This window comes from Lutra lutra, chromosome 11 (assembly GCF_902655055.1).
Source record: "Lutra lutra chromosome 11, mLutLut1.2, whole genome shotgun sequence".
NCBI classification, from domain to species: Eukaryota; Metazoa; Chordata; class Mammalia; order Carnivora; family Mustelidae; genus Lutra; species Lutra lutra.
This window is the reverse complement of record NC_062288.1, coordinates 41165186-41237274: the sequence shown is the minus strand read 5'-3', so window position 1 is coordinate 41237274 and position 72089 is coordinate 41165186. Positions and strand designations below refer to the sequence as shown.

General features: G+C 40.4%; 1 protein-coding gene and 1 long non-coding RNA gene across 4 annotated transcripts; one reads left to right on the top strand and one right to left on the bottom strand.

Annotated features, from left to right (window-relative positions):
- Window positions 1–13069: 13069 nt before the first annotated feature.
- LOC125080430 (uncharacterized) lies at window positions 13070–25734 on the bottom strand. The gene is made up of 3 exons (XR_007121386.1): window positions 25698–25734; window positions 17957–18079; window positions 13070–15691 (listed from the first exon to the last, which is right to left on the bottom strand). It is a non-coding gene; the product is annotated as an uncharacterized LOC125080430 (long non-coding RNA).
- On the top strand, window positions 25220–41765 carry ASNS (asparagine synthetase (glutamine-hydrolyzing)). 3 transcript variants are annotated; one of them, XM_047694208.1, is made up of 13 exons: window positions 25221–25734; window positions 27998–28033; window positions 28633–28904; window positions 33383–33620; window positions 34577–34762; window positions 34983–35084; window positions 36661–36788; window positions 37894–38020; window positions 38554–38660; window positions 39137–39237; window positions 40358–40439; window positions 40528–40683; window positions 41419–41765. In XM_047694208.1, exons 3-13 carry the CDS (start codon window positions 28656–28658, stop codon window positions 41626–41628), a joined length of 1686 nt encoding a protein of 561 aa, XP_047550164.1. In that variant the 5' UTR covers window positions 25221–25734; window positions 27998–28033; window positions 28633–28655; the 3' UTR covers window positions 41629–41765. The 3 variants fall into 3 exon arrangements, with proteins under 3 accessions (XP_047550166.1, XP_047550164.1, XP_047550165.1); XM_047694209.1 differs by lacking the exon at window positions 25221–25734 and adding an exon at window positions 25765–25903; XM_047694210.1 differs by lacking the exon at window positions 27998–28033 and having other exon boundaries at window positions 25220–25734.
- The last annotated feature ends 30324 nt before the right edge of the window (window positions 41766–72089 follow it).

Sequence of the window (72089 nt, the reverse complement as noted above, 5' to 3'; positions counted from 1 at the left end):
AAAAAAATGTTACATGAGGGGCGCCTGGGTGGCTCAGTGGGTTAAATCCTCTGCCTTCAGCTCAGGTCATGATCCCAGGGTCCTGGGATCGAGCCCCACATCTGGCTCTCCGCTTGGTGGGGAGTCTGCTTCCCCCTCTCTCTCTCTGCCTGCCTCTCTGCCTACTTGTGATCTCTCTGTCAAATAAATAATAAAATCTTTAAGAAAAAAAATGTTACATGAAACTACAGATTTTATTTCTTTAAATCTTTTCATCTTTATTTTCTAAAAAGAGTTTTTTTGTTGTTTTTTTTTAAGGTTTTTATCTACTTATTTGAGAGAGAGAGAGAGAGGGAACACAAGCAGGGGGAGTGGGAGAGGGAGAAGCAGGCTTCCCACCAAGCAGGGAGCCTGATGCGGAGCTCGATCCCAGGACCCAGGATCATGACCTGAGCAGAGGGCAGACGCCCAATGAAGGAGCTACCCAGGCACCCCAAATTTTTCATCTTTAAAAAAAAATTCCAGTAAATATGCAGTGTTACATTAGCTCCAGGTATACAATATAGTATATACAATATAGTGATTCGACAATTCCATACATTACTCTGTGTTAATAACAAGTTGTACTCTTAATCCCCTTCATCTATTTTACCTATTTCACCCATTTCCCACCCACCTCCCTCATGGTAACCATCAGTTTGACCTCTCAAGTTATAGTTAAGAGTCCGTTTCTTGGTTTGTCTCTCTCTCTCTTTTGTTCATTTCCTTTGTTACTTTAGTTCCACATATGAGTGGAATTTGTTTTTTTCTGACTGACTTATTTCACTTAGCATTATACCCTCTAGATCCATCCATATTGTTGCAAATGGCCAGACTTCATTCCTTTTTTATGGCTGAATAATATTCTTGTGTGTGTGTGTGTATGTGTAGATGCAGATATAGGTATAATCTTTTTCGATTCATCTATCAATGACTACCTCGGTTGCTTCCATATATTGGCTATTGTAAAAAATGCTGCAATAAACATAGGGGTGTATATGTATTTTCAGATTAGTGTTTTAATTTCCTGTGGGTAAATAGCCAGTAGTGGAATTACTGGATCCTATGGTAATTCCATTTGTAATTTTTTAAGGAACTTCCATACTGTTTTTTAAGGTGGCTATACCAGTTTACATTCCCACCAATGATACATGAGGGCTCCTTTTTCTTCACATCCTCACTTGCTTTTTCGTGTGTGTTGTCGATTTTAGCCATTCTGACAGGTGTGAGTTGGTATCTCATTGTACTTTTGATTTGCATTTCCCCAATAAGAAGTGATGTTGAGCATCCTTTCATATGTCTGTTGGCCATCTGAAGACTTCTGTACATGTCTTCTGCACATTTTTTAATTGGATGATAATGATTTGCTGTTAAGTTGTATCAGTTCTTTTTTTTTTTTTAAAGATTTTATTTATTTATTTGACAGACAGAGATCACAAGCAGGCAGAGAGGCAGGCAGAGAGAGAGGAGGAAGCAGGCTCCCTGCTGAGCAGAGAGCCCGATGCGGGGCTCAATCCCAGGACCCTGAGATCATGACCTGAGCCGAAGGCAGCGGCATAACCCGCTGAGCCACCCAGGCGCCCCTGTATCAGTTCTTTATACATTTTAGGTATTAACCCTTTATTAGATATGTCATTTCCAAATATCTTCTCTCATTCAGCAGGTTGTCTTTTAGTTTGGTTGGTTGTTTCCTTTGCTGTCCAGAATTTTTTTATTTTGACGTAGTCCCAATAGTTTTTTTTATTATTATTTTGTTCCCCTTGCCTTATGAGACATATCTAGAAAAATGTTGCTATGCCCAACACCAAAGAAGTTATTGCCTGTGCTCTCTTCTAGAATTTTCTATGGTTTCAGGTCTCATATTTAGGTCCTTAATTCATTTTGAGTTTATTTTTGCATATGGTATAAGAAATTGGTCCAGTTTCATTCTTTTATATGTAGCTGTCCAGTTTTCCCAATATCACTGATTGAAGAGTTTGTCTATTTCCCATCGCATATTCTTGTCTTCTATGTATAGATTAATTTACCATTGGTGGGCTTATTTCTGGGTTCTCTATCCTGTTCCCTTGATCCTTATGTCTGTTTTTGTGCCAGTATCATGCTGTTTGGATTACTATAGCTTTGTAGTATAACTGGAAATCTGGGATTTTGATTCCTCTAGTTTCATTCTTCTTTTTCAAGATTGTTTTGGCTATTTGGGTCTTTTATAGTTTCATACAAATTTTGGGATTATTTGTTCTGTTTCTGTGAAAAATGCTGTGGGTATTTTGATAGGGATTGTATTGAATCTTCAGATTGCTTTGGGTTTATCAACATTTTAATAATTGTTCTTTCAATTCACGAACATGGAATATCTGTGTCATCTTCAATTTCTGTTGTTAATGTTTTATAATTCTCAGAGTACAGGCTTTTCATTTTCTTGGTTAGGTTTATTCCTAGGTATTTTTATTATTTTTGGTGCAATTTTAAGTGGAATTTTTTTTTCTTTTTCCTTTTTTTGGAATTTTTTTCTTAATTTTTCTTTCTGCTATTTCATTATTAGTGTGTAGAAATGCAAGAGATTTCTGTATATTGATTTTGTCCCCATGACCTTACTGTATTTATCAAATATTCTTATCGTTTTTTGGTGGAGTCAATAGGTTTTTTATATATAAGATCATGCTATCTGCAAACAGTGAAAGTTTTACCTTTTCCTTACTCATTTGTATGCCTTTTACTTCTTTTTGTTGTCTGATTGCTGTCGGTAGGACTTCCCATAAGATGTTGGACATCATTGTCTTGTTCCTAATCTTAGGGGAAAAGCTGTCAGTTTCTCACCATTGAGCATGATCTTAGCTGTGGGTTTTACATATATGACCTTTTTTATGTTGGCTGATGTATGTTCCCTCTAAACCTGCTTTTTTGAGGATTTTTATCATGAATGGATATTGTACTTTTTCGACTGTTTTCTGCATCTATTGAAATGAGCATATCGTTTTTATCCTTCCTCTTATTGATGTGACGCTTCACATTATTTAATATGTGAATATTGCATCACCCTTACAACCAGAAATAAATCCCACTTGACTGTGGTGAGTTATGTATTTGAGAGTTTTTATTTTTAAGTAATCACTACACCCAATGTGGGGCTCAAACTCACAATTGCAAGGTCAAGAGTCATATGTTCTACAACTGAGCAAGCCAGGCACACTTCACCTTTTTTGGGTTTTTTTGAAAGATTTTTTACTTTTTTGAATAATTCTATTAATATATTGTTGGATTCAGTTTACTAGTATTTGTTGAGGACTTTTGCATCCGTGTTCATCAGAGATATTCATCACCAGATATCTCTTGCTTTCTCTCTCTCTCTCTCTCTTGTTTTGTTTTGGTATCAGGGCAATGCAGGCCTCATAGAATGAATTTGGAAGTTTTCTTTCCTCTTCTATTTTTTGGGGATAGTTTGAGAAGAGGTATTAACTCCTCTTTAAATGTTTGGTAGAGTTTACCTTTGAAGTCATCTGGTCATGGAATTTTGTTTGTTGGGAGTTTTTTAATTACTGATGCATTGTCATTGCTGGTAATCAATCTGTTCAAATTTTTTATTTCTTTTGGATTCAATTTTGGGAGTTGATATGTTTCTAGGAATTTATCCATTTCTTCTAGGTTATCCATTTTGTGGGTATATATTTTTTCACAATCTTTTATAATTGTTTATATTTTTGTGGTGTCAGTTGTTATTTTTCCTATTGCATTTCTGATTTGTTTATTGGAGTCCTCTTTTTTTTGGATGAGTCTGGCTAAAGGTTTATCAATTTTGTTGATCTTTTCAAAGAGCCAGCTCCTGGTGTCCTTGATTTGTGCTATTGTTTTTTTTTTAGTTTCCATTTCACTTATTTCTACTCTAATCTTTATTATTTCCTTTCTTCTACTGGTTTTGGTTTTTGCTTATTGTTCTTTTTCTATCTCCTTTAGCTGTAAGGTTAGGTTTTTCTTGCTTCCTGAAGTAGGCTTGTATTGCTCTAAATTTTTCTCTTGGAACAGCTTATGCTGCATCTCAAAGGTTTTGGACCATTGTGCTTTCATTTTCATTGTATCCATGTATTTTTTAATTTCCTTTTTGATTTGTTGATTGACCCATTCCTTGTTAAGCAGCATGTTATTGAACTTCCATGCATTTGCGTTCTTTCCAGATTTTTTTCTTGTGGTTGATTTCTAGTTTCCTAGCATTGTGGTCAGAAAAAGATGCTTGGTATGACTTTGATCTTTTTTAATTTGTTGAGACTTGATTTGTGGCCTGATATGTGATCTATTCTGAAGAATGTTCCGTGTCCACTTAAAAAAATTGTGCATTCTGCTCTTTTAGGCTAGGACATTCTAAATATATGTTAGATCCATTTGGTCCAATGCGTCATTCAAAGCCACTATTTCCTTGTTGATTTTCTGTTTGCGTGGATCTACCCATTGATGTAAGTGGGGTGTGAAAGTCCCCTACATGATAGTATTACAATTGATTACTTCCTTTATGTTTGTTATTAGCTATATTGTATATTTTTGTGTGCCCATGTTGGGTGCATGAATTTTTACTAATGTTACTACTTCTCATTAGATCGTTCCCTTTATGTTTATGTTGCCTCCTTTTTTGTTTCTTTTACAATGTTTGTTTTAAAGTCTATTATGTCTGATATAGGTATTGCTAGCCTGGCTTTCTTTTCACTTCCATTTGCATGACAAATGCTCTGTCATTCTTTCCCTTTCTATCTGCAAGTATGTTTAGGTCTGAACTGAGTCTCTTGTAGGCAGGTTAGGCAGCTTGCTTTTTTACCCATTCAGTCACCCAATGTCTTTTGACTGGGGCATTTAGTCCTTTTCATGCAAAATAATTATCAATAGCTATATGCTTATTGATCTACTTATTTTATGGTTCTTTTTGTAGTTCTCTGTTCCTTTCTTTTCTAGCTCTCTTCTCTCATGGTTTGCTGGCTTTCTTTATTCATTTACTTGGATTCCTTTCTGTTTTCATTTGCATATCTATTACCGGTTTTAGATTTGTGGTTACCATTAGGTGTTTATATAACATTTTTTGCATATAACAGTCTATTTTAAGTTAATGGTCACTTAAGTCTGAACCTATTTTTCTCTCCCTTTCACATTTTAGGTATATGATGTCACATGTTAGATTGTTTTATTTTGTAACTCTCTTGACTGGTTTTTATAGATATACTTAATTTTACTTCAATTATGCTTCCTACTTTTCTTACTCCTGCTTATGGTCTTTCCTTTCCACTCAGAGAGTCCCCTTTAACACTTCCTGTAAGTCTCATTTAGTGGTGATGAATTCCTTTAACTTTTGTTTGTCTGGGAAACACTTTATCTCTTTTTTCTATTTTGAATGATAGCCTTGTTAAATAGTGTATCCTTGGTTACAGGTTTGTTTTTTTCTTTTTCTTTTTCTTTTCTTTCAGCACTTTGAATATATCATGTGACTGCCTGTGGCCTATAAAGTTTCTGCTGAAAAATCAGCTTATAGCCTTATGAAGTTTCCCTGTTTCCCCTGTATGTAAATGTTTTCTTCTCTCTTGATGCTTTTAAAATTCTCTCTTTATCAGTACTTTTTTGCCATTTTAATTACTATGTGTCTTGCTGTGGACCTTCTTGGGTTGATTTCGTTGGATGCTCTCTGTGCCTCCTGGACCTGGATTTCTGTTTCTTTCCCCAGAGTTTTTAGAAACCCTAAGACAGTGTTTAGCTATTATTTCCTCAAATAAATTTTCTGCCCTCTTTTCTGTCTCTTCTGAATCTCCATAATGTGAATTTTATTATGCTTGGTAGTGGCGCTGAGTTCCCAAGTCTATGTTCAGTTTTTGTTGTTGTTGTTGTTGTTGTTGTTTGTTTTTTCTCTCTATCCTGTTCATTTTTATTGCTTTCCATATTTATTCCTCTGGGTCACTGATCCCTTCTTCTTATTACTCTAGTCTGCTATTTATTCCCTCTCATGTACTTTTACTTTGTTATCGAGTTCTTCATCTCTGATTGGTTCTTTTTTTATGTTCTCTATCTTTGTTGAGAGTCTCACTGAGGTCCTCCACTCTTTTCTCAAGTCCAGGCAGTATCTTTATGATGATTACTTTAAATTCTCTAATATTTTAGAGATAGAGATAAATAATATGATTTATTAGAGAGAAATTCCCTTAGGTCTCTTGCTGCATTTTTGTCCTGTTCTTTCATTTAGGACCTATTCTTCTGTCTCCTCATTTTGTCTAACTCTCTATATCTATTTCTATGTGTTGGGGAAGTCAGCTACATCCCCTGCTCTTGAAAGTAGTGGCCTTAAAAAGAGGTCCTGTAGTGTTCTACAGTGCAGTGTCTCTTGTTCACCAGAACCTGGTGCTTCATGGGTGTATCCTTTGTGTGTTGTGTACACCCTACTATTATGGCTGAGCTGCTTCTGCCTTCAGCCCAGTCATCTAAAGTGGTTCTCTTTGCCTGTTGTGGGCAGGATTTGGTCCCTGTGTTGTTAGTGGGCCATTCTAGGACTTCTGAGTTTGAGTTGTCAGACCAGGCATTTTTCAGAGATGCAGTACTGCCAAGCTGCAGGGCACTTTCCCTGTGTTGTGCCCTAAGAAGATTTTGTTGGTGGGTGGGGCCTGTACTCAAACCAGATGTCTGTCCCCAGCCCACTGCTCATGTGTGTGTGGTTATCTCCCCATTTCCCTAGGGTATGAGTCACTTTGGAGTGGTGCTAGTCTCTGTTGTGACTGCATGCACACTGCCAGGCTTATGGTACAACTTTGGATGGGCTCCAGCTAAATGCATATTGGAGGGAGTGCAGGTCCTGCTCCCTAGAATGCTGGGGCTAGGTGCATGGTGCCAGGGAGATCCATGCTTGTCCTTCTTAGACCAAAGTCGGCTGGGTTGGATGGGGTGTATGTGACAGGAGCAGAGTCAGTGGTTTTAGCAAGCTAGGTAGTGAGTTTTGGCCTTGTGCTGGTTCCTAAAGGTGTTTGTGTGTTTAGGTTGGAGGACAGGGAAGGGAAATGGTGCCTACCAGCTTTATTGTGCCTAGAGTAGTTTCCCAAGGATGCATGCCATCACATGCTCTGAGATTAGTAAGCAGATCTCCCTCCTGTAAACCTCAGGCATTTTTCAACTGCTGCTTCTATGCCATATCTCTGTGGGACTGTTTGTTGTGCTGTCTCTTTAAAGGTAGAAACTCTGCCCTCTTGACTCTCCCAGAGCCAAGCTCATTGATTTTTAAAATTCCAGGTGTTAAACCCCTCTGATTATAAGAACTTGCAAAATTTGGCCCCTCTTATTTTCAAAACCAAATGTTATAATGGTTTGTTTTCTCTGTGTGAGTTCTTCATTTTGGGGTATCTGTTCCTTTCCCCATTCTCTGCCTGTACATCCTTCCTTCCACAGACCATCCTGTGGGTCTGTTAATAACTCCCAACCATGTCCCCGCCCTTCCTATTCTTTTTGATGTGACCTCTTCTCTACATTTAACTGTGGAAAGTCTGTTCTACCAGTCTTCTGGTCATTTTCTGAAATATTTACACTGATGTGTTATCTAGTTGTAACCATGGGACAAGGTGAGCTTAGGATTCTCCTACTCTGCCATCTTCCCTGAAAGTCCTTAGTTAATTCTTGATAGAAAATGTAGTTGCTAGAAAAATTGGGGCTGGGTTATAATGAAAACTATCTTTAGGTCACATCCTGTCATGTGTACAAGAAGACATAAAATAATATATTAGATCTTTTTTTATTAGCTTGATGAAGTTACAGGCTCTCTTTCCCTTTAGGTTCTCTGACCACCAATGCATGAAAGATCCACTTGACACAAAAACAACAGTATTTCAGAGGTATGATATGGTGGTCCTTGGAGAAGACCTCAATCAACCAGAAATGAAAACCAATAGCTGGTCATATAACTATTTGGAGATCAACTTCATGTGCCATCCCCAGTGAATTCCTCATTGTCTAGTCCGATGATATAATTATAGTTCCAGTCTTTTTTATGAATGCTATTGATCCATCCCATGACTAATTTTATTTATTTGACAGAGAGAGAGTACAAGCAGGGGGAGTAGCAGGCAGAGGGAGAGGAATAATCAGACTCTCTGCTGAGCAGGGAGCCCAATGTGGGTCTTGATACCAGGACCCTGGGATCATGACCTGAGGTGAAGGCAGATGTTTAGTGAACTGAGACACCCAGGCACCCCTACCTATACTTCTGTAATGTATTTGCTTAAATCATTCTCTTCTTACTCCTAAAATGTTGGCACTACAAGGCCTGGCCTTTAGTTCCTACCTATTTTGCTTTTTCAGGATGATTGATTCTGTTCTCCAAATAGTCCTACAACTTTCAAAATATACAACTTGGGGGCAGGGATATTATTATGTGTGAGAATTGTGTTTATCTCTTAAAATATTTTACCTTATTTAATTCTAATAACAATCTTAAAATTAGTATTGTTGTTTGGCATGTGGATCAAAAAAATGTGTGTACCTTGTTCAAATCACAGCTTGAAAGATCTGGAACTAGATCATAGACCTGACTGCAAAACCATTGTTTTTTTTTTGTTTTGTTTTGTTTTGTTTTTTTCCAAAACCATTGTTTTAAACTTAACAAATGCTGCCCAATATATTGTGAATCCCACTGTCTGACTTGAACCTGAGATCAGGGTTTCATACCTTTGGAGCACTGGAGAGACATCTATAAAATTAATTAACTAAATTTATAGGTTCCTCTGTCCCTCCTTTTTCTTATTGAATAAAAATCTTGTAGGAAAGCTGAATGCTATCTCTATTTACTGCCTCTATTCTTTATTTTGTCATAGTACTCTTTGTTTAGGTCAACAAAATCATCCTCATTAACAGATCTAATGGTTAATTTTCTGCTCCATAACTGCTTAATACAGTGATTCTGATCCATCCCCCTACTTGTTGCCTACTCCCATTGGCTTCCAGACCACAATACTCTCATGATTCTCCTTTCCCCTACTACACCTTCTCAGTCTGTTTTTGCCTGCCCCTGCTATGCCTGACCCTCCAGAATTGGCATTCCTAAGGCCCTGCCTTTAACTATCTTCCCTTGTAAACTTACAGGATTATCAGCTCCAAATCTCTGACTTCAATTCCTACCTTTATTCATGGTTCAATAACCTATGTAATAGTAATAGCATGTAACATATATGGAGCAATTACTACTATGTGCCAGGCACTTTGCTCACTTATATATCTGCTTTGTTTGATTCAGTCCACATCAAATATCATTTGATTATTACTATCCTCATTTCCAAATGAGGAGGTTTATGCTCAGAAAGTCTCTAAATCTTGTCCAATCTCACAGAATGAATAACGGCAGAGCTTTGACCAGACCCATTGTCTATTTGATTCTAAAGCTGATGTTGTAACTACTGTGTTTTATTGTCTTTTAAAATTCTCAGTTCTCTTTGGTGCATCCATCCAACTACCTAACAGATGTAGCTCAGGCATTTCTATTTTAAGAGATATTGTGCTAAACTCAGTATTCTGTGCCCCTCCTTCCAACCCCTTTCCTCCTCTCCAAATGTCTCTATTTTAATATTTCTCCTCTGATAGTCTTTATTTCTTATCATGGTTTATCCTTCAGCTCATTCCCCAAGACTGTGATGTTTTGCATTTTCCTTCTCCCTCATGTCCATGTGCTTCGTCATCCTCTTTAGGTCACTGTAGAGATGCTTCTGTACCCCAGGCTGCTGACCTTCTCTTCTGCTTTCTAATTGACCTCCTGCTACTGGGCTCCCACTGTGGCTGGTCCTTTTCACAGCCAGCAAGCTTAGCTTTTGAAAAAAAAAAAAAAAAAACAAAAACTCAATATACTCATTCCATTCCACTTAAAAATCTCTCGTATCCCTTGTCACCTCCACTGTCATTTCCATTCTCCTTATATTCTCACTCTGTAATTGGCCTTGTCTGCCTTGCCTATCAGTGATATCATGAACATATGTGAAGAATTATATTTTAAGATAAACATAGATGCTGTTATGTTGAAGAAAATGAAATGGGTTTCAGAACCTTTACTACATTTAAGTGGCTGATCATTTATTTTTCTCCATGGGAAACTAAATGTACAACTATTGTCATGTGCGACTGCAGTTTTTTGACATGAAAAATGACATTCTTATTCCTAACTACATGCCAACTAGGCTATTTTCATGTTAACTCTCTTGTTTTAATTAATATTCCTAGCCAGAGCTGTTCTCTGGCTGTGGATCCTGCACCTAGGGGACAGTAATTTTACACAATAAATTTGAGTCATGTTTGAGTGACAGAGTAGAGATGGGAGATACTGACACCAGTGTCTTTTTGAAACAGGAATGGGATGAATTCTGTGTTCTTAATAGCTCAATTAGAATGATAAAAACATTTGTCTGGTCCTCTGTTAGCTTCCAATAAAAAAAAATGCAAGTAAGGAAGCCTGGAAAAAAGATTATACTTAATAATATACTATGTTTTTAATGTTGTATAACCTGGACTTGTGTCCTGAAATAAAAATGACTATCCCCTTGTAGAGATCAGTCTCCCAGATTAGAGGCCATGTGGAGTAGCAAAGAATGGAATCGAGGTTCAGATCCATCTGGGATATGTTCCTGGATAATTGTGTGATCATAAGCAAGTCCTATCTTATCTCTGATTCTCGATTATGTTCAAATGGAGGAGAAATACTATTTACAATGTAAATGTGAGAGTTCTTGGGAGTTAAGATCAATAAGTGTTACTTTTTCCTACACTAGAATGCCCTAAATAGCTCACATCCATTTAGTTTTAACAATTAGAGCTCTAAGACTAGAAGGGACCAGGAAGTTTATGTAGTTCAGTCCCATTTTTTTTTTCTTTACAAATCTGGAAGTCCAAGAAGATTATGTGAATTGCCAAGAGACACATCATGAACTATTTCTATATCTGGGAGTAGACATCAATATTCTAGTTTCCTAACCTTGTATTGTTAACATGGTTTAATGGGGCTACTAGGAGCTCACAGGTTGGTACCAGACTCCTGCCTCAACTCAGCTACATGAGGCTGGGACATCAGTTCTAAGAGAAGCAGGAGACACATCTATTATTACATGAAGTGTAAGAATGTACAATGTAAGAATGTGATGTAGTTTTCCTGTGCACCACAAGGAAAGCTTCATTAAATCTGTTATAGTGAAAAGAGAACGTTCCAGTCTTCTCATTTATTCCATCCCAACTCACCATTTTGTAATTCAGTAAGTATTTACGCAGGAGCAAGTCTGCCAGGTGGTATTCGAGTTGATCTGAAAAGTCAGAGTTTACAATTAAAGGATGAGGGAGAAATAAAATGTGGAAAAGGACTGTCATACCAGGTAGTGATTTTATCCTGAAAAGAAATGTAAACAAATACAAAAGCACCTTCTCTTACATAATAGCAAATTGGGCAACTTCTTAATAGCAAGGATGAGGTTCCTTTCTCCAATCTGAGAAATAGAGGCCAGTCAGTTGTTGGTGTTTTTTCATTGTTTTTAAATTTAGAGTCCCTTTTTTTTTCTTACTGGCTGGCTCACAGATGTAGCTTTAATATTTTTCCCCATTTACCATCCCTTCTCCTCATCTACTCCCCTGTAGCCTCTTGTCCAAGGTAGAATTTTCCTGGTAGCAGCAGGTGCTTTCTAACGTCCAGTCTGTGTTCACATGTCAGACATGCAGGCATGGAGGGGGCCAGGGAATGACTTGGGGGAGGTCGGAGGGAAGGTTGAGGAAAGCTGAGTACTGCCCGCAGCACCCTTGCTGCACATCTGTACCCTTCTCTCTTCCAGATCTCACAGCATTCTGATGAGCTGAAGAAACTCAGAAAGTTCACATTCCATGCTCTTCCCCTTCCCCTATCAGGACACAGTGGGATACTGGGCTGTGCTTTGGGACCTTTTTGAATGGAACTAGATGAAGAGAATCCAGGAGGTACCATGGGGATTCTTTTTCCTCCCCTCATGGCTCCCAAGCTTGCCTCTACGTTTTGGTTGCTCTAATACCTCAAGCAGATAGTTATTCCTAAAAGCAAAATGAATGAAAATCCACAGGGAAGTGTGATTTAGATGGGTAAATGCATTCTTCAAACTTTATTGTAATCCCAATAATAGAAATTATAAAAAGAAAAGAATGTCCCCAGAGTCACACCACGTTAACCAGATAACTGTCTTTTTGTAAAAAGTGCAATTTCTATTCTATTAATCTCCTTTGCCTAATTTAAGATATTTTAAGTTATTAATCAGTGGTTCTTAACCCTTGCTAATCTGAATTACTAAGGGGGTTTTTAAAAAGGTGTTGATAGCCATACTTCACCTTGACCCACAGAATCAGAATCTGTGTTTGTAAAAATGATCCTCAGGTCAACATTCTGATTTTAAAGACAACAGCAGTTTCTGCATATTTAAAAAAAAAATTTTGTTTAAATAAAAGTCACAAAACATAAATTCACCATTTTAAAGTGTAAAGTTCAGTACATTTAGTACTGAAGCCATTTACATTCATTTACATTACATTTACATTCACAATGTTGTACAACTCGTGTATTTTTGCAAAGCATTTGAGCGACATTTACTGATATATAAAACTAGAAAGTTACATTTCTAATAGATACAGTTAAAGGCTAAGAAAATTCATTTTTCTTTTTTTTTCAGATTTATTTATTTGAGAGAGAGAGAGACAGAGACAGCGAGAGAACTCATGCACAAGTGGGGAGAGGGAGAGAGAGAATCCCAAGCAAGGTCCCCACCCCACCCGAGTGTGGAGCCTGACATGGGGTTCGATCTCATGACCCTGAGATCATGACCTGAGCCCAAATCCAGAGGCACTTAACTGACTGCACCACCCAGGTGCCCCAGTTGTTTTTCAAACTATGTTTCAAACTAGTTTTTTCAAGCTTCTCTTATGATTTTGGTTATTGCCACCCCTGGTCTAGTGACGTAGAATCGTAGAGACATCTGGAGATAGCTTAGGTGTCCTGTTCATCTCTCCAGGTCTAGAATAGTGGTCAAGGGTGTCCAGCCTCTTGCAAAACTTGCTTTCTGTAATATGCAATACGAATATCGAGGTAGGTCCAATAAGAACAATAGCTGACGTGTTTTGAGCTTTTATTGTGTTTCAGCTATCCTGCCAGTTCTCTAACCCTCTCAGCATTTTTAAACCTCCCAACAAAACTGCAAATTTCATACCTTTTTTCTGTTTGGCAGGTGAAAGATCTAAGAATCAGGGGATTTTCTCAAGGTCACATAGCTTGAAGGTGATGCTGGGATTCTATATTTGATCTGTATGATTACATTGCTCTGATTGTCTCTCCCAAAGCATAGCATGAGAACTAGTGAAAGCAACATTAGGTGGAGAAGGTGGTTCAAACATTAGTTCAAAGTCAAGTGTTCTGAGATTTGAAACTAAGGTCTGTAACCAGTGAGGCCAAATGGAGGAAGAAGAAAAGTTGTTGAAGGCTAGCCAGAAGGTAGGGGCTGTACTTAAATTTGCTTGTTCACTTCATAGACTCCTCTTTCTTTGACAGGAAGGATTCTCTGGAAGCAAGCTTTAATATATACCTGTGTGCCCAAAGGGAAGAGTCCAAAACAGGCTTTCATCATCAGTAGGTGACAGGCATCAAGAGTAAGGTCAAGCTAAAGAAAGTTGTCCAGAGTGTTAGGAGGCCAGCTGCAGCAGCAGTGCCAGTGGGAAAGTCTTTAAAGCATTCCTTCGTGCATGAGTTAGTTTCTAGAATATCTTTCTGGATGCTCCTAAGCTATCTGGCTCCCATTCAATCAGCAAGTATTTTTTGCATGTCTTCTATGTGCCAGGTGTTGGGCTCAGCTCTGGTATGTGTCAAAAAGAGTGAAGAGCTGAGAAAAGTTAGAGGAGAAGTGGTAATTTTTAGGGAAATGGCTATTGTGTAGGAAGAAAAGAGCGATTTGCTGTACACCACTTCTATGGAGAGTGAGCAGGTGGAAGAACTGCAGTGTCTGTAGGGGGTGCATCAGAAGGGCACCTGCTGATTCACCTTGTCTGCACGTGTCTGGGCACTGGATGGGAGGATAATTGCATTGACAGTTGTGAATGGTATCTTGCCAAGTTGGAGCATGTGTTAGAATGGAAGATTGTAGACTAATTGGTTGAGTTGTTCATGAAGATGGACAGTCTCTTTCATGATCCAGCACTTTGCTCCAAACTTGGGTAGTTGTGGGGTGAGCAGAGGTGCAGGGAGGTGCCTTAGTTTGAATGTGGTAGGGAGCACATCTGAAGTAGAGGCCAAGATACTTACAGAGGAATTTAGGATTAAAAATGGTGTTGCTACCTGGGCTGCTGCTTGTCTTGGAGGTAGACATCAAGAGTAGGGTCAAGCTAAAGAGAGTCGCCAAGTGTATTAATTTCCTAGGGCTGATATAATATATTACCACAAACTGGATGCTTTAAAATAACAGAAACTTATTCTCTCATAGTTCTGGAGGCCAGAAATCTGACATCAGGGTGTTAGAAAGACCGAACTCCCTTCAGGTCTCTAGGTGAGAATCCTTCCTTGCCTCTTCCATCTTCTGGTGTCCTTGGGTGTTCCTTGGGTTGTAGCTGTATAACTGCCATCTCAGCCTCTATCTTCACATGGCCTTCTCGTCTGTTTCTCCCTGCCTATCTTTTTTAAGAACACCTGTCATTGGATTGAAGGCCCACCTGGATGATCCAGGATGATCTTGTGTTGAGATCTTTAATTTACATCTGCAAAGACCCTTTCCCAAATAAGGTTACGTTCATAGGTTCTGGGATTTAGGCAGATATTTTGAGCACTACCATTCAACCCACGACAGCAAGTCCTTTGCATACTATGTTCAGAAACACAAATGGACAGAGATGACCTCCTAGGTAAGCTTGGATTTGAGGCTATTATTTACCTGTCCTGATTATCCCTTCTCAGCCTTCCTTATCTCTGTGTTTCCATGGATAATGTGGATTACAACAAGATGTCCTGGGAAGATGCATTTTTCTGTCCGTGCTGGGGCCTAATGGCTGAGATATGCTCAGTCTGACACAACTCCTGGGGGTAGGGGGCTGCTCTTGGAGTCCAACTTCCAAGCCACAGTGTTTGCCTGGATCCTTAGCAGTAGATAAAAATAAGTCACTTAAAAAAGGTGACCCAAAATATCCTCAGTGAACAGCATCTACAACTGTAATTTCTAGATCTGCTACAGTTGGTCTGGATGGTCTCTGTGTAGCTTTTATCAGGTGTTAGTTTCTTAATGGTCTTGCTTCCAGGCCATAAGAGCAGCCTCGATCATTAATAATTATTGTTGTCAGCATTCTGGGCTATAGATGCAGTAGTGAATGCCATTTGCACCTGCACCCTCCTGGGAAACACTGGTCTCCACTATGGTGTTAAAGATCTTGCTTTGTAGTATTAGGCTGAGTCCTTTCATGGTGGCCAAAATTGGAGTAACTGTGTAACGAGTCTTCAGCTGCTATGAAACTGGGCTCATGGCTGGAACCCAGCAAGCTCTTTCCCCTTTGGTGGGCATTGTTTAGAGTAATAATGGCCGAATATGGTGGGAGAGTTGAGCAGATCTCACAAGGCTCAGGGAATACCGGATGACTCTCTTCGGGGGAACTTCAACTAAGAAATGTGAACTCTGGTTCAGCTTCGTCCTGGAGAGATGCTCGGAATATTTTACTAAATGGGAAAACCAAATAGAAGACTAAGGTTACAGAGTGATGTGGTATAATGCAACAACAGGGCTGCAGTAGGATGTTCTTCCTTTTCTGTTCTGTTGTTCTCCATAGTAATTATTTACCCTCACCTATGTTTTGGACTGAGGAATCTTGTTGATTTTCCCTGTTCCTCTGTATCGTGAGTGTAAGCTCCATGTCCCCAAATACAGTAGGTGCTCTGTACACATTGTTAGTTTGATGAAAAAATTAAACTATGATTTTCTGTCCTAACGACCTCAGTATGCATGAATTGCACAAGAAGGAAAAGGGGTAAATCTGGTTTTTACCCACAAATCCAACTTTTGGCAGCTAAAAACCCTGTTCACCTCTGTCTGTTTAAGAACAAGGACTCCAGGGGTCTGGGGTGCAATGCAGTAGGAGAGATGTTGGGAGAAGGGTGGATGTTTTGGTCCAGCTTCAGGACTTGCTGTTTGACTCTGTTTGGGGGGAGGGGAGGAGCTTTTATTCCAGGGATGCTAGTTTCTAATCTAATAAATCAACATCTTGACCAGACAGGACCTAGCCTAGTAAGGCACAGGGGAATTCTGTATGGGGAGTACCTTTGTTTCCTTAATGACTATTGTGCTCAGGAACCTGGGACAGGCAATCTTGCATTCATGATTTTATTTTATACTTTAAAATTATACATTTCTTTTCCATAAAAATATCCAGTTAATGTATTTCTTCTATTCCTATACTTCTCTAGCATACAGTCAAGTCTTTAATCCTTTAGCCCCAGTTAGTCTTTTATAAATGAACTAACTTCTGACTTAATTACTTTCTCCCTTCCAAGTTAAAATATTCAAGCTTTGCTTGTCAGATTAGACTGGGTTATGCTGCAGTCACAAATGACCTCCAAATCGCAGACACTTGTAATCAGAAAACTACATGTGGATCATGGGTAGGCTGTGGTCCTTCTCCACATGTTTTTTTCTGGGTTTGGCAGAGTTGCCTGCCTCTGGAACACTGCCAGACTCCTGGCAGAGGGGAAAGAGGACGTGGTGAACCATAATGATGGCTCCTAAGTTTCTGTCACTTCTGATCACATTTCATTGGCAATAGCAAGTCACATGGCTAAACCTTATCAGTGGGCTAGAAATGGTATAATTCTCCCCAGGAAGGGGAACTGAATATTTGTGAACAGTAACAGAGTTTACTGAAAGGGCTGTCCCCACCAAGGCACATAGGGTACACATTCCCATGCCCACTTATCTGTGTTCTATACATGCACTGCCCAACCTAGAGCCTAGAGCCATTTGCCTCCATGCCTTGACCCCAAATCTTGGATTGCCCCATGTGGTTGGAGAATATGCCCTCCCTTACTGCCCCAGTCACATTCATGTTTATGGTGTCCCCCTGCTGGACCTCCATCTTGCCCAACCTTCTTTTTTTTCCCCTCAACAACTTTTGTTGATATTTGGCTATTATTTCAAAGTTCACTGTCACCACATCCCAAACCTTTCAGTACCACAGACAATATGCCTTCCTTCTATTTCTTAGAGGAAACAGAAGCCTATAAGTACAAATTCTTCTAAGAATTGTAATCCCCCCAATTTCTTTTCTTTTCCATAGGGCTTATGTATCATCATAGATATACTTAATTTGTCTTTTCTATTTTCTCTCTGCTTCTCTTTCCTTTTCCTTTAGGCTTACCTATACTGCAACACCATTCTTTCTGCCTCTCCTGTCCTAGAAGTAGGAGTCCTCTTTTTCCTCTAAATGCTTACATTCTGCCCATGTCCTGTGGCTGCACTGCTCCATTTACTCTTGTTCTCTTAAAATGGAATCTTTTACCCTTCATTGACTTTTTCCACTTGTTCTGTGTACTGTTGACTATTAATCAACATGGGCCTTAGGAGCACCATTGACTGCCCCACACAGTGGAAAATTTGGTATAACTTTTAACTCCACCAAAACTTACCTACTAATAGCCTACTGTTGACCTTACCAATAGCAAAGATAGTCAATTAACATATATTTTGCATGTTATATGTGTCATATACTGTATTCTTAAGATAAGGTAAGCTCAAGAAGAGAAAATGTCAATGAAACCATAAGGAAGAGAAAATGTACTTACGGTATTATATTGTAAAGAAAAAAATCTGTGTGTAAGTGAGTCTACATTGTTCAAATCAGTGTTGTTCAAGGGTCAACCGTACTTTCTCTAGCTGTCCTTAGGGACACACTTTCATATCTTACTGCCATTTCTTGGAAGGGCTCCCTCTACCTGGTTGGCTTGCTGAGAAACTTCTGGGGCAGGCATGGAAGTTCTCAAGTCATCATGCCAGGTTTGAGGCAACACTGTTTGGTGCTGGATATCTTAATTTATATACCTCAGCCACTTCTTTATCTATCAAAAGAAGAATAATTATTCTCCATGGTTATTATACAGAGTAGAAAGTTATATGAAATGCATCGCAACTAGGAGGTACTCAGTAAATGACTGTTAATATTATTACCTTAAGTATCAGTCTCTGCTCACATGTCATCTGCTATGCAAGGTCAACTCTGAGTGGTGTTTTCTATGTTCAGTGCACTCTATTCTTTAAATCAGTTATTATCTGATTCTAAATCAGTGGAACTTCTCAGGAAGTTTTCACTCTTTCAGAGGAGAGGCTCTCATTTTTTCCAGCTTTGCCAGTGTTTCCTTATTCCTTTTTATATACCAGTCTTCTTGTATTGGGACTATATAAATGTTTTGTTGAAAGAGTAGATAATTCCCAGTTTTACGAAATCTGTGGTTCTACAAAACACATATGCACAAAACCCATATTACTATTCCCTTTTTTTCTGGTCCTGAGGCTAAGTAACATATCCTGGAGTGACAAATAGTATTATGATAGACAAATTTTTCTGGAAATTGGAATTTTCAGAATTTTCCATATTACTATTTAACCTGCAAATTTAAATGTAGGTGTCAGGGGAATTCTGTAAAATTAGAAGAAAAGTAGAGGATATAGAAGTAAAGATCAGAGGTCCTATTTCAAATTGCATTTCAACAAATGATTTAAAGAAATCATAAAAAAAAAAATAGGTCAAACAGCAGAGAAATAGAATCATAGGCTGCTGAGAAGCCCATGGCTAACATTTACAGGACAGGGCAAGAGATCAAACGGAGGCTCCAGCTTCATTTTTGCCTCCCTCTGACTCCATGCTGTACCTTGAGAGCTCACCCATAGTGTCATCCTAAATTCCTCCCTGAGTGGGCAAGGTCATGTCTAGTGGAAAGTTCAACGGCTCTGGTTACTGTGATCTAAAAGTGGCTCTACTGTTAATAATTCTTCTATTGTGTAGGGAAGTGCTAACCATGTGGCCTGCTCCAGAAGCATTTTCTATTTTGGAAGGTGAGATGGGATGGGGCTTGTAAAACAGTTGAAACTCTAATTCAGTGTTACCTAACGTTTGAGTCATCAGCTCCTGGGTAGCTTTGGAGTTAGGATAGGGGTTGGCAAATCTGAATGGTTTTATAGCATTTTCTGTAGACAATAGGCATGTCAAACTCCTCAACACTTTACCAAAGGTATATTGGGTTGAATATAATGCAACCTTATTTTAAGGTGTTTTAATATTGATGAAGCTTTTTTATTATTGTGTACATTTTTTCAATCCATGAGTACCAAAGGAGAGCTACCATTATGTGGTTGTCTTATTACTACATATATTTTAATTCTAGAAAATGGATCATTCTACAAAATAACCAAAAGCAAACCCATTGAGAAAAATCAATTTAGTAGTCCTTTTTTTTAAAGATTTTATTTATTTATTTGACAGACAGAGATCACAAGTAGGCAGAGAGTAGGCAGAGAGAGAGAGGAGGAAGCGGGCTCCCCGCCGAGCACAGATCCTGATGTGAGGCTCGATCCCAGGACCCTGGGATCATGATCCGAGCCAAAGGCAGAGGCTTTAACTCACTGAGCCACCCAGGCTCACGCCCCACTTTTTTTAAAAAAATATTTTATTTATATATTTGACAGACAGAGATCACAAGTAGGCAGAATTTAGTAGTTCTTTAAAAGAATTTAATTAATTAATTAATTAATTAATTAATGCTCTCAGGGCTGAACAAGTGCCATCTTGTGTTGTCAGTTAAACTTTTGGGTTGGGGAACTAGCCTAAAGTTTTTACTTGACAGAGGAGGGTTTTATTTGATTCCTCAGTGACTTAGGTCAAAAAATGTTAAATGCTTCCAGGCTACTTCAAGAGTGAGGTTTCAATACAGGGGTGGGTAAGATGTGGGAAAATAGGCCAACATAATTTAGTTCTCATTTGTGTCCAATAATTAAGAGAGGATATGAATCATTTTCTACTCTAGTTAAATCCACAGTGTCCTCCATTATATCCTAGATCAGTGTATTAGGTAGGGTTCTGATAGGAAGCAGATGTCACCCTCCAGTTGACAGTAATTACAGAAGTGTGGTCAGGATAAAGGAAAATCAAGGTGGTTTGGCACCCTAGAGATAGGCCTGAAGGGGAAGAGGAAGTAAGATAGGCCAGTGGCGGAAGCTATGGGTTTTAGGAGAGGAATTTTGTAGTAAAAATGTCAGAGGAAGAACTAGCCTGAGAATTCTCCCTTCTGCCCTCTACATCTCCCTTTGAACACTTCCATGAGAAGAGGAGGGTAAGGGAGCCAGGACACAAAGTGAAGTGGGAAAGGATGGAGTGGTTCTGGATGTATGAGTAGAAGATAGAACAGCCAACAACACTAGATAACATATCAACTATCTGTCTTCCATTACAGACAGGGTGGTAAAGGGAATTGGGCTCTGTATATAAAAATACAGTTCTTAGTGATTTAATCCAGTCTGTTTGGCTAAATCCTTCAAGTTCTCGGATTCTTAGTTTTATTTTTGTGAAATGTAAATAGAAGACCTCCTTTCCCAGGTTGTTTTCAGGTTTCAGACCTGTTAGGTAGATAAGTGTACAGCAAAATCACAATTTGCTAAAGACTTTAGGGAAGTAAAGAACCTTAGAACTTAGTCATCTATCATCTTGCTCTTGCCTGTCAACTACTAAGTATTCTGTACATGCTCTGTGTGAAATTTATATTCTAGGCAGTCTGTAAACTAGCTGGGAGTTACTGTAGGGAGATATCGAATGCTCATTGTACTCTGTGAGCATTGACTATAGTCTGATCTCAGTATGTCTTACACATTTTACGATTTATTAGTTTATTTTGGTGCTGATGTGTCTAATAAAATACAAATTTATTTAACAGTGATATGAAGTATTGATATCTTGTTGGGTTTTTGTTTTTCTTTTGTTTTGTTTTTAATTATGGTGCTACGTTTTCTCTATCAAAGGAATACTAAAAACATGTGATCTTGTGGGGTCAGGTCAAGAGAAACTTTTCTGTGATTCTAAAAGGAATCTTGTACTTAAAAATATTTAGGAACCAATAGTATATTTTGGCTTTGTGTATCAACTTGGTTTATATTTTATAAAGAAATTTTAGGCCTTAGAAATTGGTTTCCAATGCCATCCCATTTATAATAGATACCTAGGACTAAAATAATAAGATACCTAGGACTAAACCTAACCAAAGAAATGAAATACCTGTACTAAGAGAACTATAAAACACTGATGAAAGAAATAAAAGATGACACAAAAAATGGGAAGATACTCCATGCTCATGGTTTGGAAGAAAAAATGTTAAAATGTCTATGCTACCCAAAGCAATCTACGCATTTAATGCAATCCCTATCAAAATGCCAACAGCATTTTTCACAGAACTAAAACAATCTTAAAATTTTTTTTAAAGATTTTATTTATTTATTTGATGAAGAGAGAGAGAGAGTGAGCCCAAGCAGGGAGAGCTTCAGGCAGAGGGAGAGGGAGAAGCAGGCTCCCCACCGAGCAGGGAGCCCGATGTGGGGCTTGATCCCAGGACCCTGGAATCATGACCCCAACTGAAGGCAGCCACTTAGCCGACTGAGTCACCCAGGTGCCCCTCAATCTTAAAATTTATATGGAACCACAAAATATCCCAAAGAGCAAAAAGAACCTTGAAAAAGAAAAGCAAAACTGAAGGCATCACAATTCTGGACTTCAAGTTATATTTCAAGGCTGTAGTAGTCAAAACAGTATGGTATTGGCACAAACATAGAAACATAGATCAATAGAATAGAACAGAAAATCCAGAAATAAACTCACAACTATATGGTCAATTAATCTTCAACAAAACAAAATATTCAATGGGAAAAGTACAGTCTTTTCAACAAATGGTGTTGGGAAAACTGGACAGTAGCATGCAAAAGAAAGAAACTGGATCACTTTCTTACACCATACACAAAAATAAAATCAAAAGGGATTAAAGACCTAAATATGAGACGTGAAACCATAAAAATCCTAGAAGAGAACACCAGTAGTAATTTCTTTGACATAGGCCAGAGCAACTTCTTTCAAGATAGGTCTCCTGAGGCAAGGGAAACAAAAGCAAAAATAAACTATTGGGACTACATAAAAATGAAAAGCTTCTGCACAGTGAGGGAAGCAATAAACCAAGGGAAGCCTATGGAATGAGAGAAGATATCTGCAAATGACGTATCCATTAAAGGGGTTAGTACCCAAGATATGTAAAGAACTTATACAACTCAACACCCAAAAACCAAATAATCCGATTAAAAATGGGCAGAAGAGATTAACAGATGTTTCTCCAAAGAAAACATCCAGATGACCAAAAGACATGAAAAGGTATTCATCATCACTTATCATCAGGGAAATGTAAATCAAAACCACGAGATACCACTTCACACCTGTCAGATTGGCTAAAATCAACAACACAAGAAATAACAGGTGTCGGCAAGGATATGGAGAAAAAGGAACACTCATACACTATTGGTGAGTAGACAAACTGGTACAGCTACTGTGGATAATGGTATGGACATTCCTCAACAAATTAAAAATAGAACTACTCTATGATCTAGCAATCACACTACTGAGTATTCACCCAAAGAATACAAGAACTCAAAGGGATACATACACTCCTCATACACTATTGGTGAGTAGACAAACTGGTACAGCTACTGTGGATAATGGTATGGACATTCCTCAACAAATTAAAAATAGAACTACTCTATGATCTAGCAATCACACTACTGAGTATTCACCCAAAGAATACAAGAACTCAAAGGGATACATACACTCCTATGTCTAAAGAAGCATTATTCATAATAGCCAAGATATGGAAGCAGCCCAACTGTCCATAGACTGATGAGTGGATAAGGAAGATGTGGTATGTATACAATGGAATACTATTCAGCCATGAAAAAGAATGACATCTTGTGGTTTGCAAAGACCTGGATGGCGTTAGAGAGTATTATGTTAAGTGAGAGAGAAAGACAAATACCATGTGATTTCACTTATATGTGGAATTTAAGAAGCAAGGGAAAAAATGAGAGAGATGGAGAGACAAAGCAAGAAAGAAATTCTTTTTTAAAAAATTATTTTTATTATGTTAGTCACCATACAGTACACATCATTAGTTTTTGACGTAGTGTTCCAAGATTCATTGTTTATATATAACACCCAGTGCTCCATGCAATACGTGCCCTCCTTAATACCCATCACTGGGCCAAAGAACAATTTGATGATTGCCAGAGGGAAAGTGGGTGGGAGGATGGAGTAAGTAGATGTTAGGGATTAAGGAGTACACTGGTCATGACGAGCATAGGGTGATGTAGGGAAGTGTTGAATTACTATATTACACACCTGAAATAACACTGTATGTTAGCTAACTGGAATTAAAATAAAAACTTACACTAAAAAAATAAAAGAAAAAAAAAACGGTTTCTGAGGACAAGTCTTTCCCTGTACTGCATAACAAATCTGAGGGCAATACTGGTACCAGTTCAACAATGCCTTTAAAATAGAGTTTTCCCGGGGCTCCTGGGTGGCTCAGTGGGTTAAAGCCTCTGCCTTCGGCTCGGGTCATGATCCCGGGGTCCTGGGATCGAGCCCCGCATCGGGCTCCCTGCTCGGCAGGGAGCCTGCTTCACTTCCTCTCTCTGCCTGCCTCTCTGCCTACCTGTGATCTCTGTCTGTCAAATAAATAAATAAAATCTTAAAAAAAATAAATAAAATAGAGTTTTCCCTTTCAAACTCTCAGTACAGAAAATAAAAAGGAAAAAAGGTAATGACCCAATATAGGAGTGGGGATGAAATGTGGAAAAAGTGTATTTAATCCTGAATATAAGTCATTAATGTTTAGCAAAAATAAGAGAGGCTATGTCAGCTCCTTGCCCTTCTGTCAGTGTCTCTGGGTTGACGCAGTGTCTCTGGTATGAGCCAGCTCTTCTTGTTAATGTCATCCACGGGCAGAATATGATTAGAAGAGCACGTCTTGTGGATCCAGGCAAACCCAATTTCACATCCTGGATCTCCAAGTATCAGGTGGGTGAATTTGGATAATTCTAACTAGTGTAATATAAAAAGGTCCAGATTGCAAAGTTATTTTGAGTTTCAAAAAGACAGATTGATGTTGTGTGGAATGAAAAAAATTTCCTTCTTGGGTGCTATGGCTCTAAAGAATGCTCATCACTTTAGTGTTTAGAATTTCAGGGCTGGAATGACCCCGGTAATCTCTAACTTCCTTTCAAAGATGGAAACCCAGAGAGGTTATAGGACATGCCTCTGGTCATAGAAGAAGTTAGTGGTATAATTCAGACTGGCATTCCATCCTTTCCAGAAAGTGACATTTGTCAATGACAAAATAGGAGGAGGAATCAAATTGAACCGAATACAGGTTTGAGAATCTACCTAGTGGTATCCATTGAGCTGATGATGAGACTCAAAGGTGAAGTCAGGTGCCACCAAGAAGGTGGCAATCCAGTAGAAGGAGAATATAATCACATCACAAGTCTAACGATGATCCAGCACAAAATACAAATACACTGAGCTGTGTGTCCAGAGGAAGGAGAAATTATGTCTGAGGTAGAAGACATAGTGAAATCTACATAGTAGTTAATAAAAAGATATCCTTCCAGCTCTTCCCGTCTGCCCCCTTATTTATTAATAGAACAGGTATTTCTTTATCCACATGTATGTATCAGATGCTCTCTTAGTAGTTAAGGAGAAACTAAAGTACAGGTTTCCCTGTTATCTCAAAGTAGAGCATTGCTAGGAAAACATTTGATAGGCCGAAATGACATAAAATGAAGAAGCAGTTATCATGAATTTACATGGAAAATTTGAGTTTTCTCAGACCCCAAAATAACCTCTCTTAGGCCTTTCTGATACCTAAGGACACATCCTGCTAATGAATGCACAAAATGAACAGATAAAGCACGGATGCCCATAGACATTGCTCAAGGCTAGAGCCCCTTGACTCTGAGTGTAGTTCTGGGGAAGGAACGCCTCGGTGCTCTCCTTGCCGTTCCATCCATGGTGCCTCTGTTCTGACTGGCTGCAAACTAAATGCTGAACGCTATTTTCGCTTCTCGCCTTTTCCCCCAAAGAAAAAAATCCTCTTTGGGTTTCTTTCAGGTAGCGAAAACAGGTACTAATGTGGTCTTTTGTAAAAGCAAGGTGGCATACCATGAACTTTAGAAAAGCAGTTGATACCTGAATGCCTAAAAACTTTGTAATTAACGATATGAGGGAGATCTGCTGCAGAGGGGTTGCTGCAATCAATTTAGTGATGATTTCCCCAAGAACGAACCAAGTGCAGAATACCCCCTAATTGTCAGGACTGCAGGTAAGGTCCTGGTTCTAGGTGTCAGTGGGGCACCTGGCTGGACCTCTGAGGCTACCCTTCAGCAGGTGCACTAACACTTTAAGGAGCTGGAAAGACGCAGTTCCTCCTTGGTCCCCGCTCCTCCTCCGCCCAGCCAAGGTCTGGCATTGTGGGCCACGCCCCTGCGCGCTGGTTGGTCCTCACAGACATGATGAAACTTCCCGCAAGCGTTACAGGAGCGAGGCCCGTATAAAGTCACAGGAAGCCCGCCGCCCCGCCCGCCATCTGCACCCTCTACCTGGCATCTCCGCGCTGTTCTCTCCGTCCGAGCCCAGGTAAGCCAGGCTCTACCGCCCAGCGCAGCGCCCTCCCAGCGTGCCCCAGGGCCGCCCCTGGAAGGGAAGAGGGAGGGAAAGCGAGAGGAGGAGGTGACGCTGCGGCCTCGCTTGCACACCGGAGGGCAGAAGCGGATGCAGGCGTCTGCCCGCGCTGCGGCTCCAGCCGGTAAAGGGGGCGGGGCTGATTGTTGCGCACCTGGGAGCTAGCTGGGAGGAAAGACTAGGATCTAGGTCTTCCGAGGGAGGGATCAAGTGAAAGACGGCGGGGAGGCTGGGCTGCGGCCCACTTTGGCCCTTATAAATTCTTACTTTTTTTTTTTTTTATTATTATATTGCGTGGAAGCCTGTGGAAATTTTCGCAGTCCGGGCGCCCTGCGGTGGACCCGCCAGAGGGTGCACGTGGCTGGAGCTCAGTTGGAGTTTCGCGCAGTCTCTTGGTCCGGGTCTCCCAGCGTCGGTCAAAGCCTAAGGGTCTGCACTTAGCCCCTCACCTCTGGCTTCCCACACCTTTTGGCTCCCCTCTCCTTTCCCCATCCTCCTACCCAGACTGCAAGACTCAACAAGTGACTTGATGAACCAACCCCACCTAGGAGAGATCTGTTCAGGGCGACGGGCGGAGCGGTATGGAAAAAAGCAAAAGAACTAACATTTCTTTCTCAATGGTATCTATTCTGTAGGGCTGGTTTCAGATTAATGTTACTATTTTGAAGAAAAAGACAGTTTTCTGCTGGGCCCTTGGCCTACATTATTCCTTCATGGGCCATTGTCCTGGGTGCCTTGACTTAACAATTTAAAAGCACTCATAACTCTTTTTTTCATTGATTAGCCACATTACTGTAAGATTAATTAAAAGTAACTTAAGTCTTGAACTTGTGTAGGAGTTGGTTGCTGATACCTTAATGTAAAATAAAACAATATGAAGTTTTTAGTTGGTAAGCAGCATGGAAATGAAATGCATGGAAGCAGCACTGTCCAATTCAGTCCACATGTAACTATCGAGAACTTGAAATGCTGACTTGCCCGAATTCATGTGTGTAAGTGTAAAACACACCAGATGTTGACGACTTAATAAAGGCAATGTAAAGTATCTTGTCAATAATTTGTTATACTGATTATATTGAAATAGCTTTTTTGGTGCATTGTGTTAAAATATATTTAAAGTTATCTTCCCTTTTTCTCTTTACTTTTTTAATGGGCCTACTGGTATTTTTACAATTCCATATTGGCTTACATTTCTGGACGGCACTGTTCTAAAAGTTTATGAGGAAGTGCAGAAAATTACAGGGAACAGGTCATAGCAGTAGGAAAAAGCATTGCAAGTAGGACCTTTGCACGTAAGCCCAAGTCCAACAAAAATAGGTAATAGTTTTAATGTGCTTTTTCCTGCTGGGAAAGGTAAGTGTGCTTCACTAATGTGTGTTTCCCTTCTTTCCCCTCTGTTTTAGCGCTCAGTGTGTGTTCCTTATGCAGGTTTAATAATGGGGTTCGTTAAGTGGCATTAGGAAGACTGGTAAATGATTCACTAATGACCTCTTGTGATTTTCAAAGCAATTTCTCAGCCCATTTTTAACTGGTATAGAGGAAAAGATACATGGTTTATCAGTAGTCATCTCACTTAAATCTAAGTGAATTTCTCAAATGTCTTATTAGAGCCTATTTGGCAAAGTGCATGGAGGGGACTGCATAGGACATTTCCAAGTTGTTTGAGTCACTATTAATTTTTGTTAGTTTGATGTGGTCTCATTAGAAAGCTAAACAAAGCTTTGGTTCATTTAGATGCAAACGCCCTGAGAGGATTGCCCAAAGTGACTGATGTAACTTGAATATATGTATATATTTTCTCGAGAATTTTTGTTCCAAATTAGGTTTGCTGCAAATTTGCAGTAAAGATACCCAAATAAGTTTCTAAGTGTGAGATATTTTGGTAAAATAACTGTTTTGAGCTGGCAGCAGCCAAATAAAATGGCCCTTTATTTCACAGTTGAGAATATGAAGTTGCAAGGAAACGTCCGTAGGAATTGTTTGCTTCTTGGCCTATAGGGATTGCCACGTTGTTTTTCACAGATGTTGGTGTTTGTGTCCTACCTGCTTTGCTTTCCTATGAACCAAGACAACTTTAAGACAAAATACTTGAGAACATTTGTGTCATTTAGGACATTTGGATGGTGGACATTACGTATTTCTGTCAACTTAAAATGCTTTTTGTTATACAGCCAAGGTATCTGATATCAGACAACATGCCTTTCTTTTTTCTCTTTAGAATTTCTTTCATCACGTTTGAGTAAATCACTTAGAGGTAAGCAAGAAGTTGCGAAATGCTTATAATGGTTGTATATCTTAACATAACACTTGAGCAATATGTATGATCTTTTTTACCCGCTAGACTTGATGTGCAGTTGGTATAGGTAAAGACAGGATGTTTAATTGTCAAAGAGACCCGAGAGAGGACTGTATTAGTAATTTGGGGAGTCTCTTGGAGTTTTGAGGGCTTCTGAGGTTCTGAGATGGAGAGACTGGCTTGGGGATCTCTCACTAGGTTGGAGCCAGCCCGCATGTGTATCTGTCCTTTGGAAGTAAACCTCGAGTGTGGCCTGGCTCCCCCAAGCTCTAGCTGGCCAAATCCCAAGGTGAGAGAGATGCAGGCATTGACAGGGTGCCAGACTGCTACTGCTGGATGGAAAGATCATGTGTCTTTTCTGAATACTTGTATGTAAATTAAATCATTCTCAACTCCTCTGTGCCTGCCAACCTAATGGAAAAATACAGAAAAATCTGTAGACGAGATAGTTTAAATGTCAGTCTTTGAAGTGGTTTATACCAGTTTTGGGAATCAAGATTTAATACAGACTTGGACTGGGTATTGAATATTTAACTGGCCTGCTCTTTTCTCCATAGAAAGCCCATAGCCCCATTGCACCATGTGTGGGATTTGGGCCCTCTTTGGCAGTGATGACTGCCTTTCTGTGCAGTGCCTGAGTGCTATGAAGATTGCACACAGGGGTCCAGATGCATTTCGTTTTGAGAATGTTAATGGATACACCAACTGCTGCTTTGGATTTCATCGGTTGGCAGTGGTTGACCAGCTGTTTGGAATGCAGCCAATTCGAGTAAAGAAATATCCTTATCTGTGGCTCTGTTACAACGGTGAAATCTACAACCACAAGAAGGTACATAAAACAAAACCAGAAGGTATCTGGATGTGATTAAACCTCAGAGCTAGTTGGTTATAACTTTTATGTACTTCATGTAAAGCTTTTTACTTCTCCAACAATTTCCATGTTCATTATCTCATTTGCTCCAATTAGAAAGATGATGCACTGAGACCCAAGAGGTCAAATGAGTTGGACACACACACACACAAATGAGGATTACAATTCTTTAACTCTCAGCACTTTTTTTTTCCTATTATGAATTTGAATATTAATCAGAGCCTGTGTTTGGTGCTGGGGATACAATAGTAGGTATGAGAGGTAGTTCTGCACTCTGATGGAGCTTATTCCATTAAAAAGCAAAGAAAAAAAATCCCTGTACCTATGACTGATATTCTGAAAATATGGATGATAGGGGAGATCCAATTATCAGAGACCTCTGGAGGAACTGCCACCTAAACCGATACCTGATGCACCATGATCAGCTGGGGGGCTGGGAGGAACTTCTCATGCAGAGGGAATAGCATGTATAGAAGTCTGAGGAAGGAAGCAGCCCTGGGATTGTCATATGTGAACAAGGAGTAAGGTGGGCAAGGCGGGGTTGGGAGGGTGGACAGGACCCGATCAAGCAGGACTTGCTAAGGAGTTAGAATATCATTCTAAGAGCTGTGAGACAGGAGGATTTTTTTTTTTTTTAAGATTTTATTTATTTGTCAGAGAGAGAGGAGAGAGAGTGAGCACAGGCAGACAGAATGGCAGGCAGAGGCAGAGGGAGAAGCAGGCTCCCCGCCAAGCAAGGAGCCCGATGTGGGACTCGATCCCAGGACGCTGGGATCATGACCTGAGCCGAAGGCAGCTGCTTAACCAACTGAGCCACCCAGGCGTCCCGAGACAGGAGGATTTTAGGGCAAGTATACAGTTCAGTAGTTGAGAGGTCATCATCCTTGTAGCTTTTATATGAGGCTGCCCTTAATGATATTTATTACGTCTGCATACAGCACTTAAATAGAATGGCAAGACAGAAGGGTGGCCAGAGGAAAGAGTGTGGGAAGTGATTTTCTAGCTGCATTAAAATTGGAACAGCTTTCTAATCTGGGGAAAGCTTACTCAGGATGAGAGTGGTAAGAGGGGGGAAATTCTGACCCCAGGAAGCCACATTGGCTAAGAGCTTTCCAATCTGGAATTATTTGGCTAGTGTTTCATACATATTTTAAATCTAAAATTTCCAAGTAATTTTTTGTTTGCCACCCTCCTCCCCAGCTTTTATTTTTGAGAATTTCAAATATATATTAAAAAACCCCAAAAGTGAGAACCTAGATTGTATAACTATTAATGTTTTGCCCTATTTGACTTACTTTTCTCTTTCTGTATATACACCTAGGCATTAAATTTTTGGCTGAATCATGTTAGTATGCTACAGATATTGTGATACTTTACTCCTAAATATATAAGCACTTATCTCTTCAAAATTAGGGCATTCCTCTACCTAACACCAACACTGTTAAACCTAAGAATCAATAATATCATTTAATACTCAGTTCATATTAAATTACTGCGAGTTGGCCAAGAATATCTTTTTTTTTTTTTTTTTAATTTTTTATTTTTGTGGCGAGGGAGAGTAGAGGAAGGGCAGAGGGAGAGAGACAATCTTTTTTTTTTTTTTTCCTCATTTCTGGATTTTAATGTCATTTAAGTTTTTTTCTGGTTCTCATGGAGAGAGACAATCTTAAGCAGATTCCTTGCCCAGCAAGGAACCCCATATGAGGCTTGATCTCACAACCCTGACATCACAACCTGAGCCGAAATCAAGAGTCTAGATGCTTAACCCACTGAGCCACCCAAACACCTCTGCCAAGAACATCTTTATAGTTGCTTTGTTTTATTTGAAGCAGACATCATTCATACTGTTTCTTGGTATTTTTTGAGTCTTGTTATGTCATGTCAATCATTCACAGTTAAGGATTTACATTCTAGTCACCCTTTGGATGTTTTTATCTCTGGACAGTGGCTTTTGCCATTGTTGTCTGCTTATAGGAATAATCTACTCTTTTTTTTTTTAAGATTTTATTTATTTATTTGAGAGAGAGAGAGAGAGAGCACGAGATGTGGGAGGGTTAGCGGGAGAAGCAGACTCCCCACTGAGCAGGGAGCCTGATGCGGGACTCTGTCCCGGGACCCCAGGATCATAACCTGAGCTGAAGATAGTTGCTTATCCAACTGAGCCACCCAGGCGCCCAGAATACTCTACTCTTAATAGGCTTCTCATTAGAGAAGTTTTTATAGTTAACTCAGCAGATTCCTTTCATACATTTCTTAAGAGCTTATTATACACAGGCATCATTTTTCTAGGTGCTTGGAGATGAAATGGTGAACAGGAAAAGTAAGAATGGATTTCACAGCAGTGAGAGTACAGGAAGGAACAGTTAAGACTTCTTTCTTACTAAGCCAAGTTAGTACCATATACATGAGAATGCTGGGTTGGGTTATGGCACTATTAACCTTTCACCTTAAATGACATAGGAAATACCTTGTTTAACTTGAACAACATTTCTGCTTTTACATATTTTATTTAGAAGTTAGAAAATGGTATTTCAAAAGTATTTTTATTCTAAATTCATCAAATATGTTGTCTTTTCAAAAGCATAGACATTCCATTACTTCTACTAGTCATCTAAGTGTATGCAGCGTGAGCAGCCAGAAATTTGACGAAAGAGGAGGATGGCCATTTTTGGTTTATGTGAAGTCTGCTGCAACGGAAACTCCAAAGTCCCTCCACTTATTTATTTATTTATAACAAAAAGAATATTTACTCTTGCTAATAAAAGACAGCTGGAGGTGTGCTGGGCATGGAGGAAGAATAAATGAAGGAGAGGAGGACTCTGAGTAGAGGCTGGGGTAGGGAGGAGTCTCTGCGGGGAGCATAAGGGGCTTGCAAACAGCAAGTCGGAGGGCAGTGTGATACCTGTGTGGGGGACAAGAGAACGGGGGCTTTTATCTCCATGCAGCTTTTACCCGAGTGGTTTTTTTCAGGAGACTGGAAAGCGGCACCTGGGAGTCATTAAGCAATAACTTCCTTGTAGAGTTTAGCTCAGGAGCAGTGCTGACTTGGTGGCAGTGGTGGGATAGATTGGGGGAAGCCGTTGCTTACCAAAATCACTGACTGCTTTAGGGTATACTCCTCCTTCAGATGCCTAAGCCCAGAAGGGTCCACAGAAGACTGCTTTCCAAGCCCCACCTGCTAGTGCCAGGGTCTCCACTTAGAGTCTCTCAGAGTAGGGGGAGGGCAACAGGAAGTGGCTCTGTAGTCCCTGGAGGCAGCTGAAGCCCATTTTGGGGGTCATTCTGTGAGTGCCCAGAGACAGTTTCATAAATCCTAGAGTGTGTGTAATTGTGAAGCATGTTTATAGGTCATATGTAGACAAACATAAATTAACTTTATGCATTTTAGAAATATGTTTTAAATATCAAAATGTACCCAGGATTTCCACCTCCTTTTGTTAATGTGAACCTCTTCTCTCTCCACTGTCAGCCAAAAATAGGAGTAAGTTCACAGAAAGAGCAACTCCAGGGACTTCACCCTCACGGTTTACAGTGTTGATGGAGAGCCACAGGGTCCGGGTGTCCTGTAATCAAACCCTCTCCCTGTGCACTCGGTGTGATCGTGACCATCACTTTGCTGTGCCTTTGGGGCATGTGGGCTTCTAATGTGCCCCTGTCATTTTGTCTCTCAGTGAGAAGTAGCTTTAATGCCACTGCAGTGGAAGGAGGACTGAATATCACGGTCCTCCCCTGGGGGCCAGCAGGTGTGTTTAGATCATGTGTCTTTATCATTGTGATGGAATCATCTGTTTGCCGGGGATCATACAGATTATGTTTGTCCTTTAAAAAAAAAAAAAAAAGATTTTACTTACTTATTTGACAGAGAGGGAGAGAGAAAGAAAGAGAGCTAACCTCTTAACCTAACATGGGGCTCCATCCCAGGACCCTAGGCCAAAGGCAGATGCTTAACCTACTGAGCCACCCAGATGCCCATTTGTCCTTTTGCTTTCCATTTTCATAGGCAGGTCTTGGAGACTGAACTGGAAAAACCTTAGCTGATACTCTATTCCAAAGTTAAAGTATTACAGTGTGGAAGCACATTTTTAGTGTCATGGCACCTGGGGGCAACCTATTTGCTTCAACTGACATATAAATATATATGTATTACAGACATAGCACATATCTAAGGTGACTTTTTATCTGTCCACGCATGACTCTTTGGATACATTGCCTTCATCAGAATGCAACTCAAATTTGCACGGGTTTAGCTTTATGTTACAAAGAATTTGCAGAATTGTGACTTCAAACAAGTTATATTTTGGTAATGCCATGATTCTTCTAAATCACTGAAGTGCATGCTTCTAGAACGTAGAAATACTGAACCAACTTTGTAGTGAAAAACTATTTGTGAATGCACACAGATTCTAACATGTTGGTTTTGCTGCTGTTTTTCAAAGCTGCAACAACATTTTGAATTTGAATACCAGACCAAAGTGGATGGTGAGATAATCCTTCACCTATATGACAAAGGAGGAATTGAGCAAACAGTTAGTATGTTGGATGGGGTGTTTGCATTCATTTTACTGGATACTGCCACTAAGAAAGTGTTCCTGGGCAGAGATACTTACGGAGTCAGGCCTTTGTTTAAAGCAATGACGGAAGATGGATTTTTGGCCGTGTGTTCAGAAGCTAAAGGTAATTAGAGAATTTTTCTGTAGGGTTTCATTATTGCTCTGGTTTTGTGTTTCCCTCTAGATCATATTTGCAAATCCCGTGGTGGGCATTCCAGAGGTTTTCAAGAGACTATTTGTCAGTGCTTTTAGAATAATGTATCTAAAACTAATCTGTTCATGGTATTCCCTGGTTAAAACTTTTTAATTAACTCCTCACCTCCCATAGGGGTTGTATGGCTCTGTTGCAGTCTGCTGGCTAGTGATGGGATCTGGGTCCAGTCTGGTCTTTGAATTCAGTATGACAGATTACTGGGCTGACACACTCAAATTGTAAATCATAATGAGCATTTGATAGGCTGTTCCTATTTACAACAAAACATCCATTATGTATCAGAGATCGTGGTGGTGTCAATTTGGTTACTCACTATGAAAACTTATTGAGGAAATTTAGATTATACTGTTAATACACAGTATATAATAACTAGTAAAGGGGTAGATGCCTGACTTAATGTCCAACTTTAAAGTAGCTCATACTGGATTTATTTGCTTTTCAAAGGTCCAGGAACCACAGCTGTTTTCTTAAAATACTTCAAAGAAATGATAGCCAGGATATCGTAAAATGAATAATTTCAAGTCTCTCTCCTTACTTAGTGTATCTTTTGTTTTTATACTTAATTTATTATGGAAAATAGATTTTCTTGATCTGAAATTTCAGCTAGGGAGAAGAAAGGGAACATTGGAGATTTTCCTATTGCTCTGAAATCCTAGAAATCAGTGTAGCCTTGCTCAACATCTCTGTACCACTGTGACCTCTCTTGTAAGTAGATAGTAGCATTGGGTTAATTTTCCCCTGTTTTGCTGATATAATGGACATGTGTTTGTACGAAAAAGGGAAATAGGAATTTAGAGGACAGTAAGTTACCTGTGAGAGTTAGTGTGAATTGTAGCATGAGTAAAATTCTCTTTTGGAATTTGTAGGCCTTGTTAACCTGAAGCACTCCACAACTCCTTTTTTAAAAGTGGAGCCTTTTCTCCCGGGACACTATGAAGTTTTGGATTTAAAGCCCAATGGCAAAGTTGCCTCCGTGGAAATGGTCAAATACCATCACTGTAGAGACGAGCCTCTGCATGCCCTCTACGACAACGTGGAGAAACTGTTCCCAGGTACTAGAGCAAACGCCCAGTGGAAATGATACTTTCCTGTCACTAGAATGGGTCACGTGTGAAGAGCTAGTTCCTATTTCATGTGGATGTGGCACACTGGGCTTCGACAAAGTCCCCAGTTGAGAACATGTTATCATGATAGATAGATGAGTGTATACCTCGTTTCAGTAAATAATTCAGCCCAAGATTTTCTGGAACCGTTTACTTTATGTGATTGTAGGTTTTGAGATAGAAACCGTGAAGAACAACCTGCGGATCCTTTTTGACAATGCCATCAAGAAACGCTTGATGACAGACCGAAGGATTGGCTGCCTTTTATCAGGTGAAGACTGTTAAAACGCCTAACTATACTTAATGCGTATTTAAGTAAATGATTTGTAGCCATCCGTGAGGTTTTGACGATAGAATATTTTTTTTTAATTTTTTTATTTTTTTCAGCATAACAGTATTCATTATTTTTGCACCACACCCAGTGCTCCATGCAATCCGTGCCCTCTACAATACCCACCACCTGGTGCCCCCAACCTCCCACCCCCCACCCCTTCAAAATTCTCAGATCGTTTTTCAGAAAGTCCATAGTCTGTCATGGTTCACCTCCCCTTCCAATTTCCCTCAACTCCCTTCTCCTCTCCATCTCCCCTTGTCCTCCATGCTATTTGTTATGCTCCACAAATAAGTGAAACCATATGATAATTGACTCTCTCTGCTTGACTTATTTCACTCAGCATAATCTCTTCCAGTCCCGTCCATGTTGCTACAAAACTTGGGGATTCATCCTTTCTTTCTTTTTTTTTTTTTTTTTTACAGCTTTATAAACATATATTTTTATCCCCAGGGGTACAGGTCTGCGAATCGCCAGGTTTACACACTTCACAACACTCACCATAGCACATACCCTCCCCGATATCCATAACCCCACCCCCTCTCCCAACCCCCTCCCCCCATCAACCCTCAGTTTGTTTTGTGAGATTAAGAGTCACTTATGGTTTGTCTCCCTCCCAATCCCATCTTGTTTCATTTACTCTTCTCCTACCCCCTCGACCCCCCATGTTGCATCTCCTCTCCCTCATATCAGGGAGATCATATGATAGTTGTCTTTCTCCAATTGACTTATTTCGCTAAGCATGATACCCTCTAGTTCCATCCACGTCGTCGCAAATGGCAAGATTTCATTTCTTTTGATGGCTGCATAGTATTCCATTGTGTATATATACCACATCTTCTTTATCCATTCGTCTGTAGATGGACATCTAGGTTCTTTCCATACTTTGGCTATTGTAGACATTGCTGCTATAAACATTCGGGTGCATGTGCCCCTTCGGATCACTATGTTTGTATCTTTAGGGTAAATACCCAGCAGTGCAATTGCAGGGTCATAGGGTAGTTCTATTTTCAACATTTTGAGGAACCTCCATGCTGTTTTCCAGAGTGGTTGCACCAGCTTGCATTCCCACCAACAGTGTAGGAGGGTTCCCCTTTCTCCGCATCTGACGATAGAATATTGAGGATTTAATCTTTCTCTCCATTAGAGGATGAAAATGTTTTCCATAAGCTGCATTTAATATTCACACTAATACAGCAACGTCTGCTTACATTATAGTTACTGGGATGAGCGAGCTAATAAACATTCTTCAGAATCGTGTCTAGTAAAGAAATAAAAAAAGAAAAAAAAAAGAATCATGTCTAGTGATTTTTTTTTAACCAATTCATATACTGCAACCATTATCTCGGGTTATATATATTAGATTGTTTTCTTTCATTAAAGTTGATTTTCAGTTTATAAAACTTGGGGATTTTAAATGGTAAAACTCTCATCTTGGGGCTTCACAGGATTGTAAATCCTACCTGCTCCTCTTACGCAAGGCACGTAACCCATGTACTTCCGGTCTCGCTCACAGGGGGCTTAGATTCCAGTTTGGTTGCTGCCACCCTGTTAAAGCAGCTAAAAGAGGCCCATGTTCAGTACCCTCTCCAGACATTTGCAATTGGCATGGAAGACAGTACTGATTTACTGGCTGCTAGGAAGGTAAGACACCGTCTCTGCCCATTATGTAATTCAGACAGACGTGTTAGCATAACCATCAGCCCCATAATTAATGATTCTGTGCTTATGCTCCTGTATTGACTCAGGTAATTATGTTAAATTTAAATATATTAAAATGGAATGAAATGCCTGTTGAATATCAGCAGTGTTGCACGCTGTCCTCTAGATAATTCTACCAAGGCCCATGCAGGCCTCATAAAAACCTAATGATAATAATTCTCCTTGAACCTAAGGGCATGGTATAGTGGTTAGGACTGCACGCTCTGGAGCCTGACCACTGGTTTCAAATCCTACTTCCACCATGTAATTACTCATTTGTGTAATGGGAGTAATAGTATCTACTGTGGGATAGTTTTGTGGTAAAAATGATGTAATTCGTCTAAAATGCATAGGATAGAACACAGCATGTAGTAAGTACCCTATAAATGTTAGCTGTTTTTTTTGTTTGTTTGTTTGTTTGTTTTTAATAACAAAGCACCGTGTGTTAGGATTATGGGCAGGGGGGACCTTGTGTATATATATATGTATATATACATATATATATATGTATATATGAATATACATATTCAGTGTTCAGGAGACCTTTTTCCTAGTCTGGAAGAGAAAGAGCTAGAATGCAGTCTCAAAGCAAGCTGATCAATGCTGAAAGAATCCAAAATAGCCAAAGAAAAAAGGGGGGGGTGACATTTCCTTTAGGAATAATATCCTGAATGTAATATAAAACATTACTGGAGGGCCAGTGAGGGCCAAGGTTATAGTGGGGCCCTGTCAGACTAGAGAGAAAGGAGGGGGGGTCTCTTAGGGGTGTAGGGCACACTAACTGTTCAGCACTCTGGACAGTTAGGTGGAAGTGTTGGAGCGGGAAGAGCTGATGGGCTCTTAGTTGAGACGTGGCAGAGACTGGAGGAGGCCAGGAAACCTGACTGGGGAACCTTGTATACGGTGGCCTGGAGAATCATTGCCTCCTATTTTGCCTGGTTGGTTTTTCACTGTTGTTAACTTACTGTGTTGTGAACTACTGTCATGTTTCCTTCTCAAAGGCAGTTCTTTTAAGTCACAAGTATATGGATGTTTCTTAAATAATCAGGTGGCAAATCACATTGGGAGTGAACACCATGAAGTCCTCTTTAATTCTGAGGAAGGCATTCAGGTCTTGGATGAAGTCATATTTTCCTTGGAAACTTATGATATTACGACCGTTCGTGCTTCAGTAGGTAAGGTATTTTAGGACATTAAAAATATTTTTTTTCTAAAGATTTTATTTAGTTGAGAGCGAGAATGAGAGAGAGAGAGAGAGAGAGCATGAGAGGGGAGAGGTCAGAGGGCGAAGCAGACTCACCGCTGAGCAGGGAGCCCGATGCAGGACCTGATCCCAGGATTCCAGGATCATGACCCAGCTGAAGGCAGTCGCTTAACCAACTGAGCCACCCAGGCGCCCCTCAAAAACATTTTTAATACTAAAAAAAAAGGTATAAAGGTTAAGAGATTATTTCAAACAATAGTTTAAAACAAAGTACTTAAGAATAAATGCAAATAATTCTAGAATGGTTTTGGGCTATTTCATGGCAACAGTACAAATTCTACATTAGGTACATTAAAATGGCTTATAGATAAAAAGTCGTTATTTTGGAAGCCAGTTTATAAATACAGAGTTTAAGTAAAACTCAGTAGCTTCTATAAGCCAAACAGAATGCATTTTTGGTGGAGAGTTATGTTGATGTTGAACAATTTGTCTCTCTCTTCCAAGGTATGTACTTAGTTTCCAAGTACATTCGTAAGAACACAGATAGCGTGGTGATCTTCTCCGGGGAAGGCTCAGATGAGCTGACGCAGGGTTACATATATTTCCACAAGGTAAGCATTCTGAAATGGAGGGATATTGGTGCGAAGCTAGGAAGAGTGAACTGTTTGACTGCGTGCTGTCCTCTCTTGTCACTGTAGCCCTAACACTTGAGTGTCTTGTGATGTAGATGAGGAAACCAGATCCTGTCTGCTTTGTCAGGGGAAAAAGAGGTCTTCCTGGAGTCAGATAAAGATGCATTCTTCAGGACCGGTTGAGCATGAGAATCACAGTTCTGATATTTCTTAACTATCGTGCGGCAGCATGGTTATTGCCCACAGGGTCCGTTTAATTGCCTGACGTCAACCGTTTGGTGTGAAGGGAGGCCTGGTGTAGCAAGTAGGGACTCCCTTCGCCAGACCTTGAGTAGCTTTTTGTCTTACCATGCTTAGCGCAGAAATGTGGGAAAGAGAGAAACACAGGCTGTTCCGTGTGCGCAAAGCCAAGCTGTTGGTGTATTTGTAACTTCACCTGCTTGTTTGTCAAACAGGCTCCTTCTCCTGAAAAAGCCGAGGAGGAGAGTGAGAGGCTTCTGAAGGAACTCTACTTGTTCGATGTGCTCCGGGCAGACCGCACCACTGCTGCCCACGGGTAACTCAGTAGCTGAGAAGCAGTCGTAAAGATAGCCTCAAAAATCAAACAGCTCGGTGGCTGATTGTTTCTTTCAGTTGGTTATATGTTGCAAAGTAGGACTTTTCAGAGAAAGTGAAGCTCTTCTCATTCAGAGTGTTACTGTGGTTCTGATGAGGGGACTGTAGGTTTCGACAGACTTTCTGCCTTTAAACACAGCCCCACTCCACTGCCATCTGAATGGAGAGGGAAGGCAGATGCAGCTCTTTCTAAGCCTTTTTAAGAGAAGTAAAAATTACACACCCCCATGAAACAAGTGTTGAGTGCCTGTTGGATGCTGTGTGGTCACAGAGTGGTGAAGATCCAAGAGGGCTGATTGGATTCCAACAGGTTTCTCTGAGACCATTTCTGGATGCCTAAAGTTGTCGCTTTTTAGCTAGTCATGTTGGAGAATTCAAGACTTGTACTGTACATGATAGAAAACTGACATCAAATGTCTTAGTTGCTTCTACCAAATCACACTGAGGTTGGGAAATAGTAAAATACGGTGTGGGGAATGAACTGAATCCGTGGTTATTATCATATCCATTTGTCTTAACCAGAGTCACCAGGATTCAGGAAACATAATGCAGCCTTTGGTGAAACACTGTAGATCGGTGGTTTATATTGAATGTTGTATGAAAACGAGTTATTTAGTAGTCAACAATTTTGAATTCTTACTGTTTTTAGTAAGATGAGAGATGGGCTCACCTGTAAAAGATGTTGAGGCAGAAAGGTATAGGAAAATACATTCTCAGTGATCTGGTCACTCATGATTCTTGCCTTTTTCTGCTTTTTGAGATGTGCACTTAGTTGTTTGTAGAAGGGAAAGTCAAATTATTGTCAGTTTGCCTCACTCCCTAAATAGTAAGCATCCCTTTTTGAATGAAGATTTTTGTGTTCACGCAGTAGTATAGGATAATCAGGACTGCAAAAATGACTTTATCGTCTTAACATAAGATAACATGACATGGTAACATAAGTCACAACATGACTTATCTTACTTAGAGGCTGGTTGAATTGCCAAGAAACTCTCAAGGACAATCTGAACAGACAGGCATTAACTCTCCATTTTGATTTAGATTTTCTTTTTTCCTTTAAGCCTTGAATTGAGAGTCCCTTTCCTGGATCATCGATTTTCTTCCTATTACTTGTCTCTGCCACCAGATATGAGGATTCCTAGGGTAGGTGAATCAATCCAAGATAAAAAACTGTCCATTGATATCAAATATATTCGGAACTTTTACTAACATTCCTTTGTTTTCATGTCAGAATGGGATAGAAAAACATCTCCTGAGAGAGACCTTTGAGGACTCCAATCTGATACCTAAAGACATTCTCTGGCGGCCAAAAGAAGCCTTCAGTGATGGAATAACCTCAGTTAAGAATTCCTGGTTTAGGATTTTACAGGACTATATTGAACACCAGGTATAATGTCTTTAAAAATATTGTCTGGGGGGCGCCTGGGTGGCTCAGTGGGTTAAAGCCTCTGCCTTCGGGATGTGGGATCGAGCCCCACATCGAGCTCTCTGCTCGGCAGGGAGTCTGCTTCCTCCTCTCTCCCTGCCTGCCTCTCTGACTACTTGTAATCTCTGTCTATCAGATAAATAAATAAAATCTTTAAAAATATATATATATTGTCTGGAAGAGGACGATGTGGAAATAGAATTGTAATCGCTGTTCATTTTGTGTTTAGTTTAAATGTTTTGTGTGTTGGAGAAATTCTCAGTAAACAATGCTTTTGTAAGAATTTCATAAGATTTAGATAGCATGAAGGATTATGTAGTAACATCTAGAATTGAAAGAGCGAGAGACTTACCCGTTATCACTGACCTTCATTTACCACGTCATTGCATCCCTGCTGGGGGTCAGACATTAATAGGCATGAAAGAATAAAACTCAGAGCTACCCTCTGTTATAGACATTCACAAAAATGTTCTTTAAAAGTCACTGCAGCTGTGTATATTCTGGTATTTTAGAATATAAAATGTTCTAAAATTATATTTTAGAATATAAAATGTTCTAAGTGAAGGGTGATTCAAAGGGTCTCTTGGGCAATTACAGTCGTGCCTTTTCATATCTTTGGTTGTTGCCATGAAGCCACATTCAATATAAGGGTTTCTATGCCGTCTAAAAGACCATTTTGTTTTTATGCTCTTCCAGGTTGATGATGCAATGATGGCAGCAGCAGCCCAAAAATTTCCCTTCAACACTCCTAAAACCAAAGAAGGCTATTACTACCGTCAGATCTTTGAGCGCCACTACCCCGGCCGGGCCGACTGGCTGACGCATTACTGGATGCCGAGGTGGATCAACGCCACCGACCCTTCAGCCCGCACTCTGGCCCATTACAAGGCAGCTGCCAAAGCCTAGGGGCCCTCTGCACTCAGCCCTGCAAGGACACGCTCCTCTTGTGAAGGGTTGGGGGCTCCAGGGTAGGAAGGGGAGTGGCAAGCATCAACCACTCAGGCCCATTGGGCATGAAAAAAAATAAAAGTCTTAAATCAGAACCATTGCTGTAGTTGCTTCTGCTCATGCAGCCCCTTCAGTAGAGGTAACCGGAAACTGAGCGGCTTTTACTGTTTACCAGTAAGGTAGAGAGTGAGCCTGGGCAAGGCGGGAGCTGGCTGACGTTTGCAGGCGTTAGCAGCTGCTCTAAGGCTGCTTTAGAAGACTTGGGCCCTGTGCCAACATGGCTCCCTTCCCATCCCGGCCTCCTCTTAGTGTGGCCTTCTCCCGGCCTCCCTCTGGCCTTTCTGTATTCCCAGCAGCTGGCCAGACGGCCTCTGCTGTGCCGAGGTCATCCATCCCCATCGTAGGCTGCCATAACAGCTCTATTTTATAAAATAGCAATTCTTACTTTCTGTTTTCTGTGGTGCCAACACCTCTTCTGCAACTACTGTTTTAGGTCAGAGGTCAGCGGACTCTCAAGGGGCAGTAGGATTGCAAGCTTTGCAGACATCTGTTGGAACTGCTGGACTCCACGACTGGAGTGTAAAAACCAGAGCCAATAGGCAAACAAGCGGGGATGGCTGTGTTCCAGAGTTTGTAAGCTCAGGCAGTGGGCTGGATTTGGCCTGTGGGCCCTAGTTCGTAGAGCCCTGTTGTAGAGAAACAACTCAAACCAAGCATTTGTGATGAAAGGAGAAAGCATTCTAAGCCTAAGCGAGAAAGAGTATAACAAGGAAACATTCAATGAATGAGTAGAAGATTCTCAGTTGAATGCTCATTGGTAGTTTAGGGATAACATTTTGAAATATGTTATAAAGATGGATCCCATTTAGTAGCAACTTTTGAAGAGGTAAGTGCTGGCAAGCAACATAAAATGCTTGATGGGGGCGCCTGAGTGGCTCAGTCAGTTAAGCCTCTGCCTTTGGTTCAGGTCATGATCCCGGGGTCCTCCTTGTTCAGTGGGGACCCTGCTTCTCCCTCTGCCTGCTGCTCCCCCTGCTTGTACATGTACTCTCTAATTAATAAAATCTTAAATTGCTTGATGGGAAGAGCAAGCAGGCCAGGAATTGAGCTGGGAAGTTGGAAGATGGGGACTGAGGCAACAGGCCCTCACTTATAATCTTCAAACATCTCTGGAAAGCTGAGGAAATGTCCTGAGTTAATACTGGGTGACTCAGTGACAATCCTGTATTTGCAGATGCTCCCAGTGCTCACACCTAGCATGACTGGGCTCCAGGCAAACCTATTCCTGGCCTAGGCACAGCCTGCCAAGCTAAGGGACACCAAAAGTTCGAGGGAAACGAGGGCGTAGTGACTCGGCAGCATACACGCAGGAGTAAGGGGTGCCGTAAACCATGAACCACTAGTTTTTGAGCGTCGGAATTTGGTCCCTAGAGTTTTAACCTCTGTGAGTGAGAGCTGGCGTACACAATACCACCTGACAGGAGAGGTAGCTGGTGTGGCCAGCTTCCTAGGCGTGAATTTAGTCCTGCAGGTCAACCCTAACTACAGCAACTCGTTGGATGTCAAACAGATGCACAAGCTCCAGGGAAGGTTCTTGGCATGTGGTATAACCTTTGCCTCTTTCACAACGAAAATTATAGAAGGTTGAAGAAATGGCAACCTCTGGGGCATCCACACATGACTCAACAATTAGGTACCGGCCAAGCCTGTTCGCCTGGCCTACCCTGATACCAGTGACTCAGGGCTAAGGACACAGGTACTTTATAATCCACACAGCACTGCTAGCAACAGATAACCCAGTCAGTCCCTCACCAGAAACTAGAAGTTTTTTTCACTCCTATTTGCTGTTTCAGATTCGCCCAGGTCCCCTAGGGGCTGATGTACCCCTTCAGAGGTCTGTTTCACTTGCCTTCATACATACTGAGACCGGTACTTGGAGTTTGGGACATGAGAGATTGCGTAGAAAAAGAAAAACCACCCAAGATCTACCACTGCTTCCAACATCTTCTCGCAGATCTCTTGCTATAAAGGCACAGTTGTACTTAGGCAAGTCTGTGATCTTGGTTAAACAGGCTGCAAAGCTTATTAAGTCCTCTACAGGGGAATGATGAAAGGGAACTCTCAGCCTGAGCTGACTGGTGTCAGACTGTTGAGGGAAGGTCTCGTTGAGGCTGTGGGAGTAGAGCGTGCTCCTTGCTCCTTCATTCCTCCCGTCTTGGGGTTGTCAGAGTCTGGTCTGGAGTCTGAGAGAACAGATCCTCGGCTTTTGTCCCCAGGAGAAGGAAGAGCTGGCCGCAGAAAGGTGGTTCCATAGGATTCTAGATCTGTACAGGGGATCAGTCACGAAAACCAAGCACATAACTACCAACTGTTCTGAGTACGTTGTGCTAACTCAGTGAGTTTACCCACACTCTGAGGAATGTGGCAGATCCTGTTTTCTAAAAATGGCTGCCACAGTATTTCTGGTCCCTCAAACTCTTCCAGACCCTAGAGGAGGCAGTCTAGTTCCCTTCTTGGGCCTGGGCAGGATTTCAAGATGGCCTTGACCAGCTGAATGCAGTAGAAGTGATGCTGTGACGTCTGACGCAGGGTCACAAAAGGTGATTTGGCTTAGGCTCGCTCTCTCTTGATGCGTTATAAGGAAGCCCAGGACCCGGGAGAGGCCCCATGGTGAGAGTCAGGGCTGACGGCACGCACCGAGGTCTCCATCAACAGCCAACATCAATTACCAGGTATGTGACTAAACTTCCAGCACCTACTCTGAGTCTTCAGCTGAGGCCTCAGTCATGGGATAAACCATCCCTGCATGCTATGTTCAATTCCCGATTCATAATTCCTTCAGTGTAATAAATGGAGGTGTGACACCATTTCTTACACAGGTTCAGTAACTGGAACAGATATGCCCCAGTACTGCTATTGTATACAGGTTAAATCAACTGCTCAGTCATTCAACTAATTGCTAAGTGGTGGAGCTCCAAGTCATGGACAGATTGGCTCCAGAGCCTCTGTGGTGTCCTTTGCTGGCTGTCAGGACGCAACCACATCCCGGGTCTCTGCTGTGAAGCAGACTGAGGGGAAGGACCTCTCTCAGCTTGAGAGCAAGGTTACCTGCCGGAAGACCACAGGAAGCTAAGTATTTTCTAAAATGGGATAAATTAGATGATGATAAAATTCCAAATTTTCAGTGCGTTGCCACAACTGAAGTTTTTTCTTGCCCAAACCGTATGTTCATCTGGGTCTATGGGGCTCTGCTCATCATTGAAGGGGGGTATAATCACTTTGGGACCCAGGCTGAAGGAACATCATCGTGACACATGCTACCATGACCAGCAAGGTGGGGGATGGGGAAAATGATGAATCATGTACCAAAACTCGGAACTTCCACCCTGAAGTTTTTTTTCTTACATGTTCGGTGCCGAAGCAAGTCATGTGGCCGCACCTGACTTCAAAGGTAGGCGTACCAGAAAGGAGAGCGGTGCTAATGACTCCCCAAATCTACCCCAGTCACCGGATATTCAGCTCGCTTCCTTTCCTATATCCACATATACTTTGAAGGGGGAAGGCTAATCGCCAGCAAAACAACTAATTTGACTCATGCCATCGTAATGATGGCTACCCAGAACATTGACCACCCTTCCCCGGTCTGACCCATACTGCTCGAAAAGCTACAGTCAATCTTCACAACAGCCCTGTGAGTTATGTACCATTGAGCTGATCCACCTTTGCGGACGAGTAAATGATACTCAGCTATTCTGTCATGTACCCAACTTCACATAACTAATAATTAATCAAAGTGGGATATTTGATCCCAGGTCCCAGGGTTGTACTTAACCCCTACTCTGTGTTACCTTTCAAAAAGATTATAGAATTATTTGCATGGAAAAAAATCCTCCAAAATTTTTCTCCAGTTCTGTATTTTTAATGGGATTATATGCTCCGTTTCATGAGTAGCTCATAAGTTATTTAGCACATCTAATTTACACATGAGAATTTTTTTAATTTCAAAAATGGTGAACACACAGAAGCATACATCACTTGTGTAACTGACATCTTGTGGGACTGAGAGCTAATATGACTTAGATCTTATGTGAACTCTTACCTGATTTCAACCCTCACAAGGCAGTAAAATGATGCCAAGAAATTAGTTCAGAGTCCTTTGTGCAACTTGGGGAATTTTTAATAATGCTAGAAAAATCTATACTCAAATTGTTGGTGTATTTTAGAAACTGGTTTTTAGGGTAGAAAATACTTATCTGATTTCTGAGGACTAATATAATACATAAAGCCACAAGGTGGCAGCCGCAACACACTGATTTTTCTCTCCAGGCAATTTAATGCATTTCTCCAACGTAGTGGTGGGGACAAATTATTTTATGCCAAGTTGAAGAGATAACATGTTGACTTCATAAAATAAATCCCAGCAGGGAGCTCAACAGTTTGTTGTAGTTAATTAGTGAACAGTTGTAACTTGCTAACAGCATATGACGGTTGTACAGGCCAGTAGGAGCTTATATATTTATTTTTCTGAAACTTTCACATCCCTCTTTTGAGCCACCTTGTAAAAAATATGTCCTTAGAAGGAAAGCTCTTTTATACAGTGAGAGGGAAGAAGGAATAAGGACAACCCCAAATCTGTTTTTATTTGCCTTTTGAATATAGTCAGTTTACACGGGAACCGTCATTTTCATAACTGCCCCAGGGCAGCGAGCCCTGAGTCTCCCGGTGTATTCTAAGCCAGCCCAAAGACAAAACCTTGTACTGAACACTATGTCCTGATGGCAGTCAGCCTAACACTCATCTAAGACCACACAAGGTCTCTACAATAATCCTGAGAGGTACCCACTGCTGTCATCCCCATTTTATGGACCAAAAAAATGGAATGTACAGACAGCCTAGATCTTGAAAGAGAGGTCAGCTTGTGCCCAGTGGAATAATCTGTTGATTATAATGAATACCACAGAAAAGAGTTCTAGATTAGCAAGGCGACAAAAACTTGCTGAGCCCTCATACAATAACCACCATGCCATGCAGGAAGTGACTTTGCGAGGTCTTGCAAACCTAAGTAGGAACTTCTGTTCTCTAACTTTACACTTCGAGGTTGAGCTCGCCTGTAGAGGTTTTAGTGAGAATATTAGAAATTCTGGAGCAGGGGTTTTGAAAGTAGAAAGTTATGGACGAACTCTGGATCTGTGCTTGTCTGTTTCAGGGGGTGAGAAGAAAACACAGTAGAAAAGTATGTTTCAGGGCACCTGGGTGGCTCAGTTGATTGAGTGTCTGACTCTTGATTTTGGCTCAGTCATGATCTCAGGGTCATGAGATCAAGCCCCCTGTCTGCGTGCAGCATGGAGTCTGTTTGAGATTCTCTGTCTCCCTCTCCTGCTGCCCCTCACCCCACACATGCATGTGTGCTCGCCCTTGTCCACCCTCTCTCTTTCAAATTTTTTTAAAAAGAAGGAAAAAAAAGAATGATTCGTAAGTGGGTAAAGTGGCAGGGTTTCTGACGCTATGCATCAGGTGATCAGATCAAATTTTATGAACTACTGGTTTGGGATCTTGGCTAAAACACGCCAAACATAACATTATCTCAATCCTATTATGTTATCACTCAATGAAGCCTCATTCTGTTTTACTTGGCACCGAGGTGGTCGGGGTTGTGTGTCTCTCAAATGGCCACAAGGTGGAGCAAGAATAATATTCAACCAAATAATCTCCCACAAGATTTTTAGGAGGAATTTTTTTGGTCCGTTTTAACTCTGAGTTCTATGTTCGTTGTATGTACATATTTGTGGTTTAGCACTGTTTTGTGGGACTAGATTAAAACCACAACCCCCAGGTAACAACCTTGTAAACATCTTTGTCATACTGTGCCATGCAATAGGTCCTACACCATCACCAAAATTACACAGTAGCTGAGAGGGAAAGTTCCTAAGTAGAACCTCTAAATTTTCACCACAAAGAATTCTTTTCTTTGTAACTGTATAAGGTGATGGATGTTGACTAACCTTGTCATGACAATCACTTTAAATATATGTATGTCAAGCCATGATGAAACGTATACATGTCATGGCTAAACTTACACAAAGTTATACAATGTTGTATGTCAGTTATAGCTCAATATGAGTGGAAAAAATAGCTAAGAGGAGCCAGGCAGGTGTTAATGGTGAAGCCAGCCTGGCCTGGGACTGGATTGCTGTGCCCAATAGCAAAGAAAAACCAGGCCCGTGTACAGGGCACAACTGCTGATGAAATTCTAGAATACACGTGAGGTTCGGTGGGGTGAACTCTGGAGCCAACGACCAAGAAAGAATTCTTGAGACATCTTTGGTGCAAAATGGTGGTTTATTAAAGCACGGGGACAGGACCCGTGGGCAGGAAGAGCTGGCGCCTGGGATTGTGAGATGTAGCAGGTTCTGTAGGTTGGGGGTGGGGGAAGTAAGGAAAAGGGAAGTTTCAATAGAACTTTCATATGCTAAAGGACACCTACAAGATACCAGATACCAGAGGCCTTGCCATTGCCAAGGTCATTTTGCCCTCTAGCAAGGTATTAACGTTAAGATGGGTAGGAGATTCCTAAAGAATGTCACAGATGTCCCAACCAGGAGTGGGGGTGGGGGAAGGTTGGAGGGTGTCAGCTTTTGCTTTGTCCACAGCCAGCCTTCTGTTCCCTCATCAGCTGCCACTTACACCCAACCTTTCCCTGCTATGGGCAATATTGCTGTTCTTTTCTGTGAGAGAACCAGCAATCTAGATTTTTAAATCTCTTGATGTTGGCAGTTTTGATCTTAGATGGTAACATAGAAGGCTCAGAACTCAGCTCCTACCAAGTCTACAGCTACACAAGGAACAATTCCCTCTGAAAGAAATCTAGCCGAGAGACTCCTACATGTCAGTTAAACAAGAGGGAAAAAACCACCCACGTTGAAAAGGGTTGGAAAAGCTGCCCCAGTCTATCATCATAAGCCCCACCCAGCACAGTGACATACAATTGGGAGGGAACTCACAACTCGGTTTCTTCCTGAGAGGTAGAGGCTTTGGGCCCCACATCTGGGACCTCAGTTTTTAAGACTTCCACCTGAGGGATGGGCCCCCCAAAACACCAACTCTGAAAGTCAGTGAGGCTTGTGTCCATGGGACCCACAAGATTAGAGCAACTGAAGAAGCAGTTTTGAAATGGCTCATTAAGGCTCATCAAGGCTATCTCCACAGTGCTCAGCACAGAAAAAGCAGACACAACACTTGTCTCTCAGTCTTCCTAAAAGAGAGATATTTGCATATCTTAAAAAAGCTGCAGCCTGAGGGTCAGGCTCCTCATTTAGCATGTATCCAGAGGATTGGCAATGGGGGAGGCCATCTCCTTGTTCTCCCTGTGCTCTGCTGCAGACCACTAGCATCTCCTTGGGAAGAGCTGGTGTATACATATGGTGCCTGGCTTTTGCCTGTTACCCGGATGACGCACCCTTTGACTGCCTGGTTCTGATGGCCAGGATGGTTTATATGCACAGATTCAGTGGGACTGTCACAAACAAAGAAATGATTCAACCCAGTTGTCTAACCTCCCTCCATACAGAGGTAGTAGACAGAAGCTCGTTTCCCAGTCTTCCCCTGAAAGAGGTCTATTTGATTATTTTAAAGGCCGCTGACTGAGGGCCCAACTTCTAATCAGCCTATGTGTAGGTACCAACTGAGATCCTCCCCTTTTTAGCACTCCCTCAACTGCTGGGACATTAAGAACAAAGAAGGCTGTTTAGACAATCACAAAGGTTTGAAAGACAACCAAGAGCTCCATCTAGGCCTATAGACAAGATTCACGGCCTAGCCTACTGGGAAGAAACTCTGTCAAGACCAAGACAGAGATGTTCTATCTAATGCATAGAAATCAACACAGAGAGCTAAGAAAACGAAGAAATGGGAAATATGATCCCCAGAAACAGACCTTAACTAATACGTGGTTCAAAATAATGGTCATAAAGATACTGAGGTGAGGAGAACAATGCATGAAGAAAGTGAGAATTTTCTATCTCAACAAAGAAAGAAAAAATGTTAAGTACCAAAGAGAAATCACAGAGCTGAAGAGTATAATAAGTAAAGTGGAAAATTTCATAGAAGGGTCCAATAATCGCCTAGATGAAATAGGAGAAAGGATTAGCAAACTGGAAGACAGGGCAGTAGTGTTTATAAAAATCAGAGGAGTAAAAAGGAAAAAAAAAAAAAGGATGAAAGGGAGTGGAAAGAGCTTGGGACATCATTAAGTGGACTGATATTCACATTATAGTGTTCCCAAAAGGAGAGGAGATAGAAAGGGGCAGAAAGTTTATTCGAAAAAATAGTGTCTGAAAACTCTTCCAACTTGGGGAAAGAAACAGACATCCAGATCCAGGAAGCTCTGAGAGTTTCCAGTAAGATGAACTGAAAAAGACCCACATCAAGACACATTATAATTAAATTGTCAGTAGTTAAAAACAAGGAGATGACATCAGGAAGATGGATGGCTAAGAGGTTCCAGTGATTATCTTCCCTTACACACACACACACACACACACACACACACACACACACACACACAGGGTAAACCAAATTAAATAGTTCAGGGAAAGCTTTGGCCTCCAAAGTAGCAGCAAAACCCTGCAGAGAGTTAAAAAAAAAATACTAAAGGGTGGCTGTATAGAAAAGTACAGGAAACCTACTACTTGTGTCACAGTCAAGAACAGCTTGACACCAGGAAGGACGAATTCAGAAGAATTTTATCCCACTGGGAAGAGGAGAGCAGGAGAACCCCAGCAAGCCTCATCACTGAGTTACAAAGGTCTCCCAGAGTCTTCGCCATGGCTAATTCCAGTTGACAGAGCTGCCTCAGAAATCCCCTCCAACTCCACAAAGGCTAGAGCTGCCCCTGCTCTGAGACCTGCCCTCCGGAGCCCCAGTTGCTGCCGTGCCCCCATCTCCAGGAGTGCGAAGCCACAGCACCTGTCTCACCATACAGAGGACCACAACAGCTACTCTTTTGCTTTCTGCTCAAACCCCAGGCTGCGGCTTTGTCCCACCATTATCAGAGCAGTCGCTGCTGTTCTAAGCTCCACACCCTGGGTCCCAAGTCATTCTTTATCAGGGCCATCCTGTCTTAGCCCAACCCCCCACCCCCACCCCATAGGTCCCAGGTCATGGTCTGAACCCTCATTTCTGGAAATGGTCTGCCACTGCTGTGAACTCCATCTCCCCAGACACTGCCTGACCCCAACCCATGTTGCAACTCAGCCACATTGCTGGTGCTGCTGCTGCGCTGAGACCCTTGCCCCATCCCCGTTCACAGTTCTGAACCCTCCTTGTTGGGACTGGGCTGCTGTCTCTCTGAACCTCACCACCTTGGTCCCAGGTCATGGCCGTGAGTTGTAACTTCCAGGGTGCTTCTGTTGCCCTGAACCTTACCCCCCAGACCCCAGTTTCTGGCTCTGAACTCTCATTGTCAGAACTGTGCTGCCACTGCTCTGAGCTTAGCTCCCCAAGTCCCAGTATGTGGCTTCAGCAAAGAACCACCAGGGTTCTGCTGCTGCTATCTTTTGACTGCCCCTGGGGCCAAAGTTGGGACTCTGACCTACTATCTCCAGGCTGTGCTGCTACAGCCCCCTACTCTCTGGGCCTCAGCCACCGCTACATCTTTTCATCCCAGGATCCATGCCACTGCTGCATCTCATCCTCCTTTGGCCAGAGTCACTTCAGTGAACCCCCAAGTCCCCAGGTCTTGATTTCACAGGAGACCTATACATGCCCACCCCTTAGCTACCAGTGCCACACTAACAGCAAGCATATCTGTGCTCCAGGACTGGGGTGCTATGGTAGTTCCATGTTGCCCGAGCCCAGGACTCTGGCTCTGATACTGCTCTGAGGGCCAACATGCCAGGCCAGGTGCTGAGAAGGGTCCCCTTAACTAGAATGTCCTTAAAGGGGCAAGAGAAGGAACAGAAAGATCCCAGGAGCTTTTGCTTCTGATGTTCCCATAGCTCTCTTTGCCTGTGACACCTGTAGGACCTCCACGGTATTGGCCACAGAAAGTTGCTATAGTCTGACCAATGCTATCCTCAGCTGATGAACCTGCCTAGAGACTATGCCACTTACCTTCTCAGGAACCAAAGAGGCTGCATCGCCCCCAGCCAACACCCTCATAGCCACCCCCCAGGTGAAAGTCTTTTCCCACCAGAGACTGTATGAAGAGGCTGGAAGAGGTGACTGTACCCATCAAAGCAAAACCATCAGAAAGATAAAGTAAAGAAACAGAACACTACCAAAGGACAACAATTTTCTAGTTACTGACCTCATCTCCCCAAAAAGGAGATCTGTGAGTTATCTGGAAAAGAATTCAAAATAATTATTTTAAGAAAGCCCAGCGAGATTCATGAGAACATAATAAGTCATGAACAAAATGAAATAGAAACAGGGAAGAAATGAAAAAAAAAAAAAAAACATTCTGGAGATGAAAATTACAATGAATGCAATGAAAAAAAAATGCAACAGAGAACGTCAACAGCAGGCACAATTAAGCAGAAAAAAGGATCCATGAGTTTGAAGACAGAGCTCTTGATTCTACCCAGCTGGAGGAAATTCAAGAAATTAGAAGGAAAAGAGTGAAGATAGCCTATCTGAATTATGGGAAACCAACAAGTAAAATAATATTCGTACTATGGGAATCTTACGAAGAGAACAGAGGGAGAAAGGGAAGAAATCTAATTTAAAGGAAAAATAGCTGAATTTCCCATATGTAGGAAGCAATATAGGTATCTAGGTAAGTGAAGGTCAAAGATTCCCCCAAACAGACTAAACGCAAAGATATCTTCACCAAGACACATTATAATTAGGCTCTCAAATATCAAGGACAGAGTTTTTAAGACAGCAAGAGATCAAAGAATTATCAGATACAAAGGGATCCTGATAAAGCAATCAGCAGGTTTATCTGCGGAAAGCTTACAGGCCAGGAAAGAGTAGAAGGATAGGTTCAAAAATAAATAAATAAATAAATCTTCAAAAAAAAAAAAAAATGCTCAAAGGAAAAAAAAACAACAACTTATGAAAGGTCCAGCAAAACTCTCATTCAAAAATAAAGTCAAGATAAAGACATTTCCAAACAAATAAAAGCTGTGGGAATTTCTCACCAATAGACCTGCCAGGAAAAAAGAAAAACTGCTGAAAGGAGTTAAAGCTGAAATGAAAGGACACCAAATAGCAACATGAAAACATATGTAAATATAAAATTCACTGGCAAAGAAACATAGATAGCCAAATTTAACTCTAATACTCCAATGGTGGTGAGTAAATCACTTCAAACTCTAATATAGGTTCAGACACAAAAGTGTTAAAATAATTATTACTATAATGTCACATCAATGGATACACAATATAAAAAGATATTAATTGGTGCCCCAACATCAATTGTGGGGGGCATGTAAATGAGTAGAAATTTTTAATGCAATTGAAGTTAAGCTGTTATTAGCTTAAAACAAAAGGTTGTTACTGTAAGATGTATTATAAAAGCCTATGGTAACCACAGAGCAAAAACCTGTAAGAGACACAGATGATAAAGAAAAAGAGCCAGAGCACACTAGAACAAATAATCACTGACTCACAAAGAAAAAGACCAAGATATGAAGAAAGGAACAAAAGGACTATGAAACTATCAGAAAGCAATTAACAAAATGACAGTAGTAAGTTCTTACCTATCAAAATTTATGCTAAATATAAATGGCTTGAATACTCCAATTAAAAGACACAGTGACTGAATGAATTATACAGTGTCTGTAAGAGACTCCCTTAAGCTTTATGGATGTTCATTGGCTGAAAATGAAAGGAATGAGAAAGATAATCCATGCAAATGGAAATCATAAGAGAACAAGAGTAACTACACTGAAAATATGCTTTAAAAAGACAGGAAGTCAAAAATTGTAATAGGAATTTTTTTTAAAAAGGTCATTATATAAATTATTAAGGTCAATTCATCAGGAAGATATAGCAATTGTAAACATCTAGGTACCTAATATTAGAACACCAAATTATATAAAATGACTGTTAATAGGTCTCAAGGATAAAACAGACAGAAGTGCAGTAATAGGGCAATTCAATATCCTATTTTTCAACAACGGATAGATCATCCAGACAGAAAATCAATAAGGAAATAATAGATTTGAATGACAGTTTTCACCAAATGGACCTATCAGACATATACCAGAATATTCCATCTGACAGCAGCAGAAGACACACTCTTCTCAAGTGCACACGAAACATTTTCCAGATTAGATTACATGATGGGCCACAAAACAAGTCTTACTAAAATTAGGAGGATTAAAACCATACCAAGTATCTTCTCCTGTGACAATGGTGTAAAAATAGAAGTGAGTGATAGGATGAAAGCTGGAAAGTTCACAATTGTGGGAGATTGAACAACATGTTACTGAAAAACTAATGAGTCAAAGAAGAATCAAAAGGGAAATCAACAAAAATCTAAAAACAAATGAAAATGGAAGCACAATATTTCAAAACCTATAGGGTACTGCAAAAGTACTTCTAAGAGGGAAATTTCTAGTAATGAACACCTATATTAAGAAAAAACAGAGAGGGGCGCCTGGGTGGCTCAGTGGGTTGAGCCTCTGCCTTTGGCCCAGGTCATGATCTCATGATCTCATGATCTCATGATCTCAGGGTCCTGGGATCGAGGCCTGCATCGGGCTCTCTGTTCGACGGGGAGCCTGCTTCCCCCTCTTTCTCCCCCTGCCTCTCTGCCTACTTGTGATCTCTCTGTCAAATAAATAAATAAAATCTTAAAAAAAAAAAGAAAAAAGAAAGATCTCAAACAAACAACCTTACATCTCAGGAAACTAAAAAAGAAGAGCAAACTAAGCTTAATGTAAGCAAAACAAAGAAAACAATAAAGATCAGAACATAAAGAAATGGAGACCAGAAAATGGCAATGAAACTATGAGCTGGTTTTTTGAAAGAAAAAATGAACAAAACTTCAGCTAGGTTAACTAAGACAAAAAGATAGAGGACTCAAAATCAGAAACGAAAGAGGAGACTTTACAGCTGAAACCACAAAAACACAAAGGATTATGAGACACTACTGTGAATAATTACACACTTTCAAATTGGATACCCTAGAATAAATAGGTGGGTAACTTCTTGGGAAAACACAACCTATCAAGACTGTACCGTGAAGAAATATTAAGTTTGAACAAATTACTAGTAAGGAGATTGAATTAGCAATCAAAAATTCCCAACAAAGAAAAGCCCAGGCCTAGATGGTTTTAGTGGTAAATTTTATCAAATATTCAAAGAATTATTAGCACCAATCCATTTCAAACTCTTCCAAAAATTTGAAGAGAAAGAAACATGCCCAAACTCATTTTACAAGGCCAGCATTACCGTGATACTAAAGCCAGATATGGATGCTACAAGAAAAGATAATTACTGGCCAATTTCCCTCAGGAACACAGATGCAAAAGTTCTCAAAAAGTATTACTGAACTGCATTCAACATATTAAGATGATCATTCACCATGATTAAGTGGGAATTATCCGTGGGATACAAGGAAAATTCAACATCCTCACATCAATCAACGTGGTTGTGACCACATTAGAAAGCGAAGGATAAAAGCCAAATGAGCATCACAATAAATGCAAAAAAGTATCTGACAAAATACAATTTTATGATAAAAACACTCAGCAAATTGAGTAAGAAGTCATGTTCCTCAGCATTAAAGGCCACATACAACAAGCACACAGCTAACATCATGTGTAATAATGAAATGCGAAAATCCTTTCCTCTAGATTAGGAATAAGACAAAGATGCTCACGCTCACCATTTCTATTCAACATAGTACTGAAAATCATAGTTGTGGCAATTAGGTGAGAAAAAGAAATAAAAACATCTATATCAGAAAGAAAAAAAATAAAATAGTCCCCACAGATACCATGTTTATATACATAAAACCCTAAAGACTTCATGATAAAACTGTTAGAATAAATAAATTTAGTAAATTTGCCGTATATAAAGTCAACATACAGAAATCAGTTCCATTTCCATATGCTAAAAACAATCTAAAAGAATAATTAAGAAAGCAACCCCACTTACAATCACGTTAAAAACAATTCAGTGCTTGGAAATAAATTTATTTATTTATTTATTTATTTATTTTTAAAGATTTTATTTATTTTATTTGACAGACAGAGATCACAAGTAGGCAGAGAGGCAGGCAGAGAGAGAGAGGAAGGGAAGCAGGCTCCCTGCTGAGCAGAGAGCCCGACGCGGGGCTCGATCCCAGGACCCTGGGATCATGACCTGAGCCAAAGGCAGCGGCTTTAACCCACTGAGCCGCCCAGGTGCCCCTGGAAATAAATTTAAATAAGGAGGTGAACAACCTGTACACAGGACACTCTAAGACACTGATGAAAGAGACTGAAGAAGACACATAAATGAAAACATATCCTACGTTCTTAAATTAATATTGTAAAAATATCCAAATTGTAAAAATATCCACTACCCAAAGTGGTCTACAAATCCAATGCAATCCCAATTAAAATCCCAATGGTAGTTTTCACAGAAATAGAGAAAACTTTCCTAAATTTCTTTTGAACTTACAGAATACCCTGGATGGCCACTGTGATCTTGAGAAAGAAGAACAAGGCTGGACTCATCATGCTTCATGATTTCAAATTGTATCACGAGGGAATGTAATTGAAAGAGTGAGGTACTGGCATAAAAACATACATAGATACTATACATAAACCTATGCATATATAATCAGCTAAGTTTTAATAAGAAAGCCAAGAAAAAAATGAGTAAAGGATAGATAGTCTCTTCGATAAAAGGTGCCGAGAAAACTGGATATCCACATACAAAAGAATGAAAATGAAGCTGGACCACTGTTTTATCCCACTCCCAAAATTCAATTTGAAATGGATCAAAGATTTCACTGTAAGACCTGAAACCATAAAACTCCTAGGAAAAAAACAGAGAGAAAATTTTTGACATTGATCTTGGCAATGATTTCTTGGATAAGACCCCCAAAGCACAGGAAAAAAAATACCCAAAACAAACAAGAGGGACTACATCAAACTAGAAAGCTTCTGCACAGCAAAGGAAGCTATTAATAAAATGAATAGACAATCTACATAATGGGAAAAGTATTTGGAAATCATTTGCCTGATAAGGGGTTGATATCTAAACTATATACAGAATTCATACAACTCTGTAGCAAACGATCTGGTTAAAAATTGGGCAGAGGATCTGAATAGACAGAGTTCCAAAGAAGATAGACAGATGGTTGACAGGGACTTGAAAAAGTGTCAACCATCACTGATCATCAAGGAAATGCAAATCAAGATTATAAGTTACCACCTCACATCTGTTAGCATGGCTATCATCAAAAGATGAGATAAGAAGTGTCGATAAGGATATGGAGAAAAAGAAACTCTGAGGTGCTCTGTTGGTGGGAATGTAAACTGTAGCAACCACTATGGAAAACATGGTGGAGGCTTATCAAAAAATTAAAAATAGAACTACCATGATCCAGCAATTCTGGTTATATGTTTAATAGAAAGGAAATCCCTATCTGGAACAGTTGTCTATACTCCCACGGTCACTGCAGCGTTATTTACAATAGCCATGGTATGGAAACAACCTAAGTGTCTATCAATGGATAAATGGAAAAGAAATTGGGGTGTATATATATATATATATATACACATACACAGTGGAATATTATTCATCCACAGGAAAGAAGGAAATCCTATCATAGAAGGACCTGGAAGGCATTATGCTTAGTGAAACAAGACAGAAATAACAAATGCTGTATGATCTCATTTATATGTGGAATCTAATAAAAATCAAATTCTTAGAAGAACAGATGGGTGGTTGCCAAAGGCAAGAGATGGGGGTGTGTGGAAAGAAATGAATGAAGACAGTCAAAAGGTACAAACTTCTAGTTATAAGCTGATTAAGTGCCAGGAATATAATGTGTAGTAGCAGGGTGACTATAATTAATAATAGCATATTGTATTTTTGAAACTTGCTAAGAGAGTAAATCTGAACTTTTTTCTTATGTGAAGTGAGGAATGTTGCCTAATCTTACTGCGGTAACCATTTCACAATATATACGTACAGCAAGCCATTATGTTATGCACTGTAAATACAATATACAGTTGTACTTCATCGTATAGTGCACAATCACAATTGCACAACTATAAATATCGTGTTATATGTCACGTACATCTCAATAAAATGGGAGAAAAATCCCTTGATTTTTAAATGTTGATTAAAACGTTTAATAATTTCAAGCCAAACAAAACATGTCCCATGGACTACATTAATCAGTATAAATTAATCATACATTAATCTATATGAAATAACTCAACACAAAGATCGGCGACCTTCTGACTACTTTCCTAGATATGAAGTCCAGCATGTTGTTAACTACAAGAAGGAATTTTTTTTTTTTGTAGTTTTATTTTACTCATTCATTCAGTTAGGCCTTCAACAGTCTGTATTTAAGACCTTGTGACGGATGCGGGGCTACTGAGGGGTGGCAGAACACGACGCCCCTCAAAATAGGTCACTTCCGGCAAAGGGATTATTTTGAGCTAAACGTAACTTGAAAAACAGCAGGTGTAAGAGGATTACACTGACCTTTCCTTTTACTTCCTGAAAGCAGCAGAGGATACTCCAGGGTAAAAGCTGCCCTCCTTATATATATTCGGAAGAGAAAAACATTCTTATCAGGCGAGACAGAGAGCTGAGGTTGAGAAAAATAGGTACAAACAGACTTTGTCAAAATAACTCTTATCTTCCTTTAGTCTCCCCAGGACATTTGTTCCTTTTTCACAATCTCTAACTACTCTTTGCTCAACCTCGTACATATAAACACTTGTGCCTTTCTGGTTTGGGGGTCTTCATTTTCTTGTGGAAACCGCTATGGACAAGTAAGATTAAATTTATATGTTTTCCTCTTGAGATTTCCTAGGAAGAGCCATAAATGTGTCTTGATGGTTATAACAAACTCCTTTCAAGCACACCTGAGTTTATGTGAATGAGGGGACTTTTAGAAAACACCTAAAGAGGGGGGCTGGCTACCAGGGCACCAAGCGATTAGAGGATTAGAACTTTCAGTCCTACCCTCCCCCCACACAGAGGGAGGGGAACAGGCCTGAAGGTTGAATCAATTGCCCAAGGTCACTGACTTGATCAATTGTGCCTATGTAATGATGCCTCTATAAAAATCCAAAAAGACAGAGTTCAGACAGTTTCCGGGTCGGTGAACCAGAATGCATCCATGTGTTATGCCCCAAACTCCATGGGGATAGAGGCATCTGAGTTTGGGACCCTGCCATATGTGTTTCTTCAACTAGCTATTGATTCATATCCTCGCTATCCTCTGTAATAAACTGGTAATCTAGAAAATAAGTTTCCTTGGTTCTGAGAGCCATTCTAGCAAGTTCATCAAACTCAAGGAGGGGGTCATGGGGTCTGGTTTATAGCTGATCAGTCAGACCACAGGTGAACAATCTGAATTGGGACAGGCATCTGAAGTGGGGGGTGGTCTTGTGGAACAGAGATCCTAATCTGTGGGATCCGATGCCATCTTCAGGTGGAAAGTGTCAGAGTTGAGTTACATTTGTGGGACAGTTGGTCAGTGTCTACAAAGAATTAGAGAATTGCTCGGTTGTATGGGGAGAAGACCCCCACAAGGGAATCGATATCAGAATTGAAATGTCCTTGGAGCATGGCTTTGTGACTAACGAGAATGTTCTCTCTGGTTTCCATAGCTGGGGTGCACAGGTTATTAGACGTGTATCAGATGGTTAGTTAGCTGTCAGGGCACCCTGAAAACAAAATGACGAGTGGAATTCTCTTTGCCAGACCATGCTAGTTCTCAGGGGAGTTTGTCTTAATAAAGGGGTCTTGGTCAATAAGGGGCCTTAGTCATCTCCACCTTAGTTGCCTTGTTAGCTCTTAAAAAGTCTCATCCTAGTATTGCCTACCCAGTATCATAGTTGAGCAGGTCAGTGACTGGACCATCATGTTCATGGGAGAACCAGAGAGAGGTTATCACAAACATGAACTATTCTTACTGTCTGTGACAATGAAGGTCTTTACTTTCTTAAGCTATTGTTTAGGAGCAACTCTGGAGCTTGGATGGGGCTATAGCTTTGCCTCTTCTATACAGAAGCCTCTTGTGTCCATAGTTAAGTCATAGAAAGGCTTATTGCTTTGGAATCACATTGAAATAGATATACCTCTGGGGTGTCTGGGTGGCACAGTCTGTTAAGCATCTGACTCTTGGTTTCAGCTCAGGTCATGATCTCAGGGCTGTGACCTCAGTCTTGTGAGATCAAGCTCTATGTCTGGCTTTGCGCTCAGCATGGAGTTTGCTTAAGACTTTCTCTCCCTCTGTCCCTTTGCCCCTTTGCCTCTCTGCCTCCGGCCTCCTCTGTCCCTCTGCCCCCTGCCCCTCTACCCCTCTCTCTTGCTCTTTCTCTAAAATAAGTAAATCTTTTTCTTAAAAAAAAAAAAAGAAAAAGAAAGAAAGAAAGAGAAAAAAAATAGGTATACCTTTGAAGACTTTGGCTTTTTTTTTTTTTTTTTTTGGCTTTTCTATCTAAAATATTAGCTTTCATCCTAAGCAAATATCCTATTAACACCTATGAGAAAATCAGATTGAGAAAGGGGGAGAAAAAGAAAAAGACACAAGAGAATGCCTTGGCTGGTTAAAGATTCCCTTGACAAGGGTAGGTGGCAGAGATCAGACTAACAGCAAAAATTAAGAAATAGGTATACCTTTGAAGACTTTGGCTTTTCTATCTAAAAGAAATGTTAGCTTTCATCCTAAGCAAATATCCTATTAACACCTATGAGACCCATTTAAAAAAAATTAAGAAATGCCAAAGACACTCAAGCAAGCTTGAAACCTACATAGCCCTGATAGCTCCCCATCCCTCCCCCCGCAAAAGTTTTGACAAATTCACTGAGAACACACAGGAGACCATGGCCAGCTTTAATGTCTCATGAAATTTTCATGAGTAATTCAAACAAATGGTTAAAAACAAGTAAATTAAATGTAGGTAGGATAAAGTTTATAAATGAACTTTTCAACAATAATTGTGTTTTTACAATGCGTTTAGATAAAAATATTTTCTGAAATATTTTGGTAACTCGAAAACTTACAGTTATACTAAATTAAATCTGGTAAATTGAAATCTTACAGTTATACTAAATTAAATAAATGATGGATATTCACTATCTAGATCATTTCCAAATAAGATAAAATGCTGAAATATTAATTGGTAAATGTATAGTTTACCTACCTTTGGCTTCTTATTTGAGAGAGAAAAGATATTTCTATCAGTAAACATGTTTTTCACCACACTGAAAAATTGTACTATGAGGAAGCACATACCTCTAGAAATTAAGAAAGGCTTATTCATAAATTTGGTAATCTACTACAGAATGCTGATAGATGAGAAACAGTTCACAACTACTTAATTCCTGGTTTTCACTGGAAATTAGGGAATTCTAATAAATATATGTAAATAAAACTACCAAGAATAATGAAGATAGAGGAAAGAAACCATATATAAAGTTTCAAGAAAAATGTGATGTGTTTGTGGTAAGGGAAAATAGGAGGCGTAAAGAATTTGTTTTGTTAGGGAAGAGTCGAGTCATTTTGTTTTAGTTAAGGATAGTTTAAGGTTGTTTAAAATAAAGGACAAAAAACCTAACTGGATATAAAAAGAAAGAGAGAGAAGAGAGTTTTGTGTGGTCAAGCCAACTAAAATTTAATGAATTTATTAAAAGGGTTTTCAAAAAATGAGGTTCAATATCAGTTTTCTGTCTACACAACACTAGAATTTAATTTCCTTTCTTAGTTAAAAAAAACAACAAAGTTTTCCTAGGTTGTTGTAAAAGACTTTCTTTACCTGTTGAATAATTTGCGTAGAAAACACAGAGTCTGTGTTTTATCAAAATAATTTCCTGTGCTTCATGTTGTCTTTATTGGGTCTTTGATAATTTGAGACAACAGAGTCTTCTCAATATTGAAAGAGCTAAGGTTTTCTTTACAATCATGTAATCTTCAATACTTACCTTTGAGATCTTCTATTATCACTTTGTTATAGATACCTAACAATTGTTTCACAGTGATCTGTAATCTTATTTGATTAAGCGTTCAAGTCTTTTGACATTTTTTACAAACTTCCCAATTCAAATTGTAAGTAAACTATTTTTGACTTCAAACTGACTTCAAGATTGCCCAGAGGGTCCCTGGAAAATCCTAGAAGAATGTGTTCTGACTTTGTAAAAAAAAAAAAAGAGAGAGAGATTTAAACTAACTAGGTTTATTTAATATGTTCAAATACATGAGAAACACTGTCAAATAAGAAGTAATGTTAAATCTTTACATTATATTTGTATGGGCATTTGTTACCAATATAAAGTTTTCAGAAATTAGGGGCGCCTGGGTGGCTCAGTGGGTTAAGCCTCTGCCTTCGGCTAGGGTCATGATCTCATGGTCCTGGGATGGAGCCCCCGCATCAGGCTCTCTACTCAGCGGGAGCCTTCTCCCCACCCCCCCCACACCTCCCCCCCCCCCCCCGCCTGCCTCTCTGCCTACTTGTGATCTCTGTCTCTGTCATAAATAACTAAAAAAAAAGAAATAATAAAAAAAGAAATTATATTGTATGCAAATTGAATTATATCCAAATTCACAGAAATATGTCAAAGTCTTTATACTGGGTAATAAATGATTCCAGTTATTATCTGGGAATGTTGTATGCCAAAAAAATAACCAAATTTCTTTGTCAATTGCATTATGATGAACCCTCACCAGATCTTTAACCATGTCTATTTTTGAGTCTTGAAATTCAAAAGCTTCTGTTTTACTCTGATGCTTTTCTGAAGGCTTTTGCCATAGGCAAAAAGCTCTCCACCTTAAAAGAGATACATAGAAAGGTCTCTGACAATTATTACAGTGTCCAGGTTCCTGATAACCTCAAAATCACACCGGTGAACTGGTTGGGAATTTCAAGGATTCTAATAAAGAAACCTAAGAATTCAGAAAACTGCTAACCCAAGGTAAAGCAGAGCAAGAGTTGATTATGGGCGGGGGTGGGGGGGTGAGGGTGGTGCACTGGGTGGCTCCGTTATTAAGTCATTAAGAGTCTGCCTTCGGCTCAGATCCTGATTCCAGGGTCCTGGGACTGAGTCCTGGGCTGGAGCTCCCTGCTCAGTGAGCCTGCTTCTCCCTCTCCTTCTGCCTGCCGCTCCCCCTGCTTTTGTTCTCTGTCAAATAAAAAAAAAAAAAAAAAAAAGAGATTACATGGGACTAAGTGAACTGATGAGGATGATGATACCTTCTACTGGTTTTTTTTGTTTGAAACACTATACGTTCTTCAGTGTTTTTTTCTCCTTTTCACTTAAGCTAACTGTAACTTGCAACAATTTAGTAGACTACACCTTTGTTAACAAAATGAAACATTTATTTTTCTCCCTAGCTGGTTCCTCTTGAATTCAGAAGCCCTTATTGAATATTCTTATTTTCATGGAGATATAAAAATTTGCATAAGTTAAATAAAAATCTGTTCCCCTTATAACAGGACACAGTTGGAAGCATCAGTTATATTACCAAGGCTCTGACAGGAATGTCATAGTTGAAAACAATGTGCACAGAATCAGATAGGACCAGATTAAGAAACGGCTTTTGAGGTTCTGGGGCCAATGCTTACAAAACACTCTTGGACTACTGGCCTGGTACTTGGATTACGGGTTCTCAGCCTCAAGGGTTTGTAGAGGCTACTGCCTGGCAGGCTCAGGAACCTCAAAATATCTTGCAAACCTAAAGGACTCACCCCAATCTGTAGGTAATGAAAGTGAAGTCTAGTGGCATGTTCCTAATGTAGTTTCTTAGCCTCAAAAGGCTTTTAAAAGTCCAATCTGAGATTCCTCACGAAAAGTTCCAGTAAAGCAGACTTAAAAGGAGCATATAGGACAGACACATCACTATTGTTGCTTCACTTACGTAAATCATCAGAAGAACTTTAAGGAGACTAGACTTATTTTGCAAACAGATTAGTTTTATTTAGATTATCTTTCATAAAACTGGGAGTGATCACAGGGCACAAATCCTATGTTTCAATAAAAACTACAGCATAGCCTTGTGGTTTGTTGAACAGTGTCATGGTCACGGACTTCAAACTTTTTTTCCTCTTTGAAACTGTCTCCTGTCATTTGTGCGTTTTGTCAGTAGGTAACATTTCCAGTTTTCCTCTTATCCTCCAGACTTGACATCACTGAGAAGTACGACTGCCTTTTTTCTTAAGTCGGGCCAACTGAGGCTGAATGACAGGATAGGAACTTCAAAGAAATCCCCACAACAGATCATATAGGAACAACCTTTACCCCTCCTGGCACCTCAACCACTCAGAAAGTTCATCAGAGCACCCAATGCCATTCCCAGAAACATTCACCCTACAAACCAAAGAAAATTCATCGGATTGCCACTGCCTGTCCTTGTCTTACGGTCTAAAGAAGTTTTCAACCCAAGATCTAAAAACCTTCTTGACTGATGGCCCTCTGAAATCAAAACTGAGCTGGTAGTTTCTTCTAATCATGAACATTTGCTTTTCTTTTGTTTCCATAGAAATGCTCCTCATAAAATGCCTGATTACTCACACCATACCCAGGCCTGATTTAGACAGGCCTTCTGAAATAAGACACAGCTGTTTGACTGAACGGACCTCTTCTCAGGACTAAGAGACCAGCTCAGTAAGACACGTAACAATCTAAGAACTCAGCTTCTGGACAGGGAGACTCCTTGGGAGGAGTTTCAAAGGGAGGAAAAGAAGGGGACCAGAACAGGCCACCCCCAAATAGGCCATTTTAACATAAAGATTGTTTTGAGCTAAACGCATTAGAAAAAACAGCAGGTTTAAAAACATAATGACCTTCCCTTTTTCTTTCTGAAAGAAGGAGATAAAACTCCCATGTGAAAGAGACTCTTTCTATGCCAGGAGGAACAAAATATTTTTATCACCAGAGACAGAGAGTTGAGGTTGAGAGAAATCCATATGAACAGACTTTGCTAAAATAACAGTCACAGAATTAGGAGGCAGCAACGGGCAAGACATATACCACCATCAGGCTGATGGAAGAAAGCCGGCTTTGTAAGGTGCAAGAAAGACACAAACAACACCACCTACGACCATAACAACTTCCAGGACATACAAGTCAGTCTGTGTTTCAATTTTGACCTTATGGCAGTGTATTTGTCAAGGTAGGCAGATAGAACATATTATATTCCTGAGTTGTATTTGTTTGATTTACAGCTTTGATCATTTAGGTGTATGAGGGGCTCCATTTTAGACTGTCTTCCCAGTTCCATAAATTTTAACGAGGTCAAAGTGATGCTATTTGTGGAGGTGACAATTTCCTCCTTGAACCCTGCGGCACTAGGGAGAGGAGATTCATGCTTGTGAGAGATGTCTGAGGCTTTCTTTTCCAGACTCTAGGGGATAACTAGAAAAAAACAAAAGCGGACAATAATGGGAATAGGACTGGCCAAATGATCTCTTCTCTGCTCTCTCTCAGGTTCAAAATCTCTCCCAATCCTCTGCTTCGTGGCAACATTGAGGAGAAGAGTGAGGATGGCTGGGATAGAAGCAACAGAGAAGACTGTAAGAATGGATATGACCCAAGAGAAGTTTTGAGACTTGCTTACTTTTTGCCAAAAGAATAGCAGTCTAGCAAAATGGAGGTATTGGGAGGAAGACCTGGAAGTGATGGGGAGAAAAGTGAAACACGGGCGCAGAAAGAAAATGCAAACGGTGTTTATCAGTGGTCTAGGGGGTGACACCATGGTCACAGCTAGGAGATTTAGGCAGTGAGGTCAGTGCTTTCTTAAGGTAGAAAGGATGAAAAAGCTAGAAAGCATGTGTGCATATGTGCGTTTGGGGGAGGTGAGAGGCAGGGACATTGATTTTCCATCCCCATCTCTTACATCCCTACTGTTTCTATTTTCTCGCTGGAAATTCTGGTAAAGATCTGCTTGACTGTGTGTGTGTGTGTGTGTGTGTGTGTGTGTGTGCGTTTCTTGGGCAAGATGCCCATCAGGAAAGGAAACAGAGTAATCCTTTAACCTCTGCTTCCCCCTTCTTCAAGAGCAGGTGTTAGACGCATTCCTGCAAAGACTTACACATCATCTGCCTAAAGAGGAGAAGCCTAATGGGATCACAGGTGTGAAATGCAAAGTTGGCCAACCCTCCTCTCTGCCCCCATGGGGCCCAAAGCAGAGCATGCCACCTAAAGTGATGTGCAAGTTGATCTATTGGAATACAAGAAAAATAGAACTTCTATTTAAAAATTGTCTCGGGGCGCCTGGGTGGCTCAGTGGGTTAAAGCTTCTGCCTTCGGCTCAGGTCATGATCCCAGGGTCCTGGGATGGAGCCCCCGCATCAGGCTCTCTGCTCAGCAGGGAGCCTGCTTCCCTTCCTCTCTCTCTGCCTGCCTCTCTGCCTACTTGTGATCTGTCAAATAAATAAAAATCTTTTTAAAAAAATTATCTCTTAAAAATTTGTGTCCATCATCTACAAAATGTTTGACATATTGGTACACTAACAAACACATCCGTATAGCATGCTCTCAATTTCTTTACTGATGGTCTCATCAATCAAACATTTTAAGACCATGCTTTAGTAGATAAAGTCTAAACTCCCTTTGCACAGTCTGCCAGAAGTTCTGGCATGATTAGGCTAGCACATGCCTTGTCTTTCATGTTTTTTTTTTTTTAAAGATTTTATTTATTTGACAGATAGAGATCACAAGTAGGCAGAGAGGCAGGCAGAGAGAGAGAGAGAGAGAGGAAGAGAAGCAGGCCTCCTGCCGAGCAGAGAGCCCTATGTGGGGCTCTATCCCAGGACCCTGGGATCATGACCTGAGCCGAAAGCAGTGGCTTTAACCCACTGAGCCACCCAGGCGCCCCTTGTCTTTCATGTTTAAGCAGTTTCAAACTTCTACAGTTCTGGCACATACCAGGAAGCGAGGAGAGCAGAGGATAGGACAAGAAGAAAGCTAAGCAAAGGCAAAGTTTCTCCTAATGTCTATTTTCAGCTTGTTCCCATTGGGAAAGTGTATGGCACCACAAAGTTATCCCACCTTTCTGCAAGGGGGCCAGGCTTTGGTCTGCCTATATCAGTCAGCCCCGGGCTCCTGATGCCCTTCAAGGAAGGCAAAACCTTCCAGGCACTTCAGGTGTGTGAGCTCTCATCAGCTGAAGGTAATTCTCTGGAGAAACTGCAGCTGTTAGCAGCTAGCTTTCCCAGCAGCTGGGGAGTTTTGTGGGCCCATCTGATTTCAGGGGATACGATAGATGAAGTACCAACGGTCTTGCTATACTTTGCCACATTGATATCTACAAATCTGTCCTGAGCTTTACAGGAATGATACTCATGTGAGAACACTGCCATTGTATTCTCTCGGTCAACACACTAACTGCAAACTTGGTAACTTACAGTCTTGTGTTGTTGTCTTTCCTTTAAACATTATTATTTTAGTTAGCTAGTCTTTCCAAAACCTGTTTTTTTCCCCCTAAATACTTTAGTCTCTATGTCTTCCTTTAAAACTGGATAATTTCTTTTCACCTTTAGGACTTATCTCAATGCCACTTTCTCTGGGAAGACTTCCCTGGTCCTTCTAAAGCTGGGATGCTTTTCTACCACTCAGTTCTCATCAACACCTCGTATATTCCGGAGTCATTACAGGATTAGCCCACTGTGTGACTAAATCAATCAGGGCTTGGGCAAGAAAAGAGAAGCCACTCCATGTTTTCTGGGCTTACAGGATTTGCTACAGGAACGAGAGGCTTCTTTGACCATTGGAAGAGCTGAGGAAGTCATGAAGGTGGGGGAGCCCAGGGGAGGGAGGCCAACTCTGAAGACCTGGCAGGAAGTCATAGGCAGGGCGGCTCTCAGAAACTCACCAGGAAGATGCCGCACTCCGAGAAGCACTCTCCTGTGCTCTGGGCACCACAGTGACCCAGGTGGTCCCCAAGAGATCAGCAGGGAGCCGCTCTGAATCCCTCTTCTGTTCCTGAGTCTGGCGGCAGTTGCCTCTACAGTATAGGGCTCCTCTTTCCGTTCCCAAATCTCCAGCAACTTCCTTCTACAGGAAGTTCCAATCCCTGAGAAGGGGATTTTTTAGAGCAAACCTTAAAGGGGACGGTGCTGGTGCTGAGCAGACCACAGATTATTCAGTGCAGGGTCGCATGACAGATTATGAATTCCTTCTAAGCTCCGGAATGTACCTCAATCATCTTTACATTTTCAGTGTTTAATTCCAGTTCCTGGGAATTAGAGGTGCTCAATAAATGTTCATGAAGTGATTGAATAAGTGAATGAGAGGACAGTGACTCCCTGAAACCAGTGCTTTGGGCTGGGTTGTACCAAAAAATGTGATGGCAATGCCTGGGTGACTCAGTTGGTTAAGCAGCAGACTCTTGATTTTGGCTCAGCTCATGATATTGGGGATTGTGAGGTGGAGCCCTGCCTGGACTCCGGGCTGGCATGGAGCCTGCTTCAAGATTTTCTCTCTCTCCCTCTCCCTCTGTTCCTCTCCCTCAATCTCTCTCTCTCAAAAAAAAAAAAAAAAAAAAAAAGAAGAAGATGTCATGAAAGATGAATGGTCATCTCCAAAGAACATTTAATTTTTTAATCATTTTAATTTTTTTAAAGATTATTTATTTATTTGACAGACAGAAATCACAAGTAGGCAGAGAGGCAGACAGAGAGAGAGGAGGAAGCAGGCTCCCTGACAAGCAGAGAGCCCGATGCGGGGCTCGATCCCAGAACCCTGAGATCATGACCTGAGCCGAAGGCAGAGGCTTTAACCCACTGAGCCACCCAGGTGCCCCATCATTTTAATTTTTAATTGAAGTATGACATACAATATTATATCAGTTTCAGGTGTACAACAGTGATTCCACAATTATAAACATTATGGAAAACTCCCCACACTTAGTTACCATTTGTCACCATACAAATTTAAAATATTATTGACTATATTCCCTATGCTGTGCTTTTCATCCCTATGACTTATTTATTTTTTTATTATTATTTTTTTAATTTTATTTATTTATATGACAGAGATCTCAAGTAGGCAGAGAGGCAGGCAGAGAGAGAGAGGGAAGCAGGCTCCCCTGCTGAGCAGAGAGCCCGATTCGGGGCTCGATCCCAGGACCCTGGGATCATGACCTGAACCAAAGGCAGAGGCTTAACCCACTGAGCCACCCAGGTGCCCCAACTTATTTATTTTGTAACTGGAAGTTTGTACCCTCTGATCTCCTTCACCTATTTCACCCACCCCTCCTGCACCTCCTGTCCTCTGGCCACCACTAATTTGTTTTCCATATTTATGTATCCACTTCTTGTTTTTTTGTTCATTTGTATTGTTTTTTAGATTCCACATGTGAATTCATATGGAATTTGTATTTCTCTGGCTTACTTTACTAAGCCTCTAGATCCATCCATGTTGTCTCACATGGCAAGATTTCATTCCTTTTTACGGCTGAGTAATATTCCATTGTGTGTCTATACCACATCTTCCAGAAGAACTTCATATTTAGTAACATATGGTAGCGATTGTAGCGATTCAGGAACCTATGTTTCTTGAGCTGACAGGAACTGTCACATTTCTGGAATCTAAAAATCCTAGGTAGGAGGGAGTCTTCACAATCAGTGTACTGGCCAGCCCAATCTCAGCAATATTATCTCCGGGTTCTTTCTTCCTTCTCTCCAGTGCTCAGGAGCTATGTGCATATTAAATGAGCCGCCACTAGGTGGGACTCTTGCTTGATAGTCCTAGATGATCATTGATTGTTTCCAGACAGGGAATTGACTGAAACGGAGACAAATGTTACAACTTCATGAAAGCAATTAAATTGTCTCTTAAACTATAATTATAAAATTGAGGTCAGTTGACGTAAGATACATACCACTTCAAATAAGAACCGCTGCAAACATAACAATCCAAGAGCCTAACATCATTTCTGTAACACTTCCCCCACTCCAGAGTTACAACACAACTGGTGCTTGAATCTTGTTCTCTTCGGTGTTCCCAGGAGCTCTTTTCCCGTTACCCTGTTCCTGCTTCCTATGAGGGGGGATGATTCAGAGCCTTATTGTTTTCTGAAATATCAGAGGAGGTTAGGGAAATACTTTTTCCCCAGCAGGTGAATAGGCACTTATTTTAGTTCAAATTATGGCCAAGAAACTGCTGATCATGATAAATAAAGGCAAAATTCCTACAGCATGTGTAATAAACTTCCCTTTTAAGATCTAAAAATTTCTAACTAAATTGAGGCTTTCCCTATGATTTCCCACACTTTTTTTTAAAGTACAAAAGTAATACATATTCATTGAATAAACCCAGAAAATAAAGATAATCAAAAAGATGAAAAATCCTTAATTCCAGCTCCAATAAGTAATAAATATTTTAGTGACTGTTTTCATGGTCCTTTGTTAATTATTCACTTATATTTCTGATTGACTTGGTACACTCTTAATACAAACTCTATGTGCCAGGCCCCAGGCTAGGTATGAGTTTGCAAAGAAAAACAAGATATGCTATCTCTACAAGAGATACATTGTACCTCTCTTTCTTTCTCTGAATGCCAAAAGAGGCTCTCATCTGGAAATACCGGATTAAACTATCACCCAAGGATATCTCTTAAAAAATGTATCTTCTTGAAAACATTATATCAAAACATATTTCCTATTGATATGGTAATATTTTCTCCAAATATTTCTCCGACATTTTCTCTAGTATGGAGAAAACAATGCAAACAAATAATTGGAATGCATCAATTTCCTGCCCTAATAATAGGTAATATAGGCTTGAGCTGAGTATGGGCACCAGACAGATATTCAGCAGAGGAAGTTGAAATAAATGAAATGGATTTGTCAACTGAGAGTAGTACTCTTACAAAATAATTCTACTTGGGGACACATCTATCCCCATCCTCGTCTTGCTTTCCATTCTACATTCTCAAGTAAAGATTGTGACCTCAGGATTGCCAGTGGAACTGCTTTTGCTCAATATTATTCTTCTGTTTGCTCTGGGTGCTGTTCATTCCAATGTAAATATGGAAAGCAGGAAATAACCAAGTCTGTTTTTATCTATGAATGCATTGTTCCCTGGAAATATAATTACTTTGTTCATTTGCAATTGCCTTTGATCAAGCAAGTTGGTAGAAGCCAGTTTTTTTTATTGTTGTTGTTGCCCGCAGATGGCAGTGATTATTAACTTGTCATTCTGAATACAAAGGGTTGGTTCTACCCAGCTTCTATCTAAAGTGCTATCTTTTTTTTTTTTTTTAAGATTTTTTATTTATTTGATATATAGAGAGAGAGATCAAGTAGATAGAGAAGCAGGCAGAGAGAGAGGGGAAAGCAGGCTCCCCACTGAGCAGAGAGCCCGAGGCGGGGCTCGATCCCAGGACCCTGAGATCATGACCTGAGCTGAAGGCAGAGGCTTAACCCACTGAGCCACTGAGGCGCCCTCTAAAGTGCTATCTTAATGGCAAGGTTTATTGTGTTCTGATAAAAATTAGTAAGATTCACATAGTACCTTGGAAGGAGGGAGCTCAGTTTATATGCTTAACATGATGTCATTTAAAATATTAGGCAACCAGATGCGGAACACAAAAGGGTTATTAAACTGACATATGAGAAACATTAAATAGTGATTAAAAAAAAGTTTAAGAGCAGGAATTGTTACTGTGGCCACACTTAAGTAATGCATCTTAGAAAATGAGATTCCAAAATGTAAATTATGATAAATTTTGAGCTTTAAGTTTTAGCTCCAAAACAGGATGTGGCGGTCATGGGTGATTGTTCCTTGAAGACATTGGCAAGGTAACATTCTGGAATGCAGACAACAGTGCCATCCAAATGGAAGGAATCATGAGAAAGGCAATGGGACTCAAACTGCAAACACCACCTTCCTCTTACATGAGCTCTTGGATAATATGTTCAGTTTTAAAGTCATAAGATATAATGGAGCTGAAAAAATTTGGGAAGAGTCGGCTAAAACAGTTGAGGGAATTGAGTAGGAATCATGTGCCTGTCCACTCAAAAGGTGGCTGTCCATCATAAAGGGGTGGGAATGTGATGAGAATCATTCTTTCAGGGTCATGGGGCACTGCTTTACCTGTGAAGGGGTTAATAGAGGGCATTTCAAGAGAAGTGTTGCTTTCAAGTGGGTATACTCATGGAGTCTGAATATGGAGAGTTCGGAGAAGATGGAAACACAAACAAGTTTACAGTGAGGTACCCAGACATGTTATTTTCTAACACATTACAAAGGGATGAAAATGGGAAGTTTTGGGGATACCCCCTTTCTCC

Excerpts from the sequence above, each read along its gene's own strand:
- ASNS (XM_047694210.1), top strand. The coding sequence starts at position 28,656 with ATGTGTGGGATTTGGGCCCTCTTTGGCAGTGATGACTGCCTTTCTGTG. Across the intron at positions 33,621-34,576 it reads CGTGTGTTCAGAAGCTAAAG|GCCTTGTTAACCTGAAGCAC; the intron begins GTAATTAGAGAA and ends TGGAATTTGTAG. Across the intron at positions 40,684-41,418 it reads AGGACTATATTGAACACCAG|GTTGATGATGCAATGATGGC; the intron begins GTATAATGTCTT and ends ATGCTCTTCCAG.